The following is a 72,089-nucleotide window of genomic DNA, read 5'->3' as shown; positions in this document are numbered from 1 at the left end:
GTTAAGCAGGGAATAACAACTACTATTTTAAGGACTTTGGTATGTCCCGGCCTTGGGACAGAACCCATTGCCTTCCTCACCACGGCGAACGTTCAACATTTAAGCCAAAAGTGAGGTGTTGCCAAGCAAGGTGCTAGGAAATGAAAGGTAGTTAGAAGTAGAAAGAAAGATAAAAATCCCAAATATTGGTCGCTTTTGTGTCCCCAAAAAGAGGACATCAAAGCAAATCCCCAATTCTGCAGGGGGTTCCAACATAAGTCGCCTTATATATATATATATATATATATATATATAAAAGCAATCCGCCTGAAGAAGCCCTAGAAGGCAGGAAGGCCTAGCGGACGATCTGAAAAAATTATGTTTTTATTCTATATATATATATATATATATATATATATACATGCATGCATGCATAACCATCAGGTGTATTCTTTTCCCGATCCCCCACCTGCAGGGGTGACACCAACATTTAAGCAATGAAGCTATCAGATATAAGACATATCTAGTGGCTACATATTGTACTATCCTTATATTATCACTTTCCATAGTTCTTTTGCATGGATATTTCCCCCTAATTTTGTTGCATTCAATATTGTAATTGTTTTTTGGATGAAGACATTTTCTGCGTAAGTTTGTTACAGAATTTAATGCAAATCAAGTCCAATCTCTCCATTGACTTAAAAGTATTCTTAATCTTTTCAATCCATTCAAACTATAGAATATCCGTTTTAACCAATATTCTCGACGAGCGATCGCCACTTACCAATATTTTCCTTTATTTTTATTTCGATTTATAGAACATGGATGCCTCACTTTTATAGGACAGCTTTGCTGTTGTGCTTTAACTGATCGACACAAGCGGGCTGTATCACACCGGATCGGGCTGCCGGGCTAAATCTTAGATGCCTTTGATATTGCTTCAGGGTAAACATCTCTCATGGATGACGATCGAGTTAAATTTGTATTTCACAAAAGACCAGGGTAGTATAATTGACTATCACGATATTGAAGTCTATGAAACAAGAATCGGGAACAAAAGGCGGCGCTCGTCCCCCATACAGGAGGTAGTCGGTATAATGACTCACATTCATTAGCGTTTGGAGATTCCCCCTCGATAGTTGACGAAGCGACAAAATATCCGCCAGCACGGCTGCAGCTCCTAAGGGAGTTGTTTGTTTTGGTTTGAACCCAGAAGTGAATCCGCCATCAGTCATCACATTATCCTACACCCTGCCAGCACATTTTGTTATTGTTTTTCCTTCTCGTCACTAGGCTCTTTGTTCGTTTCGCTATTTATTTTGAAACGCCCCATTCCAAAAGATAAATGATGATTTAATACCAGACATATTTAAAATACATAGAAAAAAATAATGAAAATGTGATCAGTCCGTTATATACACTTCTTTTTAACTCATATAATTCGAAACAAGGTTGATTTAAAACGAAAACAAACAACGTGTGGCATGCTGTTTCCAAAGTGACGACTATATTTGTAAATATCTAAATATCATGCACTGTTAACTTACTGAATCTTCCCTAACCTTGAGTGTGTGACCGAGAAATCTCAAACCTCAGGACTTGAAAGTTTTCCAATCATGTGTTTGGAAACAATAGTTTTTTTAGCATTTGTAATCTGTTTTTAATCTTGATTTGTACATGAGTCTTCCGTTGAAATCTGATTGTGATTTCATATCTAATTGTTTCCGTGATGTCACAGTATTGTGACTTTTCACGTGCTTTCTGTCGTATTCTAAGGGTGAGAGAACAGGTAAAACAGGTGCTAATTATGTGAATGACGGGAGAAAAGGCATACACTTATGGCAACTTATTTGTATACATTAAAGTGAACCAATCCAATCATGAAAACGAACAGGTGTTTCCCTAATCGACAAAAAATACAGAGCAAGCCTCTTATGCTTAAACGACCATCAATTAAACACACACTTTTTACGTCAAAGTTTGAGAAAACTACACACGAGTACATTGTGTGATGGTATAATTGAAGATTATGGCTGTTTTTGAGTTGAAAAACTTTAACATCTATAGCTTCCTAATTAATGTTGAAGTACAACGAAGTACGATATGTCTTCTGTTAATTTGATTTTGAGAAAACTGTTTATCAACACCATGCTATGTCAGTGCTTGAATATCATTTTCATGATCTACGTTGATTGCAGTTTAGTTTGAATCAATATGGTGTATTTTTATTGGATATTATGAATGCTAGCAGTGCCTTTCTGGGTAACAATGTGTGCATTCATGAATCGTCGAGTTTGTAATAGCAAACATTATGAAATGAAGGAAAACACGAACGTTTCATATTGGGATATAAATTCACCTTTGAACCTGATTTCATAAAAGTAAATTAATGCACCAAGCTAACCATACTTCTGTATGGAACACTGCACCGCGATAAGCATCCACATTGGCACATGGTGAAAGAGGTTTTATGTTTATATGCATAAAGGCGAGCATCAAAATCCTTATCTGAGGACACGCCTGTCATTCTTGTCCGCCATTTTGCGACTTTAGCTCCCTCTATCGTCGGATTAAAGCTCATAAAATATCGACAATGCTGATCTCAATCGGATTCTTGGGTGAAGAAGGTAATATACAACCGTCTGTCTTTGAACAGCGTTCACAAGCAGCATGATAATGGTCGTCAACATGTGACACTTGTGGAGAATTATAGTAAGGATAAAAACACGCACCCACATGCTATGAAAATAATTGGTATATATCAATTATCTTTAATTTACTGGTAAACGTATGTTGGTGCCTGCGAAAGATGTAACCGTGTTCCGCAGTTATATAAGTGAGCGTATGGTACATAATGTACTTAAATAGAGCAGCGATACCTCAGTTCAAGACGCATCATACGTGTTGTCATGTATTCCCTTCTGGTTCGGGAAGAGAACAGACCTGCTGTACACCACTGCATGTTAATGTGAGAGACGAGCAATGTGTCCCTTTCTTCAGAGGACATTGACGAACCAAACATGATTCACCCGTTAAAGTCTTGGCGCTGAGCGTTCACCCAAGCAAGGAAGGATACTGGTTCTGACCACTGACAGACAATCTGAAAAAGTAAACTCCATGTGTTCGGGAACTGCAACTCTTGCAATGCATTTTCGGACTTCTTGCTTTTTCAGTGTTTCCTTTCATTGTTATTATAATCTTTCTTCTTATAACTTATCTTAATATGATATCATACAAACTATGTAGCTTTACTAAGATAAGTAACAAAAGAAGTAAAGAAGTTAAGATACGCTACGAAAGTATAAACAATACGTCACATGATTATTACAAATGTGCGATGAAATCGGTAAAGACGTGTCAAGAAAGTAGTAGATACGTCAGGTTAGTAGCAAATATCGCTATGGAGTTAGCGAGGATACGCGCCAGGAGGATTCCGGGTCAGCAGTTAGGATACGCCACGTAAATAGTTACTACGAAAGTTATAAAGATACGTCACGAAAGTAGTGAACGTAGAAGAGAAATAATGCACATGTAAGTAGGAAAAATACGTGATGGAATTAGCGAGGCTACGCGTCAGAAAATTAGTAAAGATACACTACGTAACTAGGTAGGATACAGCACGTAAATAGTTACTACGAACATTAAAACGAAACGTCACGAAAGCAGTAAGGGCAGAATCAATCCTTCATATCATACCTATTTCAAATGAACACGTTAATGCACAAATATCTTTTAACTTAAATTTGTTAGTCAATTAATAGAAATTCGTCAAACTTTCAGATCTATTATGTCGGTATAGTGTAGATGTTATCTTCAGAAAACAAAGCATTTGTATCTACATTGTAGTTACTGTAGCGTTAGTAACGAGGGCAATGCCCTGAAAACATTGACCCAGCACGACCTCATTCGTCAGGATGAAGGACCCGCTGACCATGCATCGTTTGTATTAACAACCGTTATCGCTCACGTATCAACAACAATTACTCCGACCTGATTTGAAGACACACAATCATTCATTAAATCGTCTCTTACTTGATACCATACTAAATTCTCGTCTTTAATTTGACCATATCGTATCCCACGCATCTGTAATGGGTCGGGGTAACAATGTGTAGACCTGTATAAGTGATAGCCAAGATAGGAAGACATTTTATCGATTTAAAAAAACCATCTTTTAAGTATTACGGCAATAAAGTGGATCCCAATGCTTTCATCAAGGGTTCACTATCTTTTTTATGAAGCCTTAAAAACTGTTTTGGAATTTAACGCATTTGTATCGTAAAATCCTCAATGGTTTTATTATGATATTTAATTACACGTTATTGTGAGGTTTTATGTGAAGCAACCCTGAATGACTATGGATAACCAGGAGTTGGAGTAGTACATACAGGTAGTAACATTGCAATATGGTACCACTACAATGGTGGTATCACTAGTTTGTCTGAATATGTTTTCTATAGTCTCATTTTATTTGTTCAGCTTAAAGCACTTGAATGAAGCAAGAAATCGTTTTTTCATCTTGGACACCGTTTAGAATACTCATGACAAGGACGTAGGGCGTAAGAATTGTACCTGCTTCCCCCATTGGATGATCGTAAGAGGCGACTAAATTTGGGATCCTATCTTTTCTCTTCTTTCTAAACAACTTTCCTCTTCCTAATGTCTCCCTTGATAATGCCTAACTTTTGAACCTTAGTTGAGCGTTCGCCCCTGTGAGGAAGGCTTTTGGTTGTGTCCCCTGGCCGAGATATACCAGAATCTGTAAAAATGGTAGTTTCTACTCCTGCTTAACGCTCAGCAATTTAGGAGTGGGACGACTGGTTCGCCCGTTGTCAGTATAATGTGACCGGATGGGGTGTTGTCTTGCTGGGTGTCTTCGGCAGTATGTTTCAGTGAAGTAGCACTATAAAGTCGGCATCAGTTCCGTGCTATCACAAGGAGACAAACACGAATATATCGCAGCCGCCCAAAACACACACGCATACACTACACACATGCATCTTGCACACATGGGAGGCCGTCCTTAAATGACCATAGTTGTCCATAGGACGTTTAAACAATACTAAACTAAACCATGACAAGGACGAATATCCTTGTCATATTTGAAGTGCGGAACCGACGTGAATCATACAATTGAACTGAAATCAATATTTTGCATCGTTTTACGGCCAATCGACAATGTGTCATTTAGGGCCAAACAACACTGTAAAACAATACTGTAAAACAACAAATATTAAATATTAGACACCCGCAAAACGGAATACAGCAAACAAAAAATAGGCAAAAGGTTTAAAAGATGTAAAAGTGCATTAATAGCAAAACAATTGGTTGTAGAATATATAATATCTTATTGTAGAGATCGTTTGCTCAGAAACAATATCAAGCTCTTCATAGTTTGTACATTATAAAATTCGTCAAGATAGTAAAGGGACAACAAGTAAAGTTAGTTATTTTTCAATCTTGTCACAAAATTCTTCATGATAATACAGTTTGATACTCCTTATGAACAATTCATGTCGAGAAACTGATATGGGGAAATGTTTTCGTGGCGTTTTTAATCAGTAATGAAGAAATCCTTAACTGTACAACCATACGTTTTAGCAACAGCTGTCGGTGACATGCGTCTTTCCAGCCGAGGAGAGACGGTATGAGTAATAATTTTACGTTTAAACATTGATATCGTACTTTCTGCGGTTTGAAGTTCCCCCATGCGCTACCTCTCGGTGCGTACAGACTCTAATCAATTTATTCAAATCCAACTTTGAACAGAAATATCTGATTAGATTTATATATTATGATACTTTTACTTCTTGCTTGCGATGTATTGTGTATCGTGTATTGTGACCCTGTGTTGTCGGTCGACAGCGTGTATTGTACATCTCGCTGAAAGGCCCGGATATTGCGCTATTTCGGTCGTAGCTATGTTAATCACCGGCTTTTCCAAAAGATGAAACTGACCTCACTGGACGTTTGCTTCAGGTCATGTCATTATTAACTCATTAACTTTCTTTGGGAAATACATATTTTCAGTAAAGACTCGATTTTCAGATGGTCATTTAACTAAAAAGCCCTTTTAAGATAATACGTCACATTATTGTTTAAGGACACCTATGTAATAATATATACTCTATGACCATTTACACAACCGCTAAGCAGCATGTATCAGCAGCAAATGTTTCACTTTGATGAGCAATCTGTTCGCAGTTAATGACGAATTGAATTGAACTACACACTATTGATCTGACGCAGATATAATTTTCAATAACTAATAATGCATTAAAGCTATACCCATAACACAGCTGTAAATTAGTTTATGAATGAACTAATCAAACTTAGTTATCACCATATTGAACCACCCGAGGGAGCACAGCAAACAAAATGACGCTCGAGTCAAATTTCACTCTATCTATCGCATGCAAAAATCGCGTGAACTTTTTCTTTGTGTTGAAAAACCAGGATGAATCCATCGCGCTTGAGTAGTTTGTCTAATGACCCGTTCCGGTAGAGCCTGAATGATATGGTCTTTATCACCCAGTCGCAGTTACACAAGTGGAATGTATGGTATTTGTGGAAGTCAAGGGCGATTAATTTTTTAAGTTGTATCTTTGTTTGGGTCACTTTGAGTTGCATAGCGTCGGGATTTCCGAATCAGGGGTTACTCTCACGTTTGGTACAGAAAATACAACAAAAGAACAGCTGCCTTGGTTTCAATTTAAATCTTGGCAGTTCTACTTTCTAGGTCATGACATCAGTAATGTAACTTGAACACAATGCAACATGGACTGAAGCTTTAACACATAGCATTATTATTAAAAAAATCATATAAAAATATAGCTGTTTTAAATTGTTCACGAAAATTGTAGAAAGAAGACATATTAAATATTATGACACGAAATCCAATCATATTTCATACAGAAAAACAAGATTTAGGACTAAATATGGAATTCTTCAGTTTAGACGATACTGAACGTATCGTTTACACACCGAGATAATTTAAACGCAAGCATGCCTCTTTATTGCTTTTAGGTTGAATTAATCACACACTGTGAGAAAAATAGGGCATATATGTTTATGAAAAAGAAATATTTGCAAAAGTATAACCGACTCCTGTGTATATTTCGAACGGTTTGTGCGATTTAATCTGTTGTGTACCAGATGAAAGTTATGTATGACCTAAACGTTTTTTCTTGGCATAACACGCGTTTTAATATGTATGTGTACCCGTCATTGTAAGGAAACGTGGGGTTATAACACTGCGCCCTGGCGTCGCCTCAGTTTTAATGTGTTCCTTATCTCTGTTGTGTGATAAGACCAAACAAATACGAATGTATATCCAAAACCGACATTACAGATCCAGACAGCATAACGTAATAAATTCATCATACTTAGAACTCGGACAGATGACATTTCTAAATCAAATCATTATACGCCTTGCTATTCGTTGTACAAAAAAGCTTTGTTATTCTTTATCTAGGTGTGTCGTTGCCTACTCTATCTCTTGGCACGTTTAACTAAGACTAAGCGTTGTACAAGCATAAGGAATCAAAACAGAACTTTAGACACTGACGATAATTGGTACAGAGGGGGATAATTGATGCCACTTCCATTTTATTATCTAAAGATTTTGAAATACTTACAGTGTACACCTTTGGCAAGTCTTCTGAAGTCGGTTGCATTTTCGAAGAGTACCTCCGCGAACCGTTACTGACATCCTGATCTACAGACATCGTGGTCAAACACACGCATGTGCACATTGTTATATACCGACATCTTAGTATCACACAAGCTTGTAAACATTCTAATATTGACAAAATGGTCCAACAAACGCTTGTATAATTTCAATACGGACACTGTATAAATTGTAATACTTATATCCAGGTCTGACACAGGCGTATATACACTGTGCAAGCTTCTTTACATTGTCATACTTAAGGTCTGACATACGCATGAGTGTTAAGGTCACATTATTCGGACGCTTATTTACAGTTAAAGGTTAATTATCATGCTTGTTTTAATTGGTTATTGTTATACGATTTTCTGTTATTTATGTAAATAAAGTTTTCAGTTGTTTCGAAGAACATGTTTTCATCTGACAGTTGTTAGTTTATGAACAGCCCGACTATTGTACATGTTACAAGCCTGATGCGACGCCTGTACAACGCACTTCAGTTACTCTACGAATTAAAAGTATTTAAAGGATTGGTTTCCCTGACGACTTGCACTCAATAAATCGGTCATTGCTATGTGATTGGAACGTCCTAGGTGTTCCCTAGATTTTCTGTATTTTATCTGAAATGAGATAAGAAAACCAGTTATTTTATCACTTTTCTTGTTTATACTGTAACAAGTATAAGCGGCCCGAACCACCGTCTTAATCTCAGCCTGGTCAGCATCAGTGATATTCCGGAATTCCCGGGGGGTCTGTGGTCAGCAGAACAGCCGCGCGTGCGAATCAAATCTATTGAGTGCGCAGCCTCATGAAAGGTCATTACCACGTCCCCTCAAAACAGAAGCCAAAGTTCAAAAGGAAATGTGGGATTCAAATAAATCTGGTTTTCATCAGAAGTGATAAGAAACAGGAGGCTTGGCTAATGTGTATCATCGTATTGTTGAGAATAATGGCCGCTATATGTCTAAATCATTGATGTAATCAGGACATTTCAAGATTTGGTAATGTCCTACCATATGGCCCCATATTGTGTCATTAACAGAGAGCGTGTTTACACGGTCGGGCGGATGATCAAGCTTACATTTACCGTATTTCAGGGAGGATAGGGTTTATAGTCCAGCGTGTGGAGTTGACATTTCACGTATATCTAGGTTTATAAGAGACCTGTCAATTATTCAAAATGTGATCATGCACATTGTACAAAGAATTCGATTCAATATTTTAATTCTACGACCGACAGATAGACGCAAAGGGACAACATTATTATATTAGAATCATCAGAAAACATGGTTATGATGACGGGACATTACACAGCACGACATACACTGACAATCACCAGGTAATAACAAAGGCACAAAGGGATCGCCTTGTCACAATCCTAATCAATTATCTGATGGAGCTCAGCACATTCGGGATGAGGGTGGGACTAATTCAGCAGACAAGTCTCTCCGCGATGGTAGAGTAGGTGTGTCATATAACGGGATGTACGAAATACATTAAAGAGTTGGTTGCAGATCGCAGGAAATAGAAGCTATGTTGTACACACTGTAGCGGTATAGTTTACATCTCTGTGACCATATTACCCCCACCCCCTTTTATAACGGCAGCAAACAGAATATTTGGAGAGAAATCACGGATTCTTGCAGCGGTTACTAAGGTCTCGATAATGAATGGTAAACCATAAATGTTTGAGGTTAGTTCACCAAACTCGTTTGCTGCGAAGCGCATCCTTTCAAATTCCGGTAATTGTCGAGATGGTATGCCATACAGGTTGTCTGTTTTTGAATGTAGGTCAAAGGTCCTTTGTTACTGAAACTGGGCACCTGTGTTTTCTCCTGATATCGCGTTCTAACTGATATCGTTTGAAATTACCTACCCACCGATAAAGTTACAAGAAATGTAACATTCTTTCCGTTTTATGCATGAAACAAAATATCGAAATGTCAGTGAAGGTTAACGGCTAACACTCCTGAATTTTGACCGAGATTTTCCTCGGAAAAACCACGGCTTGTCTGTGTGGGAAATACCTGGAACATAACAACAACTTGAGTGGATAATAGTGTATTGTTTTAATGATGTTGTCATTAATTTTAGATTTCCGTTATGCCGTTAATTAACCACTGAATCGCATTTCGAGACATATTGTGTGGGTGAGTTTTAAATCTCACAAATTGCTTTCTCCGTAAAAGCTTGAGTCTATGATTATGATAGCTTAATTGATTTAATATTTCTCTTATACCGTAAATAATCTCTGCATTGTGAACCTTTCGGGGAATATAGTTTGGGAGAGTTCTAAGGCTCAAAAATGTTTTTAACACGAAAAGCTTGAGATATCTGAGTTATCAATTAACTTAAGCATGGGCATATATCCAGTTCGGGCCAAAACACCATTTTTTTGCAAATGAGTTGATGCGGATGTTACCTATGTCAATCAGGAGGATATTCTGAACGCTATGTTTAAACCAGTGTACCAGTGTTAGGCATTGAGAAAACGTGTTAAATCCAGTGACACCTGGAAGAGCGGCCATTGTTGACTTGACGACAAGACAGATGGGTTCATCGTCATCTCTAGATACACTCACATGAGGGGAGCTTGTACAGGCACAACGCGGACAGGACGTTAGAGAGCCGTCACCTACTCACACTTATCACTGTTGCAGTCCGTTAAAATGTACCGTCTACATAAATTTGTTTACATTTTCAAATCACTAGTTTGTTCTACTAACATACATGAATAGTATCAGTATTGCTGTGATGGCTGATGGAAAAGATGGGATCATATAAAAAGAATGATAAGATTGTTAATTGTATATAAGAGATCCTGATAGGCAGGAGACAAAATAATTTTGGTCAATGACTACTCTTTTGAAATAAAAAAAGCGTAACAACTATAGACCGCAAGGTCCGATCCGATGTTATTTGTTAAGAACTAATGACGCAATTAATAATTCCTGGTCACAGATGGCACTAAAATATCGAAGGTTATCTCAAAAGGATCTTCAATCAGTTAAATAATGGACACAACATATTGCTGTTGAAACAGCAACTAGCAGATTACAAGCACGTGTATATCGGAAGATTTTTCAGAATATAAAGAAAAGATTTTATGCATACAGCACTTCAGAAAACAGACAGTAAGCGGGATTTGAATGATAATCGACAAGAACCTGAAATTTGAGGAACACGTCTTGAGAGAAGAGTAATTCCATAACAGCCACCATTAGAACAGCTTTCCGAAATATGGATATAAAATGTTAAATACCTCAATGTGTAAATCTCATGTTTGAAATAATCTCAATTGTTCAAGTTTGAGGTAGTTACTATATAGTATATACGATATTTGCACAACAGGAGTGAGTTCAAAATATTGCAACAAAGCTTATCTCCAAACATATCTCGTATCCAGATTTATGTCACTCAATCGCCAATGTTATCATAGAAAAAATATAGAGGAGATATGATATTAGCATACAGATTAATCCATGGATCTTACGGTATGAAAGTTGACGGATTTGTGAGCTTATGGGAGGATGTTACCCTAACATCTGGCAACTGCGCACTCCTATTCATAATTGTGGGGAGAATAATACTCTTTAACGCAAAATAACGCCAATCATGACACGAATTATTAAAGGACTTTCCCTTTCTTATATTCTGAACTTCATTTAAAACTCTGTGAAATAAACATTCATCATACGATTATTTCAAGACACATAAGGACTGATGTGCTTCCATAAATATGACATAAATTATATCCAATGTTTTGAGTTAAGTGTTGAGGATATGTAAGCTTTTCCATATACTTTGGTTTGGTTTGTTAGAGTTTTAAGTTCTGACAACACCTAACGGAATGTGAAAACGGTGTCTACAGAAGACGGGATCACTTTTAAGTGCCATCTTACTGAAATGTCCTAACGAGGACACGGTTGAGTGACACGCCACCCGGTCACATTATATTGACAAGTTAGGGTAGATAGGGAGGCAACACCGAGATATAATAAAACAGAAACGAAAAAGATGTTACACTAGGATTAACAGGTGTTTTTTTTTTATCTTTTAGTATAGGAATACTACACAGGAGAACATATTCTAACTGTTAGTAGTCCTCTATTAGTCATCTCTTCGACGAATCTATGTTTTGTGTACATCAAGTCAACATTCAATGCTCTTCAGTCATTGCGCAATACCTGGATGCATCAACCCTTTGAGTGAACCATCACACGGTGTGATGATTTAATATTTTACAGCTGTATTCAATTATATTAAAACTAAATCCCAAATGATCATATCGCCTGGTACGAAGCTGCCATGATTTATGCTCTGATATAAATTGAAATGTGTTGTTTTCGTGACGTAATCTTCTGTAGCTCTATGTTTTATGCGCGTGTTTGTGTTCTATACACACACTTGATTCGACACGTGTCCAGTTATACCGAAACTGTTTATCAGGAACATTAGCCTTGATACTGTTTAACACTTTGACATTTGTTAATGTACTGTTTTCTGTACAAATTATTGATCGGGACTAGGGGTGATTAGCCGTCTGACTAACAGTGACCAATCTACTGCCAATTTCTAGGCTAATATGGTGAGACGTATTGATCGAAATACAACAGCCGAAAATAAATCTGTAGGCAGTTTAGTTTCTAGATCATGAAAACAATTGCTTAAACTAATTTAAAGATGTATACTTATTTACATATTATATCTGGTATTAATGTAAGAGTAGTCTTACTTAACGCCATTTATAAATATAACTGTCTGACAATTCAGAATGGATAAAACATTATCAAGCACAAAGTATTATGAACTTTCTACCCGTAACAAGTTATCAACTAATTACAATTAACCAAAGTCAACGCTACCATTTAGATATGTAAAGGTTTCTTCATATAAAATCTCCTTTGAAAAGAAAGTGCATGTCACAGAAGGTCGTATACAGCCTTAAGTGATTGTAGTACGTAGCAAACCTGCTAAATTGACGACTTTTGGTATTTATAAACACACAGTGACGTATTTACCTATTACCAAAACAACTGACCTATATTGCATTGTTTTAAACACGAAACAGCGTGGGACTATCAGTATTATTAACATAAGAATGCTATGTTGTGTCAGGAAGATAGGTGAAAGGTGCCGGCGTACATCTTCTACTAAATATATCACCACATACGAACGTATTTGTCCTCGTCTTATTAGCCTACTTCAATGTAGATTATACGAATTGTTTACTAGCCTCGAGATATAGCACGATAGCGTTATCACAGAACAAATTCTCATACGTTTTTGAAGGTCACAGCGTTTTGATAAATTCCCATCCGACATACTTTCTGATTTTTATTAGAAAAAGGTAAAGTACGGATTCTGGAAATGCCTTACCTTAGAAAACTGAAACCTCCTGCAGTTTGTGGTGTTTTGGTTAAGCACAAAAAAGATAAACGAACCAGATTTGTGAAAAATGCAGGTACTGAGGTATCAGTCAGCGATGTTGGCTAAAGTGTCACCTGTATTATCAGTAAAGGAGTAGACAGTCAGCGATGTTAGCTAAAGTGTCACCTGTATTATCAGTAAAGGAGTAGATGATCTTTTCTATTGTTAACATAATTTGTAAATCACGTCAAGGTTCAAATTGGCTACCCACCAGTCACAATTTCGACAACTGAGTTGTGTCATTTCTAAAAAAATAATACAGAGCTTGTATTACAGTACAGGTAGTTCACGGTCACATGCATCAACCCGGAAAAGAGATTAATCAACCGATATCCACAAACCTACAATTATATAAGACTCTTCCTGGACGGGCTGTTAGTACGAAATAACATAATGTACAGTAAGTCGCCAATATGTCACCACCCGATTTTATATCTTTCCTGTAGTTTTTATATTTGTTCATTTACTTATTCTGATTTTGAGGTTAATTGCTATGCTATCAAACCAACCTTTATTTTCATTATCGCGTTTGTTCCCATTTTATTTTTGAAGGTATATCACGCTTACCTCGTAGTTAGAATATGGGGTACTGTATGGAAAAGGGAAATAATCAGATCTTATAACCAGGTTCCGGAAAAACGACAATATTGTCGTAAAGTTTTGAGATGAAAATAAGAAAATTTCTTTCCATGACATAAAATTTCGTTAAATGTCTCCACAGTTGTCATTTGATGAGATGATTGTGACTACCTCCCTGTACGGTAGCGTCAAAGGTAACGCGTCCCTTCACTTAGAGGGACACCGCAGGGCAGGTGCTCTGTCCCCCTCCTACTATACACGTCCTGATTGATTATAAATGACATGGGAGGTTTGGATGACCCGCCCTAAAGTGTAATCCTGTTTTATTGTGAGACTCGAAACACCTTGTGCACTTCATCGTCAACTTACTGTGGCATCGACACAAATAATCAATCATATCTGTGTTTAACGTATTTTCATTTTTTTTTTTTTTTTTTTTATATTTCTATTGTTATAACTATAGTTTAAACTCAGACACCTATATAAACAACGCTGTACAGTTAACTTACCTTTGTAAATAACGGTAGATGTATTTGAACATGAAGCTGACAAGACATTACTACATTGGCCATTGACGCTTCGACCTCATTAAAACCCAAATCGTTAGACTCATGGGAGTTCAAGGTACAAGTAAACCCTACGGAATTATTTTAATGTTTCTACAAAACACTACAGCAGTAGATAGTTGCCGGTTTTTCTGGTACTAGTAATGTCGTGTTGTGGTTGGAGAGGACAGGATTATCGACGATGTTACGCAGAGGATATCGTAAAAACGCGACTGCCTCCGGCTATATATCTTGTTTTTATACTTTTTCTATGTCGCAAATAAATCACAGCGTGGTAGAGATTGTAATGACTGGAGACCCAATAGATTATAACAGTTGTCGTTACTCTGTATCGATGATACATTTTGGAATCTTCACAATAAGATGAACAAAATTCATTTTATGTTTTCTATCATAGGAGGGAAATATTTTGATTGCAAGCTAGATAGGAAATTACTCAAAACAAGTTACCATAAAGTTGTAGTAAATCAGAGGAATTTCCTCACCTCCTTATCAACTGGCTTCAAGGTGCCAAGTCAGTATATATTAATTTTAAACCCACCGTACAAAATTCGTAATCAAATTTTTTCAGGTATGTCATCAGCGAACGGAATGATTTTTGTATACTTTCAGTAGAAATAACGGAATATAAGGTCAAGTGCATGGCTATCAATTCATAGCATACAAACAATGTATAAACGATTTTTCACGAGTTTTAACTTTACATAAGATTTATGAGAAAGTTCAAAATCTGGCGAGCCACAATAAAAATGTTCCAACTAATTATTCTTGCATGAAAAGAGACGAGTAAATATTCTATTTAACATAATACCAAGAGATTTAGCTAGCATTCACGAAAAACAACAGTTTAACGCGAAATCTAACACGTCTTTTTTGAGGTCACAATGCAGTACGAAGGGTGTGGCCTAAAGTTGCCCTAATTGCCTGTAACGTCACAATTAAAAACAATTCCAATCAAAGCTCAGCTAGATAAAACATGTGTTCATATTATAGTGATTGAATGAAGGTTTTTTTAACTTTCGTACCGATATGAAACGCAAAACGATTACATCAGTATTTCATGAAGTTACCATGTTAATAATGGATGTACCTGATTTGCGTCCATATATGAATTAATATTTTTGAAGAAATCCGTTCAGTACGTATATTTACAAAATTATTTTATGGATATTGGTGACCAAATAACAAGATTCCCTTATATCAGGTACATTGTATCGTTAGTGCAAAAAATATTCTCGGAACAGCCTCACGTCATCTGAATGTTTGCTTCTAGCGATGGCCTCATGAAACACGAGGCGTGAGATGCTTACAAGCGTCACCAATCCATCTGCGTGCCTACTTGCAGAGGAATTGTACATATTACACAACTTATGGGGTAGTTATGCGATAAAAAAAAGCCTGATGTCCATTTAAACGAAAGTTTCGACCAGTTATAATTACACTACAGGTAACTGACAAGTGGACTAGTCTTATTGAGCGTAGCATCTATTAACAACTAAGGTCATTTAAAGTCGTGCCTCCATGTGTGTGATACGTGCATGTATGTTCTTTGGAGACGATATGTTGGTGTATTTGCCTCATTGCGACAGCGCAGATTTGATGTTCCTTTCGAGTGCTACCTCACTAAAATACCATGCTCAAGGCAATAAGCACAGCATTCCACTCGGTCACGTTATACTGACAAGACCAGTATGCTATAAATGTGGTAACCGTCTCATTTGGGAAATATGAACACTGAAAATGTGTTGTTGTTTGTAACAAATAGAAAATTAGTGCTGCAACATTAATTGTTTAAGTATAATGTGACCTGGTGCTTATATTACACAAACAACTGTCTACATGGAACGTTATATGACGCCGCAAGATTAGGTCTCGTCCGTCAGCGCCTCACGTCGATGTGATGACAGCCAAAATCACAGCCCACACCAATGTTATATGCTTTATACACGTGTATTGCATATGCAGAGATATGTTTTATCTACACTAAACAGATTTCGTGCATTAAGTAACAAAATACCGTCAGATGTTTTTTTTCAGAGTAAAACTTAACAAAGCCGAGTGGAAATTCTGAAAGGACATGGACGCTGTTGTAATACATGTTCCCTATGTAAACACGTCTAGGTGTTCATAAGATTGGTATCTATCTTACTGGGACGCTGTTTATTATATTGTTGATCGAAAGATCGTTCTTAAATGGATACTGTTGTTTTAAAGGACGTGTAAATTATCTTCAGCTATACTTCTTTTACTTTTAGGTAACATACATTTTTCAAAGTTCGACTTCACTACAAAGCTATATTTCGCTTTAAAAAAATCCCCTTTATAAAAGATAGCAGCAACATAACATAATTTGAAACCTCCTTTTGTAGTGGTATTTTTTCATTTTGATACTGTGTATTAACAATTCCTGGATAGCAACCCTGGTCATGTGTTTGATTGGCGTTGGGTAGTCCTTCAGTGCGAACCCAGGATTTTGTCTTCCTCTAACCCTTCAAACACTGTCAGAAACTACCGTGATTCTGTCAGAAACTACCGTGATTCTGTCAGAAACTACCGTAATTCTGCAGAATTCATCGAATGATGATTTGTGGAATACATCCGCAGACAATGACAAACAAACATTTCATGATAGTACACATGATAGTACACATGATAATACACCTGATAGTACTCATGATAATACACATGATAGTACACATGATAATACACATGATAGTACACATGATAGTACACATGATAGTACACATGATAATACACATGATAGTACACATGATAATACACATGATGGTACACATGATAATACACATGACAGTACACATGATAATACACATGATGGTACACATGATAATACACATGACAGTACACATGATAATACACATGATAATACACATGATAGTACACATGATAGTACACATGATAGTACACATGATAGTACACATGATAGTACACATGATAGTACACATGATAGTACACATGATAGTACACATGATAGTACACATGATAATACACATGATAGTACACATGATAATACACATGATAGTACACATGATAATACACATGATAGTACACATGATAATACACATGATAGTACACATGATAATACACATGATAGTACACATGATAATACACATGATAGTACACATGATAATACACATGATAGTACACATGATAATACACATGATAGTACACATGATAATACACATGATAGTACACATGATAATACACATGATAGTACACATGATAATACACATGATAGTACACATGATAATACACATGATAGTACACATGATAATACACATGATAGTACACATGATAATACACATGATAGTACACATGATAATACACATGATAGTACACATGATAATACACATGATAGTACACATGATAATACACATGATAGTACACATGATAATACACATGATAGTACACATGATAATACACATGATAGTACACATGATAGTACACATGATAGTACACATGATAATACACATGATAGTACACATGATAGTACACATGATAGTACACATGATAATACACATGATAGTACACATGATAATACACATGATAGTACACATGATAATACACATGATAGTACACATGATAATACACATGATAGTACACATGATAATACACATGATAGTACACATGATAATACACATGATAGTACACATGATAATACACATGATAGTACACATGATAATACACATGATAGTACACATGATAATACACATGATAGTACACATGATAATACACATGATAGTACACATGATAATACACATGATAGTACACATGATAATACACATGATAGTACACATGATAATACACATGATAGTACACATGATAATACACATGATAGTACACATGATAATACACATGATAGTACACATGATAATACACATGATAGTACACATGATAATACACATGATAGTACACATGATAATACACATGATAGTACACATGATAATACACATGATAGTACACATGATAATACACATGATAGTACACATGATAATACACATGATAGTACACATGATAATACACATGATAGTACACATGATAATACACATGATAGTACACATGATAATACACATGATAGTACACATGATAATACACATGATAGTACACATGATAATACACATGATAGTACACATGATAATACACATGATAGTACACATGATAATACACATGATAGTACACATGATAATACACATGATAGTACACATGATAATACACATGATAGTACACATGATAATACACATGATAGTACACATGATAATACACATGATAGTACACATGATAATACACATGATAGTACACATGATAATACACATGATAATACACATGATAGTACACATGATAGTACACATGATAGTATACATGATAATACACATGATAGTACACATGATAGTTCACATGATAGTACACATGATAATACACATGATAGTACACATGATAATACACATAATAGTACACATGATAGTACACATGATAGTACACATGATAATACACATGATAATACACATGATAATACACATGATAGTACACATGATAGTACACATGATCGTTGTTTATATAGGGTTTAACGTCCCTTAAACAGCTCAGGTCACTAAGGGACGTGAGCGTCGATGGTAAACGAAAATCTCAACATTTGTTGTATTTTTTACCTTTTAATGGTTTCCCAATCGTATAAAGGGTTTTCAAAAAAGGTATTCTTGAGAGAGAAAAAAAATTATTCGCTAAAAAAGATATGCAAACGATTTTAAAGTCATTCACTTTTAAAAATAAAATTACAAAGTATAGTGCTAAACTCATCAGGTAAATCTTTGTTAATGACCAGTAGTCCGAATGGTGACATCGAAAGTGATAACTCGAATCAAGAAATCATATATCCACAACTAAACCGGGTTTATTATCGGGTAAATCTTTGTTAATGACAAGTAGTCAGTTAGCATAACACAGAAGAAAGCGCCTAATCTACTGGTGACCCCACATGAGTCGCCTCCTACAAAGACGCACGGCGGTAAACAGCAGGTCAATTACTTCCTCGAACCTGCAAGTATTTCATAACAGGGTAGTTGATTGATAGCTACATTGAATGTTATCGTGTAAAGTAAGGATTACTGCCTGTTCATTTATATTTCAAATGAAGAAAATTAAACGAATGAATATTTCATTGCAAAAACATTCATACATACGTCCTAAGTTAATAAGTAGTAGGGATTTTACATGATATATTTAAAAGTATTCAGAGATTACAAAGATTAAATACTTCTAAATGAATTAGAAGAGCCTGTTTGACGTACAGGTCGCCTGCATGTATCACTGACTATCGTCACGTAATCTCTAACCCTTCTTATCGTATCCCTTAACTCTTAATAGAGACTCAATCTATCCACTTCTAGCAATTACAAATATGTATAGAATGCTGGTAAACAAATTATAAGTATTAATGTATACTGGTTTCTTTTTCTGACTTTTAATTGAATAAAACGAGAATATAAATTAAATTGATAAAACATTACCGTGAGATTGATCATTATAGGCTGATGTCAAGTTCCTCATAAATATATAAAATAAACAAGAGCCTTTTTTGTTTTACTCCTGAATCTATTATGTATACGATAAAACTCTGGAATTACTCCGTTATTAAAACAAGATCATGTTGCCATAATGATACCGAGATGATTTGTTAATCTTAACCACACAGCAGATTGATATGTACCTGGTAGGTAGTATAATTACTTTGATTAAGACTCAAATGACCCAATATACTGAACAGAATAATAAAGTGTCTATACTGGGAGATTCTCGCTGTGAACATGACTTTGACATGAAAGCGAGCTCCCTATGATCCGAGTTACACAGTAGTTTCTTGTGTAGTTCTTTCTTATTTGTCGACCTGTAATCGATAGGCATAGCATGTCTCTAGACAAAGTCTACAGGGGAGCAAGCCTGAATCAGTTACACGTATATTACATATCTACAAATACACTCGTAAGGTTACGCTTAGCGTCAGGACTAATGGAACGGAGCGGAAACTACTGTTTGAGAAATTTCAGAGTTTTTTTTCAATGTTCTAAGTAGTTCCGCTTGAGGAAAAGTCGGCCTTGTTAGGAATGTTGAGCTATCTGGATCATCTCAAACGGACTTACTACAAAGGAGGAGCTAGTAGTTTGTCCGCGGATCAAAGACAGACGAACATTTAATGAGAATTGCTGAGAGATGTAGTATAACAGGAGCGAATCTATATATCACGGTGCTCCGTCTACAGATGATCAAACTGAAATGAAAACTAGTACTGTAGATAAATTGTAATAAAATAAACATATGGTAGGGTTAACAGCCTTAAGATTTAAATTGTGATATACTGTGACCTAGATATAAGTCTCTAACATTATAGGCATACAATGCAATGCAACGTTTTACCTTTTATCGTTTCAACATTCAACTTAACTGCCTTATGCATATATTAAAGTAATACATAACCTTACGCATGAAAAAACCCTGAATGTATACTCTTCAACACGTCTTTAGCACTTTCAACTCTCCAAGGAGATTCTTCAGAAAGTCAAAAGAATTTCCTTGAAGTGATGAACGTGCTAAAGACCTGTTGAGAAGTCAATCATTTAAGATTATGTAAATTGCACAGCTCTGAGTGTGTTGGCCTTTTTCTGTCCAAACTGTATCTGATAAATACGTATTCTATGTTGGTGGAATACGTGTGGACGTAGCTATACATTTCACACATGTACATTTATTCATAAAACTGTGAACAAACATCTTTTATGCGACTGAAGTGACTTGGTGTCAAACTTAAACTCGTTCCCAAGGATTCTGTTTCCACCTCCCACACACAGTTTTTTTATTTTACAACGATCCGTAGATAGATCAACCCAATGACCCCAGCTGACCTACATGACACGAAACTCATCAATTTGATAAAAAAAGAAAGACGAGATATCAATGACATATCTATTGCCTTTGTAGAACGGGTGTCGGACAATCATATCGTGTACCGTTACAGTTGTCCGCGAGGTTATCTGTGTTGATTCAGCGGTCGTACTTTCCTTGTTATCAAGGGTTATCAAAATCCATCCTCAATCAAGGTGTTATCCAGTGTAGAATGCCGTAAACCCCCGAGAATGAGTTACTGGGAATTGGTTGTGTTCATTAAGGAGTAATTATATTCACCGCTTAGACAATAGTTGATTGACTCCGTGTATCTTAGGTAATGTTTCGAGTAGTAACTATTAAATAGCAAAATAGAACATATCAAAACACACTAATGATTCGTTCGTTTTCGTTAAAATACTATGTTATGTATTTTTATAAAGTACATTCCTTAACCAGACTAAAATAAGGCAATTTAAGGAGGAAAATAATTATACTTTTCGAGTGAAACGGACCCTGTATGCCGATTTGGACAATTGTGTCAAATTAGACTGAATTTCGCAAAGAATATTTCGTCGATTCACAAAAATACCGAAATCAAGTTGACATTTTGCTTGGGTACCTCTCCAGATAATACCTGCAGGATTCGGTTTAGATAACACCGTGGTAAAACACCAAGATGATACAAATTCAAGTTGAACATACGAAATAGTTTTTTCAATCGAGCAGGTCCGTTAATTTGATAATGGGATAGCCAGAAGTGTTAATGTAAATACCAAACTGACAAACACAGACGATAGTGTTACACTCTTCTGTCATCTTTGGATAGCCAGAAATGTTAATGTAAATACCAAACTGACAAACACAGACGATAGTTTTACACTATTATATTGTACGACGACTCCAAATCTTCTGTCATCTTGAATAGCCACAAAAAAGCCTGTTTCATATGATACCAAGAAGTACGGACGAACTCTTCAATTGAAGATTGCAGAAGCTGTTTATGTTTTTGTAATAAATTTATTTTTGGTGAAAACGTAGATTTGACGTCCCAAATCCGTATATCATTTGCGGTAAAGCGCGGAATTATGCAGAAATGTTTTACTTGATATGATAGATGTTAAAAAAACACACGTTTTCCGTTTTCTTGTGCCCAAGTTACTTGGCTATGTCTCGCTTTTGGTGTCAAACCGTACTGTTTGGATTTTTCAATAATATAACCAGTAATGAGCCTTGCTTTCATCTAATATTCCATGAATATTTATGAAGCGCGATATATCCTCAATTAAATGTGTCATAACCGATGGTTACTGTCTGGACTTGTTTTATCACACATCTGACAGTCAGTATATACACTCGACAGGGTTTTCATATAGTTACATATGTTTATAAATAAACAGATCCTGAACTAGCATCTAAATACTCCCATTATTGACGTATGCTACTAACCGTAAAATAAATATTTAAACAGATAAACATGTACAAATATAACTCTAGCTACATGTTAAATTGTCAAAGATTGGGAAACAAATTTCTGAACGATGTCATATTCAAAATTGATTTGAAAGGAAAATTGAAGTGCTGCATTATCTTCCAGTCCAGAGATTAAAATCAAGACTTGTCTTTTTATAAATAGTCTTTTGAGCAAATGAGGATGGACCTGTAGTCAGTAATGTATAACTGCTTCATTCAATGTCAGAATCAATATTTATATGTACTAATGGATGTGTAACTAAATGAACTGTATTTAATTACTGGGGTGCATTGTGAACGAAACATTGTTTCTCTTAAGAATTTGCAAATATTTACAACAACAAAAAACATTCATTGCATACTTATTTATGTTTTTGTACACTGCTCAATGGAGATGTTATGGTAGTCAAAGACATCGAGATACATGAATTCAAATAAACGCATTGTCATATTGAAGACCTAATGGGAACTCCAGACCAACCAATCGATGTCCGTCAATGTTCGAACCACCACGCATTCGCTTTCTGTCTGTGTACCATGATCATTACAACATTATTCTACTAAATTGCTTCAGATGACCTTAGAGACAATCTTGAAGCTTTCATAAAATTATAGATGATTGAGCCCTTTAACTTTAAGTCTGTTGGTACAGATAGTCACAACGCTCGAAATTTTATAAATGTCGAATATTGAAATAAAAGTCGCAATGGCCAAAAAACGTAAACAAGGCTATAATTGGTTATCTCTTTTTGAAAAAATCAACAATTTTCATATAGTTTAGACACCTGATGTTTAGAAAAGTGAGCTTTGTTACATTATTATAAAAAGAAAATTCTCGTGTTAGTTGAGAGGATTACAATCTAATGCCAAGTGTTCTACTGTAACAGGTTTCAACCACACTCAAAGATCTGAATCTGAAAAAAAACTTGAATAATAAAAAACTTACTGCAAACATTTTTACGTTTCTTGCTTGTAAACAACTATGTTTACTTAAATTGATGCAAAAAAACCTACCTATTCATATTCAAATATTTCAAAATACGAAATACTACATATAATTTATCTTGCTTCTGTGTGATAATCTTTCCAATTACCGTTGAATGTTAAGGAGACGGACCAGTTTTGTTTGTATTGGAATACGAAACTTCACAAGAATCTTCGTAAATAATGGCATCCTGATTTCCTGATATCCGCGATGCATATCGAGTGCTGACGGACACACATAACATAAGGTTTAGAGTGGTATCGGTTAATGAAGGTTATGCGCCAGTTTTATAGTGGTCCTCATGATTTCGTTGGGAAATAATTCTTCCTTTCTTATGATGTTTTCGATTATGCTCAGTCATATCTCGATGTTAATCTTTCCCTTTTTCGTATTTTATTCCCGTTTTATGAAATTTGAATAAAAGCTTTCCTGAAACTTTGATATTTTCAGGGGGTTTTCATATCGAAAATACGTTTAATTGAATATAAACTACAATGATTTCGTAAAAAAATATCAACTTTGCAAGGTAGTATACTTTCAGTAAAAATAAGTAAATCAAATCCACAGCATCAACACACTTTAACAAATGCATAAAATGAACGAGAAAGGAAAGAAACCACCAGGAACCACTAAAAAATATCAGAAAGAAAGACAGCAAGCATGGTGTATGCACTGTTGCTTTAATTTTGGTCAGAACCAGGTTTAACTAGGTTGAAGTAATTTTGATCAGGACCAGGTTTTTACTAGGTTGAAGTGATTTTGGTCAGGACCAGGTTTAAATAGGTTGAAGTAATTTTCCAGGATTTAATTACAAACTTCATTCACTCGATATCTCTGTAGTATAACTTAGTTAATGTTCTTACTTTGTGAATCATGTTTGTGTAAATTTTGTTGAAACCTGCATTTTTGTATATGATGTTCAAAGCCTTCTGTGTATTTTCATCACAGGTGTTTCAAAGATTGCATCTTATACCAAGTAGGTTTTTACTCTACGCCACCTGTCTCCCCAGCTACTGCTGTGAGGATGCTGCAGTTCAGGGTTGTAAAACAGACGCTGGGTAATTATCACGTGTAGAGAGGCTAACTAGATTTTTATCTAACTTGTGCAGGTTAATGAGCTAACAGGATCATTTTCACAGGTAGTGATACTCCAGCATCATATGGCGGCCATGTTTTGAAATGTGGGAAGTATTTTAGGCATATGTTGTGTATCTCTTTCGTATCAAGATGCCAAAGGATGTGCCAAAGACAGCCTCTGTCGTTTTTCATCTTAGATTGACATTTTACAGTTTCAGTATTTTGTCAGGTTAAAACTAATTTCATTTGTTTTGATACTTTACCAAAATACTTTCAACAAGTACATATATAATCCTTTTACTTTGACTCTCAAGCCCCTTGTCATATCAGAAATTGATATGCGTTACCTAATTTAAGTCTTTAAAATGTCTTTAACACACTTGGTACATACCTTCGCATATGGACACACGTGTTACACACTTCGCATATGGACACACGTGTTACACACTTTGCATATAGACACACGTGTTACACACTTCGCATATGGACACACGTTTTACACACTTCGAATATAGACACACGTGTTACACACTTCGCATATGGACACACATACTTAAATTATCTTAAGAAGACGCTAAGCCCTATACATCAAATCCCAAAAATCAGCCAATTCCTGATGCACATGTTTTGTGTTTAATTCATATTTCTGTCACTTTTTTTTCCCTCGCTTTGCAGAATCCATTGACATCAACAATTGTAATAAGATGTCCGTTAAACGGGATTCAATCAAAACCATACTCTCTGGACAGAATATTGCAAGCTTTCAAAATGGAGGAAAATACATCATTCAGTCACATTTTGATAGAAATGAGGGAATTATATCAAGACACTCTGTTTTTGTTCGAAAACCCTACAATGACGGCCCCCTTTGTCTTGCTATGTCCTCACCTGGTTATGTTTGTTTGGTTTCAATATTGTGACCATAACGTTTCAATCCATAAAGCGCTGGGAAAAACGACGAATTTTGTCATGTGACTCCATCAATGTGCATTGTAATGTATCTGGAATACTTTCGTCTGCTGAACGCGCTAATATATGGGAGCATTGGCACCACAGATATATGTATTTCCCCGTTGCCACACATACGGAGAACATCATCTGCGTATGTCAGTATATTCTCATCAAAAAGTAAACATCCGACATCTCATATGCAAACTGATATTGAAGATTGACAATCAGTTGGAACTGCTCTGAATAATGTTTACTGTGTTTTACTGTGTGGTGAATCGCCGCATGATCTGGATAAAGACAACAATGACATTACTTAGATGAATGTCTTATAAACATAACGATGATAAGAATAACTTGGCCTTGACCACAATGCTTACGAGCTGTGTGGCCATTGCTTGGAGTTTGATGACGGTGGCTACTGAAAACAGGGGCATTGAAGGGACACTAATGCTACCTCATTCAAATAATAATCATTACTTTGGCAAGTTAGAGTATCATAACACCCGGTCCATTCATATTATTTCAACATTGTTATTAGCTCACCTGGCCTGAAGGGCCAAGTGAGCTTATCCCATGGCGCAGCGTCTGTCGTCCGTCGTCCGTCAACTTTTTCCATTAAAACGCTACTTGTTCTGAACGGCTCAGAGGATTTTGACCCCAAATTTGGTCTGGAGCATCATTGGCCAAAGAGTTCTCAGTTTTGAATAAATGGAGGGTATGGTCCCCTTTGTGGCAGAGGGGCGTGGCCAAATAGGGGAAAATAGGTAAATATTTAAAAGTAATCTTCTTCTCAACCAATAGAAGAATTTTTACCAAATTTGTCCTAGAGCATCTTTGGACAAAGGAGACTCAAGTTTGTATAAACGGAGGGTGTGGCCCTCTGGGGGCGGGGCCCAATAGGGGAAATAGAGGATTTTTTTCTCCTACTATACAAGTGAAGGGATTTAAACCAAATGCAGTCTGAAGCATGATTAGGGACAAAATAATCAATTTCGTATAAACTGAGATGTGTGGGCCCCCTTCTTTGGGGCAGATGGGTGGAGCCCATTAGGGGAAATAGAGAAAAACATCAAAGATCCTTCTCCTTTTGTACCGATGAAGGGATTTTGACCAAATTTGGTCTGGAACATCATTGGCCAAGTGGTTCTCAGTTTTGTATAAACGGAGGGTATGGTCCCCCTGGGGGCAGAGGGGCGGGGTCAAATAGGGGGAAAATAGGTAAATCTTAAAAAATCATCTTCTCAACCAATAAAAGGATTTTGACCAAATTTGTTCTAGAGCATCTTTGGTTAAAGTAGCCTCAAGTTTGTATAAACGGAGGGTGTGCCCCCTCTGGGGGCATGGGGCGGGGCCCAATAGGGGAAATAGAGGATTTTTTTTCTCCTACTATACAAGTGAAGGGAGTAAAACCAAATGCAGTCTGAAGCATGATTAGGGACAAAAGAATCTGTTTTGTATAATCTGTGGTGTGTGGACCCCCTTCTTTGGGGCAGATGAGTCGGGCCCATTAGGGGAAATAGAGGAAAACATTGAAGATCATTCTCCTTCTGTATCGTTGAAGGGATTTTAACCAAACTTGTTCTAGAGTATCTTTGGCCAAAGGAAATTGAATATTTATAAATGGAAGATGTGTCCCCCGGCAGAGGAGCAGGGCCCAATAGGGGAAATAGAGATAAATATTTTCCCTTCTGTACAAATGAAGGGATTTAAACCAAATGTAGTCTGAAGCATGCTTAGGGGGGACATGTGAGGCCCAATTGGGGAAATAGAGGAAAATTGGGACATAACATGGAAACTCATTTCTTGGTGTATTTCCCAACAAAACATATTTATATGTAGTTCTTCCTGCAACGTTGTTTCTTGTACTTCTTTGATAAACTTGTATGGTACTCAGCAGGTTTTAAATTGAAAAATAAAGTACCAGGTGAGCTATTAAGGCCCCTGTGCCTCTTGTTGTTATTATTATTATATTCTTAACGGCCCATCAACACATAACAGGTCATTAGGGCCAATAAAAGTAGACAAAACATGTTAAAGGAAAAGCATCAAACGAACGAAAAGGTAAAAGACAACGTCAACTTGAATACATTGTGAAAGTGAGCTATGATTGAGTTATATCTTTCTGAACAGACCAAGTTTTTAAGAAGTTAAGAATTGTAGAGATACTGACTTTTTCGAAAAGTGATTTGAGATCTGTTATATTATCTGAAAAAAATATCTTGTTGGCTAGAGTTCAATCTAATCTAATAACAAGTGTTTCACTGTAAATGGTTCGTGACATGCTATGCATTTCGTTTTTCAATAAATAAGAATGGGTTATGTAGTTATGACCAATCCGGAGACGGGCAAGGACAACCTCGTCTCGGCGGTTTTCTCAATAGCTTGGATACCATTCACCGATTTTTGGTTTGACACAGTGTAATTTATTGTCTAAGCATTGATATCAAATATTTTGCCACTTAGACCTTACAACAGTGTGCTTTTCAGGGCAAACTCGGCGAATTAAAAGAAAGCAAAATATAAACATAAAGACAGAGGTTCATATGTTGCAAATGAGGCAGCAGATCGATTTAAGTAACTTTGGTGTTAAGTCTCTACAGGGATTCCCATATCAGTTGTCATGTACGAACATACAAACAATGGGAAGTAGCAGGCCTATCTCCCGCCTTAATAATGGATAACTTATGGTGTTGTTAACTTACGGCATTTGATTGGTCAATCAAAATAATTTGCGACAGTAAAACCACGATATACCGAAATTGATTATTCATGACGCCACGAATAATAGCGTGACCCCGAAAGGTTAACGGCATTCCGCCTCACTTTGAATATTTCTGACTTCACCAATCCAGAGCAGAGATACCCAGAATTAGAAGAAAACTCTAAAAAATATCTTAAAATCGTCGTTCCTTTCGTTGGTTTTGGTATCCGTTTTACTGGCTCCGCTCCTCGTCGTCAGTAAAATTCAATTTGGGACAGTATAATCACGATATATCGCCGCAAATTTTAAAACACAGTAGGGTTATCGCCTAATTAAAATATAATACACACGCATTTCAAATACAGTAGTTAATGGATTTGCACCTAGTATTGCATAAATATCTAACCTCATTGCAGCATCAATCTTAATCCAGTGTTTGATTTTTTATTCTGTGTTATTATATTTATAAATAACAGCTTATGTGCCTGTGGTTTTAACATCTTTTCAACAGTTAAGTTCATACAAGGACTGTGCCCATTGATAAATGGCCACACATCATCATTGAAATCATATTGTAAATATACAAATATCACATTTTGTTCGGGGTTACAGGTCTTTGTAACATCCAAGGTCTTATGATGACGTGTTCATGGTGAGACAAAGTCGAAAATAAAGACACAATAAGAGAGAAAATAAAGGATCCCTCAAGTGTTACATTGAGGGCAGCATATTAATTATGGTTTCTCCAGTATGCCATTAGCAGCAGACTTATACAAGTTTGAATTTTCGCTGCAATCATATCATACTTTGAAAAACTTATAAACTCTTTCATCTGCTTATATGGAATTTCAATCCGGGTTTTTCTTTAAATATTACGCCATGAAAACATATAAGATCTAAATCTGCCTTTCACGATTACAAATGCCAGCAGATCATGCAATAGTGTAAAACTGCAATATGGTAAATGTCTTCATGTATCAACGTCCTATATCAGTTTCACTCCCGGATATGTCAAAATTAACATTTCACATGCACAATTTATCTAGACAGTTACGCCTTTATATACTTTTTATAATATTCTAACTGCGTGTGTTTACATTATGCGAGCATGACAAAATCTGCTACCGCAATATTGTTCAAAACATACACAACGATATTACCGACTCATAATATAACCGTAACCGTATCCGTTTAATCTCCATCGACGTTAAAAAGGCCATATCGGGCTGAAATATAACAAAACCAGTTAAAAGAGGCAATCATAACCGTTATAGATCCATTACTTCAGTAGCCTTTTGAAACCTTAGTAACGTGATGCAGGATCCACGTTAACTGTGGTTTTGTGTGATCGTTACAACTGCCGTATTCCTTTGTTCCATTTTGTTACTTCGAAGGATAACTCTGTCTCAACGCATGTCCATTCAGTGGTTTAAAACATCATAACCAGATAATAAAAAATCATTTTGTGTATGGAATACAGCTCAGTGGTAGAGCGTTCGCTTTGCACGTGAATATTAATTTTGATCTCCGGAATCTCAACAAATTGTTTTAAGTAGTGAAATTGTGTACTTATGCAAGAAAATAAATCTTATCATTATTATGATATTGAATCTGGGAATGTCGTTCAATCATTTGCTACCAACAGTCAGCTGGGCCCCTTTAATTAGGAGGGAGTTGAGAGTGGTCGGCTAGCAGTGGGTAGTGCAGTCGTCTTTTACCATGACGGCCGGAGTTTGACACCCCGATAGCAGACTGTGTAGGTTTTCATGTTCCTCCGGTTTCCTTCCACGCAAAGATTTATCGCGCTCTACCGTCCACACAAACAAGAGGGATTAATTTAAGTTGAAAAAAAAATTCTTTCATAATTGTTATAAAAAAAGTTTATTTTCGAAATGGTAAGATAGTAAGAAAGTGGATATGAAGGCGGTGACCGCAGACGAAAAGTCAACGTCACACTGCAACTGTTTTACAATTCCATCAATAAAGTTATATGAGTGATTATTAAAAGATATCATACTGTTCTCTCACAAGAAATATATAAATAGGGTGGTAGTTATTATTATTTCTAATTAAGGAACAATTTGTTGTCGGTTTAGTATTGTATTGCCTTCGTTCACGGCCCTTTGGTAATTTCAAGCCAAACAACACTACAAAATACGTTCACAGAAAGAATGCACTAAACTAATACGAAATATAAATATTATTAAAAGATGAAAACATCATTGGAATGTAAACTATCATTATGAATATATTCATTATTAATTTTGATGTTGATTTGCTATTAGCTGATGCGTTGATAATATTTACATTATGGGTTCATATTGTATGTGATTTGAAAGGTCAAACACCCTTAACAATAATGAAAAATCGGTTTTGACAAATACAATTATCTCAATAAAGAAGAGATAAGATGGACATTTAAATTGTCCAGAATTTGACTGGCACTTACGTGCCAATTTACAATTGAGAGTCGACTTCCAACATCCGGCGTCCGAGTGGCCGCTTATACACTTGTAAATACTCAGCATTTTTCACAAATGCCAAACATAATTACACTTGAATAGATAAGTTGACCTTTTATATATACAAGCAGAGGTCAGGGGTCGGACTGAGAATTACTACAGAGACATTCCAATGGAAGTGTATGCATAAACTACTCGACCCATTCAAACAAATCTCAGCCGACATTACTAGATGCTTAAACACCATATCTGTGTTATTGCAACACTGTTCAAGATCTTACCGTCCTGTGATTTTCCAGTATATAACGTAGAAACTGATATTTTCATTACGGGAGTTCATTTATGTGTTAACTAAAACAAAAAGTCCTTGTTTGTATCTCAAAAAGGCCATTTCGGATTATATTCTAAAACAAAAAGTGCCTATTTAACATCATATTGTGATAAAAGAAACATAATTTAATACCTTAATACCACAAAGCGGAACACTTGGTACAATATAACATATACACAGCAATATGCAAATCAGAAACATGATCAGTGCTGTAACGCGGACTATCAGGCGATAACGTAATGATAATTGTTTATACTACATCGCTTGGCTTTTCGTCTGCATTCCTCGCCGATATATTTATACACTACACGATCGTGTATATATATCTCAAATCAGTCGTACACATGCTAAATGTTGACTGCATTTATACAAAAGGCCGAAGTGACATGTATTGCATAGATTCATCAAATATCTATATATTTTAACAAGACTGGTAGATATGCAAGTAAAATTATTCATATCAGTATTAATAAGTTAATTACATATTGACCCAGAAATGTATGTTCCAAAAAAGGACCTAACGCTTATTCTCTTATAACATTTGTATGTTCCAAATTATTCCAAATACAAAACATTAATTAGCAAACGAGCACATATAACTTCTTTCTTGTATGACAATTATGACATATTTTTAAGCTTCGATACATCGCTCTTGTTGGACAAGATGGTAATAAGCAGGGGTTCGTGATGGTGTAGGGAAACAGAGTACTCGGAGATATCCCATTAGGTCGGTCAGTTGACCCTTATGTTACCACGTTCTATCAGGGCTTGGTTTGACTTTATTACGTTTATCGTCCTATTAACAGCTCAGGTCATTTAAGGACGTGCCTCCGTGTGTGTTGTGTATGCGCGCATGTGTACTGGAGGCTTGGTATGTTGATGTAATTGCCTCGTTGTAATAGCGCGGATCTGATGCCGTCTTTATAGTGCTATCTCACTGAAATACCATGCCAAACGCTCACAGCACAGCATTCCGCGCCTGGTCACATTATACTGACAACGGGTGAACCAATTGTTGCCATCACCCTAACTGCTGAACGTTGAGCAGGGAAAGCAACTACCATTTATAACAATTTAGTTACTTCCCGGTCTAGGAACAGAACCTATTGCTTTCGTTACTTGGGCGAAGTTTCAATATTAAAGCCAAAAGTGAGGTATTGCCAAGCTATGGTCATTTAAGGACGGCCTCCCCTGTGTGCAAGATGCATGTGTGTAGTGTATGCGTGTGTGTTTTGGGGGGCTGCGATATGTCCGTGTTTGTCTCCTTGTGATAGCGTGGAACTGATGCCGACTTTATAGTGCTTCCTCACTGAAACATACTGCCGAAGACACCCAACAGGACAGCCCACCCAGTCACATTTTACTGACAACGGGCGAACCAGTCGTCCCACTCCTAAATTGCTGAGCGTTAAGCAAGAGTAGAAACCACCATTTTTACAGACTCTGGTGTGTCTCGGCCAGGGGACAGAACCCAAAGCCTTCTTCACAAATAAAAGGTAGTAAGAAGTTGAGAGAAATGTAAAGTTGTATTTAGGTCGCTTTTATGTCCCCAAATAGAGGACACAAAAGCAAAAACCAAATTCGGCCGCGGGTGTTCCCACATTTGGCGCCTCTTATGATAGATGCGGTGGGTAACAGCAGATGTTTTCTTCTCTTCCCCCCAACCTGTAGGGGTGGTTTAATCGGGGAGTCAAACCATGTCCGTTTTGGCGAAAGTAGAGTGCGCTATCCACTGTGCCATCTGAACACCAAAAAATAAGAACATTATTCATGTTTTGATTTGTAAAGTCTGTACGATCAACCTACACGATAAAGTCATATAGCGTCATGTGGTTGAAAATGGGAATACTGTTTGTGTGGAAAGGGGGTTGCATGTCGGTATGTTTTTTAAGGGAAAGATAAACAAAACATCTCTTTGATACCAAAGGGATGAGTGATTATTTAGCTTACCCAGGACAGGTGTATCCACACTTTTACCGGTGTGAGGTGTCCTTGTCTCACCCTAGGGTTGAGACGGGGGGAAATTTCCCTTTTCATAACAATGGTATGACGTAACGTTAACAATCCATCAACGTCACGTCAACCATGAATTTAGCTTGTAACGTTAACATTACATTATGTACTAGTAAATGATACATAATGGGAGAACAGGGTAAGAGAAAAAGAATGTTTCAAACCCTTGAGTGCGAGATATGGGAATCTCAACCTTCGGGGAAAGATTCCAAAGTTGCCAAACTCTCGGCAAAGCCTCGTGTTTGGCAACTTAAGAATCCTCCACCTCGGGTTGAGAGTCTAAGGATACTTCAGTTCAATTTAGTAGGTAATTTTCTTCTTTGTGACCTCAGAGAGGATGTCAAAGGGATGACGGTCAATAATGGCATGTTAATCGAGATATAGCAACAACATAAACCGTACAGAGAGGATAGTAGTTGTTGATTGCGTTCAGGAGTAAACATAAATGTGAGTGAACAGTCTGCAGTAAACTTTATATCCAACCTAAGATGATTATAATTGTGTAGGTGTGATAGCATTAACGGATTTCCCGTTTGTGATTCTAACAGTTCAGCCAATCTTAATGTATCGTCTAAACCGCTGTATACCTCCCCGCCATACCAACAGGACATCGCGCTCGTGTTTGGTAATAAAACTCAATGTATATTATCGTCAAATTAATTCATTATCCCTATATCAATTGAGCAGCTGTTTGTTTATGTAAAACACATGTTATCCGTACACAAGGCTGACAAGTCGTTGTATAACTGAAGGACGAAAAAAGCTGCGGATTTATTCGAAAGGGGCGTGGTGTCATAGATGACATCTGGTAGATAAATGCCCATGAGGCGTACGTGAGCAGATGTACATGTGTATATCACTGAGTGTTGATGAGCCCACCCGGGGAGACACCGCTTAATTGCATGAAGGGTAATCGGACCAATACATAAATAACTCTTCAATGTTTCTCAGTATCAGGTAAAGGTTATAACTGTTCCGAGAGGACAATATCATAACTTGAAATACACGCAAAAATATACATTTTTTTCCCTTCTGTATGAAATACAACAGTATGAGAAAAGGATTTATTATAATCTTTGGGGGCATATATTGATAAATGATAGTAAATAACAACAACAAAATTTAAGCACATCTTAAACTGGACGCCTACTGAATCGGATATTTTCGTGTATGTTCTCTGCGTTAGGACAAATAAGACACCAAAACGCACCTTTGGGACAGTTATGTTCTCTTTACTTCCTAACAAACCTTTTTGTTTCCTAGCACCTCGCTTGGCGAAACCTCACTTTTGGCCTCAGTGTTTAGCGTTCGCCCAGGTGAGGAAGGTAACGGGTTCTGTCTCGAGGTCGGGTCATACCAAACTCCTCAAAAATGGTAGTTTCTATTCCCTGGTTAACGTTCAGCATTTGGGAAATAGAACAACTGGTTTACCCGTTGTCACCATAATGTGACCGGGTTGAATACCGCACTGGGTACCTTTGGCATCGTAGTTCAGTGAGGTAGCACCCTGAAGTCGGCATCAGATCTGCGCTATCACAGGAGGGCAAATGCACCAACATACCCTGCCTCCAACACACATACACACAAGCACGCATATATTGCACACACGGAGACACGTCTTTAAATGATCCTAGTGACTAGGATGTTATACAAATAAAGTTAAACCAAACATACGACTTTGGCAGTTATTAGAATGCCTAACCAGAAACGATATAACTATCACAAATTACACGGTGAAATATACTAACACGCACAACGGTAGGAAAGATTCCCATGATTACTGTCCATCCTGGTCACTTTACTAGCAGACCTTGAGTAGCGTCGGTACGTCACTCTAAGATGTGACGTACCTTGCAGAACGATTTTCGATTTTTGTGAAAAACAAAATAATTTTCTTGGTGCTTGAAATCCTTTTCAGCACATTTAGGAAATCAACTATTTCTTTACTGATAGTGTATCAAGTAGTTAACTAATTAAGAAATTATGTGCGCTTCATATATAAGCAAACTGTATATGCTACATTTGAGTTGTTTATTACGAGCTATTACGGGCTGAGTACGCTGGCCGTGGATATGTTATGTTGTATTAACTTAAGAACACGTAGATAACATGTTATGAACGTGCGCCGAGAGGCCGCTGAGACAGTATCGTCCGCATTCCTTACCTGAGGCACGCGGACTACGAGATTACCAGACAAACAGGCATACTATATATCATACACGCGCGTCTTTCTCGGTTAATTAATAACTTAATCAGCATTGTCACTATACTCATCTCGACTGCTATCTGTCCAAGTATGTCATGTCGCTCGTACACAGACTGGTAAACTTAACCACATTTAGAAGACATTAATCTTTCAATGATAACATTGCATGAAGAAATGGAAACGTAATTGATGGGTTTCAAAAAAGTAACCATAACGCGGAAGTTCCCAAATGAAAATATATTTTTTCAAATTCTGATGGCGAATTCTATTGGTAATAGCAAGCTTCTTAAACAATGATGTACATGGTTCTTACATCTGTCGGAATCAACATATGTCAGACAGTCCTGTAGTCTTTATGTTTTAGCCTGACTCAGCTGTATTTGTACGTGTTGATAGGCTAGCGTAATAACTTGATAGTTCCATGTGACAAGTGCAAAGAATACAAAATATGTATAACCTTCTTCGATTACATCACAGCCTCCCTGGTCTGAGTTCCGTGGTTGATTAGAAATGTGTCCACTCATAAACAAGGTTCCTGGTCACCGAAATTCTATCACATCCTTAACAAGAGATACTTGATATTATTATTTTCATTTCCTTTCTTTAGGTGTGTATTTCGAGGTTTATGAAAGTGTAAAGAACATTACCCGGTATTACAATTACAGGCAATCTTGGTTTACATGACCAACAACTTATCCTGGGACAAAGTGAAGACAGCTTTGATATAACTAAAGAAATTCATAATAACATGTCTTTTACCGAATGAGATGAAAATCCAAAACTCGAAATGTAACTTTTTGTTAATAATATTTTCGAATCGTGGACAAAAAAAACACTTGTTTTTGTCATATCCATAAAAATATTTATCAATACACCACGTTTTATACAGAAATGCGTTTTGGAAGCCGCTCATGAGATATTTCGAAAAGGTCGCGAAGAACACTTTGCTGCACATATCAACATTACGGTCAACTATTTTAGCGGCAGGAAACTCCCTCTGGCATGTTAATCGCTTGTAATTACTTCCGGTTTAGAGTAAAATAGTAATGGCTTCCGGCATAAAATTAAACGAACCTCAAATTGATGTAAACAAACTCTTCAAATTATTTCGGTCACACAATTACAATAATTGCTATGATTATAAAGGAGAAAAGAGTAGTTTTCATTTGGAATAAAAAGTGATAGTTCAATTTTGTTCCTAGAGGAAACGATGTGATCCCTTAAATATAATGAAAGTCACTACAATATCATTGCTAAGTACCGCTTATATCTACCGCTCATATCTACAACTCATATCGTATGATTGTAAATGAATAACAGTGATATATTGATTCCTCCAGTACACTTTGGTGAGTAGGTCCCGCTGATATTACGGTGGATATTGTAGCTACGAATAAAAATGCTGCCACTGATAAATATTAACGAACCTGAAGTATTCTGCATGATTCTAATTAATGACAATATCATTCTGTCTGATTCCACTTACTGACATTTTTGTCTGATTAGCCAGTAACAAAATTATTCTGATTGCATTAAGTGATAATACAGTTTTGTCTGATAACTGGGTGACAATACATTTTGTCTGATAACTCAATGACAATACTTTTGCCCGATAACAATATGTGATATGATTACACTCAGTGACAATACATTTTGTCTGACAACAATATGTTATAAAATTACACTCAGTGACAATACATCTTGTCCGATAACTCAGTGACAATACATTTTGTCTAACAACAATTTGTGATATGATTACACTCAGTGACAATACATTTTGTTTGACAACAATTTGTGATATGATTAACCTCAGTGACAATACATTTTGTCCGATAACTCAATGACAATACATTTTATCTGAAAACAATCTGTGATGTAATATGATTACAATCAGTGACAATACATCTTGTCCGATAACTCAGTGACAATACATTTTGTTTGACAACAATCTGTGATTTGATTACACTCAGTGACAATGCATTTTGTCTGACAACAATTTGTGATATGATTAATCTCAGTGACAATACATTTTGTCCGATAACTCATTGACAATACATTTTATCTGAAAACAATCTGTGATGTAATATGATTAACCTCAGTGACAATACATCTTGTCCGATAACTCAGTGACAATGTATTTTGTCTGACAACAATCTGTGATTTGATTACACTAAGTGAGAATGCATTTTGTCTGACAACAATCTGTGATTTGACTACAATCAGTGACAATACATTTTGTCTGACAACAATATGTTATAAGATTACACTCAGTGACAATACATCTTGTGCGATAACTCAATGACAACACTTTTGTTTGATAACAATCTGTATTATGATTACACTCAGTGACAATACATTTTGTCTGACAACAATTTGTTATAATATTACACTCAGTGACAATACATCTTGTGCGATAACTCAGTGACAATACATTTCGTGTGACAACAATTTGTGGTAAGATTACACTCACTGACAATGCATTTTGTCTGACAACAATCTGTGATTTGATTACAATCAATGACAATACATCTTGTCCGATAACTCAGTGACAATACATTTTGTTTGACAACAATCTGTGATTTGATTACACTCAGTGAAAATGCATTTTGTCTGACAACAATTTGTGATATAATTAACCTCAGTGACAATACATTTTGTCCGATAACTCAGTGACAATGTATTTTGTCTGACAAATATGATTACACTCAGTGACAATACATCTTGAGTGATAACTCAATGACAACACTTTTGTTTGATAACGACCTGTGATATGATTACACTCAGTTACAATACATTTTGTCTGACAACAATATGTGATTTGATTACAATCAGTGACGATACATTTTGTCTGACAACAATTTGTTATAATATTACACTCAGTGACAATACATCCTGTCCGATAACTCAGTGACAATGTATTTTGTCTGACAAATATGATTACACTCAGTGACAATACATTTTGTTTGACAACAATCTGTGATTTGACTACAATCAGTGACAATACATCTTATCCGATAACTCAGTGACAATGTATTTTGTCTGACAACAATCTGCGATTTGATTACAATCAGTGACGATACATTTTGTCCGATTACTCAGTGACAATATATTTTGGCTGACAACAATCTGTGATTTGACTACAATCAGTGACAATACATTTTGTCTTACAACAATCTGTGATATGATTACCCTCAGTGACGATACATCTTGTACGATAACTCAGTGACAATACATTGTGATTTGATTACAATCAATGTCAATACATCTTGTCTGATAACTCAGTGACAATACATTTTGTCCGATAACTCAATGACAATACATCTTGTGCGATAACTCAATGACAACACTTTTGTTTGATAACGACCTGTGATATGATTACACTCAGTTACAATACATTTTGTCTGACAACAATATGTTATAAGATTACACTCAGTGACAATACATCCTGTCCGATAACTCAGTGACAATGTATTTTGTCTGACAACAATCTGTGTTTTGATTACACTCAGTGAAAATGCATTTTATCTGACAACAATTTGTGATATAATTAACCTTAGTGACAATACATTTTGTCTGACAACAATTTGTGATATAATTAACCTTAGTGACAATACATTTTGTCCGATAACTCAATGACAATACATCTTGTGCGATAACTCAATTACAACACTTTTGTTTGATAACGATCTGTGATATGATTACACTCAGTGTCGATACATTTTGTCCGATAACTCAGAGACAATACATTTTGCCTGACAACAATCTGTGATATGCTTACACTCAGTGACAATACATCTTGAGTGATAACTCAATGACAACACTTTTGTTTGATAACGACCTGTGATATGATTACACTCAGTTACAATACATTTTGTCTGACAACAATCTGTGATATGACTACAATCAGTGACAATACATTTTGTCTTACAACAATCTGTGATATGATTACCCTCAGTGACGATACATCTTGTACGATAACTCAGTGACAATACATTTTGCCTGACAACAATCTGTGATATGATTACCCTCAGTGACGATACATTTTGTCCGATAACTCAGTGAGAATACATTTTGCCTGACAACAATCTGTGATATGCTTACACTCAGTGACAATACATCCTGTCCGATAACTCAGTGACAATGTATTTTGTCTGACAAATATGATTACACTCAGTGACAATACATCTTGTGCGATAACTCAATTACAACACTTTTGTTTGATAACGACCTGTGATATGATTACACTCAGTGACAATACATCCTGTCCGATAACTCAGTGACAATGTATTTTGTCTGACAAATATGATTACACTCAGTGACAATACATCTTGTGCGATAACTCAGTGACAATACATTTTGTTTGACAACAATCTGTGATTTTATTACACTCAGTGAAAATGCATTTTATCTGACAACAATTTGTGATATAATTAACCTCAGTGACCATACATTTTGTCCGATAACTCAGTGAGAATACATTTTGCCTGACAACAATCTGTGATATGATTACTCTCAGTGACGATACATTTTGTCCGATAACTCAGTGAGAATACATTTTGCCTGACAACAATCTGTGATATGATTACTCTCAGTGACGATACATTTTGTCCGATAACTCAGTGACAATACATTTTGCCTGACAACAATCTGTGATATGATTACACTCAGTGACGATACATCTTGTCCGATAACTCAGTGACAATACATTTTGTCTGACAACAATCTGTGATATGATTACACTCAGTGACGATACATTTTGTCCGATAACTCAGTGACAATATATTTTGCCTGATAACAAAAGAGTTGATCAATTGTCAAGAGCTTTCATCCTGTTGGATATTTATTAGACCTTAGCTGTAATATTTTGCACGTATCAAGGAGTGACCTTGATTTGTAACTATTTTGCGTTCTCGCAACAAGTAAGGTGAATTGAAGACTATGTTATGTAAAGCATAATGTTTATTGCTAACATTTGTATTCATTCATGAAAAATGAAAAATAGAATCACGAATACAGTTCAATATCAAACACGTCCCGACAGGTTTACATGATTCTACATAGAATTGATACACTGCAAAATATGGAATAACCAATTTTTTCCCACGTTTAACACGTGTTGTACTTAATGCTTTATTATACGTTTAGTGATCCATATTCACTAAAGAAAATAGCACTTCGTCATAATGAGTTGGGAAAACTGATATTGAGCCGTGACTTTGAAGTCATTTCCTGTCGTCCTTTTATATTTCCGACGGTCCTTTTTTTATGAAACCCGATGTCACGAATATATGAAGTGATTTTGAGGTTTCTTTCTCACTTTGGAATAAGTTACATACGGCAAAATTGGCAGGGTATCTTTAAATATAGTGTTAGATGTAGAAAGAAGATCATGTAGTGGGGAACTCACCGAACTCAGTCATGCCAATCACTCTCATTATTTAATCTATTATTACATTCTCTTACACTTAAGATGGCATGCAGATGGATGTACGAATTTCATCTCATAACGTTCGTCTGCCTTTTGATGTAATCATTTGTATGCATAGAAAAAAGAATATGCTGCTTCGTCTAATATTGGTGGTACAGCCGGAAATTATTTACCAGCCCCAGGGAGTCACTAGTCTGTCGTAGGCGTGGTTGATAGCAGCATAAGGGACACGACTTTGAAGTGGTCCCTTGCAACTGAATTTGGCATCCTTGTTCCCACCATAGCGGCAAAGTAGCGACAAGTAGGTGTTCACAGTACATGTGGCTTGACATACATATGTACAATCCAAACACATCTTTTAAGTGACTGTCCTCACACGCAAAGGGCCTATTTGTTTCTATGTTAAAACATTGCCGACATAAAATAAAACACACTGTAAAGACTAGCATTTGGATGTTTTCGAGATCAGGGGCTATTTCAGATAACCAAGTGTATGATATGTTCAGGCGTTTGGTTTATCGAAGTGCTCGAGTATTTTGTTTAGGAAATTAACAAGACATGTGTTAGGGTTTCTGTGGGAGCGAGTTGGAATTGTACTTATTCTGTTTGGGGTGTTTTTAATATCCCCAATACTTATTTGACCACCAAACTTTAAACTGGGTTACATACAAATTCTTCACTGGAGAACTAATATATACTTAATCATCTGAAGTAGTCAAAGTGGACAAAATAGTACACATCAAAACTCTCACCGAATAGTTTAGAATGAGATAGCCGTGTGATTATACTAGTTCGTTAGTCATGTTAATGGATGAAGGAACGCTCGTTAAATCCCGTATCTTCTTTTAATATTCACTGATAATGACACGTGGTTGATACAACAACACAAAATATTTGAGAGGCTCACGTACACAATTTTATCACGTTTTTTCCCCATGCTGCAGCACGTAGTCATTACAGTCACGTGCCCCCTAGGCGTAGTAAAAAATAATACACTTTTAAAGTGCGTTTGGAGCATTGCAAAAAAAGCCTTGTACATCAAAGCGTGACCTTTGACCCTCGATATAATGCAGCCTGCATCACTTTTGTCACTTCAAAGAAGGATATAACGTTATGAATAATTGAAACCTCGAAAATCTGACAGGGTGTTGTAGTTTATGGATAAAATGATCTTAACATTTTGCACATATCTAACTTAGTACATATAAAACTGCACTGACTTGTATCCCTGTTGACGTACTTCTGGCTAATATAATGCTGTAAACCCAGCCGTAAACAGTACTGTGGCTGAACCGTGTAGGCCTGAACAAACCAGCGTCCTCTCCTTTACAGAATACATGCTGCTGATCGAGATGATTTTAGAATGGAACAATGTTTTGAAAATGTTCAAATTTGATGGTGAATGATTGTTACTTTAATATCATACATGTGTAAGTTGGCAAATTAATAGTGACATACTTATTTGTTTGTCTGCATGGCTGACTGATTTACAGACATGATTTTATTTGGTTAATTATTATGAGGTTGTAGATAATCTCGACATCTTATATGTATAGAATATAAGTAGGGCTGAAAGAGTTAGCAAATAACAAATCAAGTAAATTCATTAAGCATTTGTAAACAGTTAAGATTCTGCTTACTATTATTCACTCCATGTTACGTGATGAGTATGGCGTTGAAACACAGCAAGTTTATTATTAACTTAACTCATTACGGGCTAACCTACAGACAGGGATATGTACGGATAGATAGCAAACAGAATAACTCTTTGCAGACAAATATATTTTAACAAGAGTATGTATTGTACGTTTGAACGCTGAATTCGTGGCTACTGGATCTTGATCTAACATTAAAAGATTGCCATTGTTTGGTACAGCAGATATAACCTCTATAGTGTAAGGCAGTTTTCGTGTACAGGCAGTGTATGTGATTTCCATCTGTTAAGCCTCATGTATACAATGAGAAAATTGTCCATAAAACTTTAAAAAATCTTTTTCGTCACTTGTTTTGTTCACTGTGGTACAGATTGAGTTGTCTTCTGGTCCATCGTTTAAGTAATAAATGGTCTCTCTGGAGTGCTCTAACCTTTTCGAGACTATTTTCGTTTGGGGTTTTACGTCCACGGCAAAACTACGGTTATATAGAGAGGGATACACCACCAAAAATGAAGGACATGGAAGCGAGAAAAGAACAGATTAAGGTCCAATATGTTGCGATTGGGCAGTTGATACATGTTAGTTTCCTCAATGTCGTCAAAACAGAGGATACTGAGGAACATCTCAGATTCTGTAGGGGCCATATAAGTTGTCTTTGATGACATGCAGTGCAGTACAGCAGGTCCTTTCTCTCCCAAAATAATGAACAGGTACCTCTTGGAGATTTGCACATTCCAACCATATAAATCAAATGAAAACTCTGCATATAAATCGATAACGAAGCATCGTGTGTTAAATTTGTAGGCGATATGCTATATTTAATTTAACTGTCGAAGTCAAGAACTAGTATTGAATTTGTAAAAAAGTATAACAATGAATTAACTGCAACCGGAAACTTTGTAACCAGATCTAAGGTATATATGTACTATTCTTATTCACGTTACGTTGTACATCCTTTTAACATCAATGATTCGATAAAAAGCGATTCGGCGCAAATATCAAGCAGAGCAAACGATATACAAATTGAACAGTAATAAAAAAGTCAAGCTAATCAAAAGTCAGTCAGGTTGTCAGAAATCAAGGAACATTGACATATTAACCACACTGTGTTATTAGTGTATAATCCAAAATGCTCCAATTTCTCTACATACACAGCATCCTTTGGGAAATTATAAATTTATCAAGTGTATGCATAATGAATAGTTCACACATGATTATCCAGAAAGCTAGTAGCGAAAGGTTAGATGACAAAAACAAGTTGTTTTCTACGTTTAGATGACTTAAGTACTTATTTGTACGCTGTGTCTAGATCTGTGTAACTTCCAACGGGCTTGAATGAAAATAAAACCATATATTATGTACGTATTGCAATTGCATAAACTACATTTTATGGCAAGCTCTAAGGCCGAAAACAATCTATATCCACGATCATAAAACTTTATCTGTCAGATAAACCAGTTCCCACCGGCTATGCAGAATTCCTGATACGTTTTGAAACTGCAGATAATGCTACAGCCCTGTATATTTCGCGGGGGTGTTAAAGTCTGAATGTATCAAGCACAGCAAGGATTTATTGTGGTACAATAACAAAACATAACACCTTAAAACATATCTGTGCAACAAACACATTAACTTCACGAACATTATTTATTCACATTGTTGATTTATAAGATCCACAAAGTAGCAGTCCTTCATCGTCTTGAACTGAACGTAGCATGAAATCTTGTCCGTTCGTCTGTTTAGACGTGATCACCTTATCCATTCGTAACTTTATTATTTGAACTTCACCAAACTTTGTAAGGCTGTAGTACTTGGTACGATGAAGACACCATTTCTTTTAACGGCAAAGGTCAAGGTAGTTAAAAGTTTGAATCAGGCTGTTCTGGAAACGAAAATACATGTTTCCCAGTGCGCGATATCGAGAGAGAGACTTAATGTGGGTCAATACAAAATTGGGGGCTTCTGCTAAAGGGACACTGAAGAAACGAAAATAGACAAGCAACATAGCAACAATTTGCAACAACACATTACATTTTATCCACGTTTGGTTCATATCGGACCAGGAGACGTATGTCCTATACACCACAATACTAGTTGTCTACGTCAATAACACACGAGGATTGTACTCTATCACAGGCGATCAGAGATGGGGCTCCTCCCCTCCATAGATTAGCAAAAGAAAAATCACGCAAATAATTTGTGGAAGGATATTCTTAACTATTATCAGTGTAATAGTATATGTATATGTATTAACAGTGGTTTAAGTGACTTTCGATATACATGTATATATATTATCTATTTATCATCAGTTCAATGTTTTGGTCTGGTTTTATTTTGTTTAACGTCTCATTAACAGCTAAGATCATTTAAGGACGTGCCTCCATGTGTGCTGTGTATGTGTGTCAGAGACAGGGTATGTTGGTGTACTTTCCTCCTTATGATAGCGTGGATCTGATGCCGACTTTAGAGTGCGGTCTCACTGAAATGCTATGCCTAAGGCACGGTTCCAGCACAGCATTCCTCCCGTTCACATAATACTGACAACGGGTGAACCAGTTGTTTCCATTACCCTAAATGCTAAAAGGTAAGTAGGTAAGAAAAACTACCATTTTTAAGGACTTTAGTAGCATTCCCCACTTGGGCGAACGTTCAACATTAAAGCCAGAAGCGAGGTTTTGCCAAGCAAGGCACTAGAAAATAAAAGGAAGATTAAAGTAGGAAGAGGGATAGAGATCCCAAATGTGGTCGCTTTTTTTCCCCAATAAGAGGGCACAAAAACAAATCCTCAATTATGCAGGGGTTCCCGTATTAGTCGCCTCTTATGATACATGGCAATATCAGGTGTATTCATCTTATTTCGCCATCTCCGACCTACAGGGGTGGAACTATGTATTGTGCATTCGAACTATGTTCCGGTATTCTACACATTGTGTTTTTGTTTTTGTTAATGTTTCGGAAGGCTCTAAATTACCAAGCCATATATGATACTGTAACATATATCATTTCTAGTAATTCGACATTTTTGGATGTATTATGTACTGAAAACATATTGAATATATATTTCAAGCAAACAATCTTAAGTCCGTGATACTGCTATGATATCAAGTAATTGAAGTTCAGATATCTGAGAAGATTATGACACAAACGATGCAGTTTATATCTTAAACACGAACTCGCGTTGGATGTTGTTTCTGTGATCTAAAGAAGTTTGTGCTTTGTTCCTACTTAAATTCGAAGAGGTGTCTTTATCTCAAGTAAAAGAACGCTAAACCAATTGGACACTTTTCTGGTTCCTCTGAAATCTAGCACTTCAATGTACCGTTTAAATATTAATCATGATTTTTTTTAACCTAACACATAGGTAGGTATAACATTGTTTAACCTACGGAGGTGAAACCATAGGTTTGAAAATATGTTCAGTTATACTACTGAGTGCCCCACTCGGAGGGGTGGGCTGATTAGGACATACGATTAAGCTGCATACGACTTACCTCAAAAGCGTCATGGCTTCTAACAAACATGCCGACCGACAAAATAAACGGCGATTGGCGGTCTCGTGCTGTCAAAAGTACCAGTATCCAGCATTCTGGTTGCCCGCGTGAAGTTAAGATATGATTATCCTGCAGATTATGAAAGATATGAAAATACTGGGAATAGGTTTCAAATGTTATTATCGTCACTCGTACACCAAGGAAAAGATCTTCGCGGATAAAATGGGTGAACTTTGAAGATATGTTTTATATTTAGAATCAAAAAATAAAATTAAACGATATTTTAACCTGTTCGGGATAGGAAGATATCAAAACGTAAGAAAAACTACAATAAACCATATTTCTGTATGTGTGATTACCTTTATCGTTATATATATTTTTTTAGATAAAATGCTCGTAAAATATCTCCAGACTGCTTTCAAACATCCACCATCACTTGAGAGTGTGCGTGGGTTACAAAAGTATTGAGCTAGGGAGGATGTCGGACCATTAACGTGTCATGTATTGCATCATGAAATTTATTATTCATAAATTATAGTCAAAAGTTAAGCTTATGTCAACGTGTTTGTGTAGCCATGTTGGTGACAACAGAAGAACGGTTTTAGCTCGAAATTGTCGGATGTTCGATAAACAAGAGATCCCTGCATGCTCGGGGACAGCTTAGACAACTTTCATGTACACGGCTGATACCTTGTACTTACACAACATAGTACAGCTATTTGTTTCGTCTTACTAGTCTTTCAAAGTCAACGAAAATTGCTTAAGGTTCCTGTCGTATAACTATATAAATCCTGATATATCAATATTAAATTTAATGATTAATTATTTTCTGTAATAAATGAGGTTGTTTAAAAGCAACAGTTGTAACGAAAGCAGTATAAAACGATTCAAAGTGATTGTCCAAGAGCAACGGCTACGACAGATAAATTCGAACTTGAATGGTGTACGCCCCATGACCCTGCAGGTAGCTTCAAATCAAGAAAGCAATAAAACCTAAACATTCTTCGAAATATTGCATCACGGTAATTTCATGTTAATATTTTCGTGGAACTCCGACTTATATTAGGATATGGATGGGGTTTCCACGATTCAATCATTTTTGTGAGAATATATGTTCACACAGTTGAATTATAATATGACACTTGTTAAATAGAGGCGATAATAACTTGTATGGAATGGTGTTACACACAACGCCCTATGAGGGGGCGGACATGTGCGATAACAAGTGGAAAAGAAATAGGTTTCGTCGAGTGCTATTTTCTATTTTTAATGCACTCAATAGAATCGGTTAGAAATTACGACGATCACAGACTTCGATCAACGATATGGTTGAATGTCTGTACGCGGATGTATGGTAAATAACTTTGATTTAGTAACGACATCGCTGAACTTGGAGCGGTAGCTGTTTTAAGAATACATAATGCTAATATTAATACAAGCCAGAGCAAACTCCATCCCATCTTTCACTGTTGAAAAAAACATTACTTCCTCGTCCAAAATGTTTCAGTCTACGTATAAAACCTAGAGAAACATAGAATATCAGACAATATGACGCTTAGCAAAGGCTTATATCCATTTAATTGAGTTAAGGATTTGCGTCCTGGAAACAGCTGCAATGTAAGGTCATACTATTATGAATACCGTGGTTATCTTTTCATATGTAATGGTACATAATATAACGCTGTCCATAGCTACTCATGTCAGGTCACATAGCTGGTGACCATAGCTACATATGCAAATTCATATAATTTGACTGTTCCTATATAGCTACATGTAAAGTCATATGAAGATGGTGCCTATAGGTGATGACCCTTTTTTAAAGTAATTTATCTCACCTGGACACAGTATGTAATATACTCCAGGTCTGACAAGACAACCAGATACCAGCATGACTCCAGACTTTACATATATCACAAACACCTTGATTCCAAGGGGGAGAGGGTGGAGGGTGGGGAGTCGATGGTCCAAAATGTTGCAATGGGTGGTGCATATCAATATTAATTTATTTTATATCCCAAACATGAGGGTGCAGAACGAACACGGTTCCACAGGGGGTCCTATGCTTATCAATCCGTCTGATCGTCTAACGGAATACAACGTGTTCTTAACTTTATGGTTCAGGCTTAGTTTATCTATATTATAATAATCAATATCTACCTTGGTATTGTATTTTCTTTATGCTGGTGTCTTGATATGCCTACTTTAAAATTGTTTTGATATTGCACCGTGCTGGTTATTATCTTTGAACATTGTAGCGTTGGAAAATGCTTTCTCTTTGCAAATTACTTATATGTCATATCTATTTATATATATCTTTGTAACTTTAATGTTAATTCCAATAAATAGGCCTCTGATATATGTTTTTTTCCCCTGACTATTCCTTCTTTTCGGTCGTGCCTCGCTGTGTTAGTCCGTTGTCAGAATACGTTTTTTTAGTGTAGACATGTACTTAGGTGTTCCTCTACTCTTAAGCCATTTTTTTTTACCGAGTAGAAGTATTTACCTTATTGTATTCAAAGAGTGTTTCATCTGTAAAATACCAAATGGAAGACGCCGCAGTGTAATTCTTTAATAACGACCCGAGCCTGCAGGAGTTCGGTGAGAAGGTTAAAGTGCATATAACGGATATAGAATTAACTCACAATAACTTGTATCATCAAAAAACCCTTTTACAGCATCCCAGGACTATTTCGGTGATATCGGTCTCAAAAGTGCAGTATGAAAGGTCAAAAGATTGTAAACCCAATGTCTAGAATGTTCCAAATACAGTGAAAACAAAAAGTTGCTTATAATAATTTTTATAACGTTACAATTTTATTTATTTTTGTCTCAAAAGATCATTTATACTTAAAGTCATATTTCGTATAAAACCCGACAGAAAAAAGCCACCTACAAGTCTTATGCAAATTAACTTCGGGGACCGATAGTCCATTACCAGAGCCCAACACCTTGTTATGTAAAATAGCCACTAGAAATAAGAAGATATGGAGTACCCCTATTTGAAAGTTTTCTTTGAATTGCAGAAAGTCAAATAAAGTAAACATATTTTGAATTGTTGACATAATAAGAAGATCGGTTAGAATACTATGCCGGATGCATTCGGCATGGTATTCAAGTGAGGTAATACTCTAATGTCGATATTAGATCAGCGATATTGCAAGGAGGCAAGTACACCATCACACCGCCTCCAGTACGAATATAGTTACACATACTAGTATAGCTGCCCGTCTATAGATGACGTTAGCTGTTAATTGACGCTAAACTCAATGTAACCAAATAATGTAAATCTCATCAGTGGTGATAAAGGTTAAAAGTATGAAAACTCAATGTTTTAAGTGTTTGGAAGTACATGTACTGGGGGATATAGGATGTTCTGTTGGGTTGATTTGGTCTATTGAGTTCATATCCAAGGAGATTCAGTGAGTATATACTGATTTATATCCAATCTATGAAGTTTGTTCGCATTGATGATCCTTCAGGAGATAGATTTAGGTACAATCAGGTTTACAAGGTTAATACAAATCACATGGGAGTTAAGTTTTGAAACAAACTAAACAAACAAAAATAAAGAACCCCATTAATATCCCAGGATGAGTTTTCCTCTATAATGCACTTATCATTTAAAAACACTGCAAGAACTAATTTCTTATCATCATTTTGTTTTTTTATATATATATGTAATTGATATTTCATATCTTTTTAATCATATTCACTTTAGTCATATGTCGAACGGCGTTATGCTGATACAATTTGCCATGCCTTCCTAAAAGCTCGAAGCATCATATTCACATGCTAGTTAATCAGAACGTCAATTATATCAAAACTCATGGAAGCTACATGTCCATCCAGGCTTTTTCCACAAATTGGTTTCATATATCATGTTGGGTGAGTGACCTTTATACTAGGGAACAAATAATAATGAGACCTGCCATTTACATTCAGTGGTCAGCGACCTTAATTTAATCCGGCAATTCTTTTCTAAACGATACCTAAGTGGGTATAGTTTCTTCTAAAAGAACCATTTTATCAAGGCTGAGACGGATATCTATGACTGAACTTTAAAGGATCTAATTGCAGACTTAGCTACTTGTGGGAATCGTCGAATGGTTTCAGTCACCCCCAAGGACACACGGCGAAAACCAAATCCATCTCGTGAAGTGTAATTCCACACACAAAATGTATGAAATACCTGATAAATAATAGTTTTCGGCTCTGAGAATTCCGGCCAAATTTAGTCTGGGAAGGGTGTGGCTGAGGCCGGGGACCAATAGGGGAATATGTTTCAAATTTCTTCGTCTTCTGGAAGGAATTTAACCGAGCTTGGCCTGATGCATCTTTTGGCAAAAGGGACTCAATATTGAATAAACGATGGGCATGGCCTCTCAAGGGGCAAAGCCAAATAATAGAAATAGAGGTAAATCTTCACAATTCTTTTCCTTCTGTACCAAGACAGAGATCTTAACTAAATATATTCTACAGCATTTTAAGGCAAATGGGCATCAATTTAATATAAAAACAGAGTGTGTACATCCCGCAGGCGACAGAGTGGCAGGGTCAAATTGAAGAAGTTATGTTATATTTTGAAAATGGTTGAGATCCCCACCCCTCATCCATATATACCAACACTCACCATAGTTATTTAAATTAAATGATCAATAGAGTATATTTTGACTTTGAAAAAATGTATTTTAGAAACATTGATGACCTCTTAATTGAAACAATAATGAAGTTCTAAATGACCTTTAAATCCACGTTGTAGCTGTTATAAGTAGGGGTTGCTTCCCATCTTCCATTTCCTACGCTGATGCAATTAACATGATCTATGCATTTTTTTAACGGTCTAAGGATAGACAACTCTGTTTCAGATGGTTTGTTAGGTTCTATTTTGATTGATAAAATGACATGCTAACTTGACTGAAATAAGAAAATGGCATTTAACAGATTAAGCCATCACGCTTTTGTATTGTTATGCCACTGAAGAAATTCAAGCACAGTTTACTGTACATATACCAGTCTTTATCAATATAAATACCACAGTTAATAAGTATGTTATGTAACCGTATCAGAACGAATTCCAGCTACAAGGCTTACGGCCAACCTTCCGGACTGATGGACCACTAGCTGTAAAATACAACTATGTGGTTTACACCAATAAAAAATAATTTTGAAGATTACATGTACATTATGATACCATACGTTTGTCCATGTCCAACCTAAACAGTGTGGCCAGAAGGCTCGATAAGACATTCATGTTATCTGTAAGCGTGGTTTTCTGGTAAATATATATATATATATTTGATTAATGACATTATGTAAAGACTTGTATACGTAATATTGACAATGAAAATGTTATGTGTAATTTAAAATAAAGTAAAATAGTCATGCATACGTCGTACATAGCCTTGACTGTCACATGATCGAAGGTCAGACCAAGAGCTCGTGTATGCCCACTGACAATGAATTGCAAGATAATTGGATCGTTTACGTATTGCACTAATGTGTTATAAAGGTACACCATGTAGGACTAACGTGTATGCAGTAGATATTGATTAGTGTGAGTCATTTGTATGTTGATGAAAAAGGTTTTATAAATCGGAGATGGCTCTCATTAGAAATTCATGGTTTTATGTTTGCCATATTGAACATATGTATTGTTTGAGGAATGGCACGGTATTTACAATTTTATTCACAACTTATTGATTAATTGGAACCTATGTAGGTTCGAGGAAAAGATAAACAACTCCGATTTGGGGTTCCCTGCTAAATATTATTCCCTTGTCTTCTGTTACATGTAAGAACACAATGAAGAAACGATAATTGACCTGCTGTCCTAATTTCAACAGTTTATTTATTTGGAACACTGGTGGGTTCCTTCGACTTGGTGTTTCATTTAAAATAGCACTCTTAAGGTCGGCATTTCCTCTTTGCAAGGATGCAAATGCACCAAACTATTGCATTGACAACTTCATAGACGGAGGCATGTCCTTTAATGACCTTAGCCGTTATTATGACACTAAATCAAATAAAGCAAAATAATCCACATGTATCTCTCAAACCTCGTTTCATTTGGTTTTGTTGTAAAAGCTATCATTGAAATCGTAATATTAAGACACTGTTGGCATTTCTGAGTTGATAATGCCTGGCAATACTTTAGTACTAATGCTTATCTTGCTCAATTTACAGATTTTCTAATGGAAAGCAATCAATCGATACAACCAGCCGTGTAATCAGATTTTTTGTCCACATTCATATTTCCCTAGTCAGTTCTTCTGTGATATGGTAACAACTGAACTGTACAAGCATACATCTGATAGGTGTGTTTGCTGATAAACAGTTTGACATGAGAAGCGGTCCGAAACCTGAAATTCTACTTATATCGTGATCAGTGTTAATTACACAATAAATATTTTACTATTAACTACCAAGCCTTAACAGCTGTTAACGTTTTAATTCATTGTTCATGAACAAAAAATTAAAAAAGTAATCAATAATTGACAAACATCGTTAACCGTTGTTTGGGTGTCATGACGACATTCGTCGTAATATCTGTTCGTCCAGTAGGTGCAAGTTTCCTATGATCGTTTTGAGCTTTGAGATCGGCATCAAAGGTAAGAGATTGATTTCTTTATATCGAACACTTGGTTCGACTCTATAGAAACAATAATGGTCAATGAAATTGGTGAATTAATAATATCAATATCTTCCTAAATCTTGAAATTGTAAGATTAAGTAGCATAAAATGTTTTGTCCTTTATATATCTACGGCCTAAAACACGTCATACGAAATAGATATTATCTATTTCCAGGATGATTAAAAAGTATTGTTAGAATTGAATACGAATCGTACATATCTCCTTTAATATGTTTTATCGACCTTTTATTGGCCCAAATGACTTTTTCTGTATTGACGACCATTTAGAATGTAATGATGTCAATAACCGAATTTTTCCTCGAACATCTTTTTACCACAAAAAATGTCAAGGTTATTTACATACAGGGTTGGTCAAGGTCTAAACGAAAATATTTTTAAAAGAAAGTGGTCAACATTTGCAATTTGCTAGTTTGTTCATGCGTACCGCTTTCGTATTGAAATTTATCACACGTGTATTATCGTTTGCGCAATCAGTTTAAATAAGCGGTTTACATTTTTTTTTTATCTACGGCGATGGTGAGGTTTTAACATATACTGATGAGTCGAAAATATGTATTACATTACCATCATTTTTAAGAAAAAAAAAACCTTGCTTAATTTTTCTTCAATGCTAATTTTAGGCCCTCATGGCCGACGTACCATATTATATTACAAAATTGCTCGAAAACTGTAAATTACAAATAGTTGTCGAATTGAAATATTCGTCGAATATTACAGCAAAAGCAATAAATAAATAATGAGCAACAATCAGTTATTTATTTTCTGATTCTTTGTCTGTTCTATAAAGCCTTCGCAATAGAAATTTGAAGAATACTTCAATTTGAAAAATATTAACATTATAACATAATATATCCCAAAATGTAACATTGCATTATGATGGGTTCCCGTACATGTGGACAAACCAAGTGATGGAAAAGACGATCGTGCTGCTAAAGCAGCCCTACTGCTACTACCTGTTGATTTTAAACTTCATTTTACTGATTTTAAACCACTTCGATTAATGGCATCCTAGCAACAATGAGACGAGGTTATCCTTGCCTGTCTCCAGGTAGATAAATCATACATCACCCATCGGTAATTATTTAAACGTGAACACCAGCCTCAATGTATAGCATGTCAATTACCTTTTACAGTAAGAAACCTGTTACAAGATTGTGTTGACCTTCAGTCAACTCGAGAAAAAAAATCCTATTTTGACATTACGTGTCTTAAACCTCTGTTTGAAAAAATAACTTTTCAACTGTCCGTACGCTGTTGGTCATTTAAAAAAAGTATGAGTCACTATAGCCGCTTTCAATATTCGAACTGGCGTCTGTTTTTTACCTTAATTTACGTTTGTTTGACGTCATTTCGCATTTGTTTGATGGCCCTAAAGACCTCTCTTGTGTCGATTGGCCGTTAAACATGTAAAAATAATAATAATTACCTCCAACAGTCGTACAAGGGAAAGGTGTTGGTAGTGTTGTAAGTGACATCATACACCTATATAACTGATTAGATCAAAACCAAACCAATTCAAAATGTTAACCATTGAAAACCTATAGCGGTAGCCTTAGATACGCAGTTGCCCAAAAGGATTGAATGCACTTCTAAGCCGGCCAGTCAATACGTCAGAATCCGACTAGCAATTTCCAAGAAATGTGTCGGATAAAATGGCGCCGAAAGACAGAAGGACAATAATAATATTTTTGTATTTTAAAACGGAAGTTAAAAAGGAAGTCACCAAAGGCGTTTGGAGACTTAGTTATTCTTTGTCGGCTCAGTGCGATTCCATCATTCCAGATCAAACTTTTAAATCATGTAGTCATATTGATCAAACTACTAGATGTCTATCGCGTTCTATTTGCATTACCCTCAGTACAAAGGTCAAGATTACAAAACATGACTGTTAACTAATTTAACTTGAATAAATATTCTCGAGTTAACGCAAATAGTAACCCCACACAATATGGTATGCTAACGATTGTCATCGCTTTTCTAACCCTCTACATTTTAATATGAACGTTGTTTGAATGGACGTGTAATCAGCTGATACTATTATTAGCACGTATACATATAACTAGTCCGAATTATTCTGACGTTTTATCGACTTTTTTCATATCGGTCTGTCGTCGATTAACGTCAGAACTCCGGCCCTCTATAATATGCGGGAAATATGCGACCCGCGCCCGGAGCGCACTTCAAACTGATATTTTAGAAACAAATCGTCACTTTCACACACATGTTGCACATGGATCGAAAGATCTATTCTTTATGCACAAGATGAACATACATAACATGCCTCAAACAACCAATACAATCACTAAAAACATATTTTTTCAAACTTACACTGTTTTACTCGAGGTTTTTGATAGCCCCGCCTTCTAATGCCACGTGACTAAAAACTCGCCGGCCTACGTCATAACGCTGGGAAATACCTTCGGTAACGCGAGATCTCGTCAAGTCATGTGACATTGCTCATGGCCTAATTTCCATTAAAATCATGGGTTGGTATAGAAAACGTTGGAAAATACTTTTCGTAATGATATTTGAAACATGTTATTGATACCACCTTGTGCATAAAGAATAGATATTTCGATCCATGTGCGACATGTGTGTGAAAGTGACGATTTGTGTCTAAAATATCAGTTTGAAGTGCGCTCCGGGCGCAGGTCGCATATTTCCATCATATTATAGAGGGCCAGAGTTCTGACGTTAATCGACGACAGACCGATATGAAAAAAGTTAATAAAACGTCAGAATAATTCGGACTAACATATAACATGAACTCGGTTTTATAATTAGACCAGATATAATAGTCTCGGAGAAATGTATAACTGAATATCGATTGTTCTGCTGAATATTGTATTCAAACCATTTCATAACAGCAGAAATATTGACTTATTTCAGATAGTAATATGGCCAAGGTGCATGCAGAAGATCCCACAGGAAACGTAAGTTGTCCTTCTGCACGGGCAAAACTTGCCGATAAGCTGATTAAGGCGTCTCTCGGCTTGTCCGTTGTCAAATGGCATCAACACACTTCTGGTCTAGAGCGACTTTAGAAATGTTTTTGTTAACTTGATCCTGTAAATCGTATTTTAGGATACATTTACATACATGAGAATTTAGCCAGCTTTTGACCGAGTGCAGGAGCATGTTAAGGGGGTAGATTTGGGGGTTACATCTTTATTAAAAGAACTCCATCAGTATCGGTGAAGGCATTATTACCCGGTTAGGTAGGAAGCTTTATTTATTTGTTTAGTGTCTTCCACCCTTGTCTTACCTGAGACTGAGACCATTCCGACGCCAAACAGATTCAATATATATAGATGAAGGGTGTGACCCTTCCCTTTGAAGGACACATGAGTATTTTTTTTTATATATTTCTATCAGGTAATTTGTAACTATCGATAAAGTTTAAAATATCTTGAAAAACTGTACTTGTGTTCCCTTGTACAAATGCTTAAATACTAGCTCTATCGTGTGGGAGGCTTTGTATTCAAGCATCATGTTGTGGAAAAAGTAGTTATGCATTGTATGAGGATAACAGCTGTTTTTACAATCTTTATGTCTTCAATACTTACAGATTGAAGGCATCCATTACACACATTGGCAGGCGTCCTAAAATGACATTATCTGTTATTGTGACGGTAAACATTTAAAACCAAATCAAATAAGTCCAATTATTTTGGTAGACATTAACATAACTTGTCAACGCAGACAGCAAAAGTCTAGTCTGATGACGTTTAATAAACAAGAGGCCCATGGGCCTTAACGGTCACCTGATACATTTATACAGAGAGTTGATTTTGTTTTTAACACGAAAAGAAATATTATTCAAAGTGACAAAAAACAATAAAACCACCTTATTCAATATCTAGCATACAGATTTAAGACTAAAAAGTATTTGAAACTAGTACCTCTGAATCTAAACAAGGAAAATGAAGAAATTTTAGCACACTGACTCCTTTGGGCCCCACCCTACAACCCTTTAGGGTAGGGCTGGCTCAAAATTTTCAAAGCATCAAACTGTCAACTCAGAGTTATAATTCCAATCAAGTTATTAACATGTAATATTCAAAGTATCATTTGCCATTATAAACTCTAATAAATCCCCCCTCCTTCCCCAGGGGGTAAACGTGAGACACTAGGGTCATAAACCTTAAGACCCTTCCATATATGAAGAGTGTTTGATTCTACCATATCGGGGTCTTTGAGAAGAAGATTTTTGAAATTTCAGTCAATTCAACCCTTTTTGGTCCCACCCATGAGCCCCGGGGGTCAGTCAGGGCTCATATGTGCATACTATCAAACTGCTATCCAATACTGATAATGCTAACCAAAATTGAATTACTTCCAATGGAAATTAAACAAATGTTGGTCCAAAATGTGATTTCCTTATATAAACTATAGTAAAGTTTATCCCCTCCCCAGGGGTAAACGTGAGACCCCAGGGTCATAAAATGTACAATTTTAGTAAAGCACCTTAAGACCCTTCCATCTATGAAGAGTATTTGATTCTACCATATCTGGGTCTTGTGAAGAAGAATTTTGAAATTTTAGTCAATTTAACCCTTTTTGGCCCCGCCCCTCAGGCCCCTTGGGGCTGGGGACCAAACTGGCCACCATTTTTGTTGAATTTTGTCCATGGAAGGTTTCTGCAAAATTTCATTGACATTGGTTCAGGGGTTTTGGAGAAGAAGTCGAAAATGTAAATTGTTTACGGACGCACGACGGACGACGCAAGACAAAAGGCGATCGCAATAGGTCACTTGAGACTTTGTCTCAGGTGACCTAAAACATATAATATCAAAGGGAACGCGCCAAAGCAGTCATTTACAGTGAAACCAACAAATAATGTCACTCGTTTCATATACCACCTATATGATTGGCATCATTTTAATATTTCACCCTTCATTTTCTTTATCTCATGCAAATTTATTGCACACATGGAGGCACCCCCTTAGTAAGGTCGCACATGTTGAATGCGGCAGATTTATTTTGGTCACTTGGGTGTCCCCAAATAAAGGATAAAAAAGCAAATACATAATTCAGGATGGGGCTTCCCCATTAGTTGCCTCTTAAACCATACTTGGTTTGGTTTGGTTTATTATTGTTTAACGTCCTATCAACAGCTATGGTCATTCAAGGACGGCCTCCCCTGTGTGCAAGATGCATGCGTGTAGTGTATGCGTGTAGTGTATGCGTGTGTGTTTTTGAAGGCTGCGATATGTTCCTGTTCGTCTTCTTGTGATAGCGCGGAACTGTTGCCGACTTTATAGTGCTATCTCACTGAATCATACTGCCGAAGACACCCACCCGGTCACATTATACTGACAACGGGCGAACCAGTCGTCCCACTCCTAAATTGCTGAGCGTTAAGCAGGAGTAGAAACTACCAATTGTATAAGCTATGGTATATCTCGGCCAGGGAACATAACCCAAAGCCCTGAACACAGGGGCGAACGCTCAACTAAAGGCCAAGAGTGAGGCATTGTCAAGGGAGACATTAGGAAGAAGAAAGTTGTTTAGAAAGAAGAGGAAAGATAAGATCCCAAATTTAGTCGCCTCTTACGATCATGCAATGCGGGCAGCAGGTACAATTCTTACGCCCTACCTGCAGGGACCTCTTATAACCATACAGTTGGTAAAAGCAGGTATATTCTGTTCTGAATCTTTGGCCTACAGTGGTGGGTTATCAATTATTTTATTCATTTAATAGTTAAAATACGCCGTGTATAACACATTTTGAACAATTTTTCCGCATAGTTTCAGAACCGTAACTGAATGGGAATTTATTCCGAAAAAAACCCCGGATCATTAGTTGAATTAGCTTACATTTTGCAAGCAATGTCAACATCAGAATTAAAACATTTCCTTAACTATGTTATATATTCCGATGTATACTTTACATTGATAAATATGACGGTGGTAAAAAATGAATACAGCAGAGAAATTTTTCATTTGATCCCAGACTAGTTACTCGTATATGCATAAGTTTCAGCTAATTGTTTTATTGTTCAATTGCTATATGTTGATACGTTTCCGGATGAGTCATTCATACATTACCCTTTGTTATTTATTAAAACGTGAAGTCCAGCCTCAATGCATAGCGTGTCAGGAACCATTTCAATAAAGCACTTGCTATTAGATTGTCAACTCGAGAAAATTTCTATAACAACATGTCATATCTCAAATCTCTTTTCGAAAACATAACTGTTGGTCTTTTTAATAATATTTGAGTCACCATAGCCACTTTCAGTATTCAAATTGACGTTTATCTTTTTACCTTTAAGTTTAGTTTGATGTATTTATTTAGCATTTGTTGTTGTCGAGCATTTGTTGGCCCTAATAACTTATCCTGTGTTGATGGGCCGTTAAGCATTGATTATAATAATAATGATACACATCATCTTTCAGGATATTGAAATGGAGAAAGCAGACACAAAGATAGAGAATTATGAAACCGATGTAAGTAATTACTGAATAATTCACCGTCGATAATTTCCACGATTTCATATTCTTCGTAAAAAATTGTGGAAATGGTTTGTTCACCTGGGCAAGCACTCAGCATTCAAGGCCAGAAGTGAGGTGTTACCAAGCAATGCGCTAGGAAATAAAAGGTATTAAGAAGTAGAAAGAAAGATAAAGATCCAAAATATTGCAATGGGCACAGCAGATTTAATTTGGTCGCTTTTGTGTCCCCCAATAGAGGACACCATAGCAAATCCCCAATACTTCAGGGGGGTTCTGCACATTAGTCGTCTCCTACGATACATGCAGTGGGTAACAGCAAGTGTATTTTTTCCCGATCCCCAACCTGTAGGGGTGTCATGACCAGTTGAATAATTTTCAAGTATATCAAAAATATATGAGTTTAATGTATATATTTGTTAGATCAATTGATTTCTCACCCGAAAGATAGATAAGTGGACTTTTGTGAAATGTATATGTCAAACGTGTAGCATTATAAAAAAACCCAATGAAGACCAAACGTCATTGCTCGTCTGCAGAATAGGGTCATCATATGTACCCTCAACACAATACTTGAAACATCATCTATTCTGCTTTTTTTATTATCATTATTTTACTGTACACTGGACGCTCACGAAAAGAATACTAAAACTTGAATTAAAAAATGAATAATTGTTAAGAATGCAAAAAAAAAATCAGATATCAAAAGCAAATGAATTGAGTTTAGTATATTATAATTGCAAGCTATAAACATGACGTATATTCAACTCGGATATCCTAGATAGTTCATTGTAATGTTCTACGCTAATACTTGTAAGTTTGAAAGGATTACACACATCTTTACCAGCACATAGTATGGACATTAAATAGATGCTTTTTCACTCTTTTCATTATGTATTTGAGTCTGGATGTACATTTATTTATACCATTTGTGTTAGATTCCCTCAGACGATGTTGCAAAAGATGAAGAAAAAGAAAAGTTTCAAGCAGTTCTCAAAGAATTGGCAATGGGCACTACAATTCATGGCATAGCAAATATTGTGAGTGCTAAAAAGACCTACAAAAAGATTCTGTGGCTGAGTCTGTGGTTGTTGATATTGGTGGGATACTGTTTTCAATTATCCCAGATTTATACAACATTTACAACTGCACAAAAAACAACAACAATGGATTTGAAATTTGGAGTTCAGAAATTCCCAGGAATAACATTTTGTAACCTAAACCCAATAACGAAATCGTCCTTGAGAGAAACATCACCCGACATGCAGCTGATTTTGACTTTGTCAGAGGCTCAGGTAGGGTGTTTTACTAGTACATTTCGTCATTTAGGGGGAAAATGTTGATAGAGTGAGATTATATTTTGCTTGACATAAAACTTAATGTTGTAACATTTTGTATTGTTATGTTTTCTTTTTGCAAATCGTCTATAGTGATGGATGACATTTTCACACTTTTACTTGAAATATTCAGTACTCAAAAATATTTCACATGACTAAGAGGATTGGTAGTTTTAAAAATAGTTATAAAATAAATGAAAAATCAGATTTTAAAAAATGCATAGAAATAACAGACCAACATTAACATACATGTACCAATACCTATTGACTGGTTGCTTCATTCTACGTCTAGATGAGATATTTTTGGCAGTCTATGGATATTGAAATCGACAGAAATCACCCTGGCTTCAAGTTTCTCGATAACTTTGAGAAACATGGGTTTAACACAGATGGATGGGACGTGCTAAGTTATATTCCGACAGATCCCATGCAAACGAGAAACCTATTTATCATCAGTGAAATGAGCAAATTAAACACGTAAGTAATGCTAAATAATTATTAGCACATGATATTGTTCAATCATGTTGTTTGTCTTCATATAAATTTTGCCATTATATTATGAATTGCTAAGCGTAAAGAAAAGCATTTATTCATGAAAAAATATATATAAAGACACATGTGATATGATATTTTATGTACATCGTTAAATAAGATAAACCGTAACGTGTTTATTCTATGTATTTACCGTAAGTGATTCTCAAACGTGTTTTATATTCCCTTTGGACAGGAGCACAATAGAAAGATTAGGACATAACATTGACGACATGCTGCTTCATTGCTCCTTCAACAGCAAAATATGTAATTCAAGGTTAGATATTCCCTTTTTATGGTAAATAAGCATGAACAATTTTTTCCCCAAAAGTGAAGGTCTAACGTAAAGCATAGGCCACTGACACTTGCCTCCCTTGGGTATTGGAAACGTCCCTTCACTCACACTTTGGTGTCCGCAAAATAAATGAAATATCAGACGATTTCAATGAAACGTTAGCAAATGCAATTCATGAAATTAAGACTAGGATGAGCACTATCAGCGCATACTTATTTAGTATACTGTATTCTGACCGCTTTACTACCACACTTTAATTTCTTGAAAAAATAAATGGCTTAAATATTGTTTGCTATATATTTGCTCCACCCATTGCAACCTTTGCTATCTCTGAATTCTCTTACTACTGGCTACTTTCTTTTCCTCGAGCAAAATAGCATGGCAGAAAATCTCTGATTCTGCAAATGGGGTACCTTGATCGCCTCGTACGATTTTGAAGTGGGATGTAGCAGGCAATGCTTACCCCGAATCAGTAAAGGTTGGTTGAAGGAACGTCCTAAGGTACATGTATGATACAAAAAGTGGGCCATCATATATGTACATATTATAACGATCTTTATTTGTACTGTATTACAGTTTCTTCACACCAATATTCAGTACTCGGTATGGAAGTTGCTACACACTCAAGTCCGATAGCCTTGTCAGCACAACACCTGGACCACAAAGCGGTATCATTTATCAAACTAACACTTTCAACGAAGAATACATTATGCCCTTCAATTTGCACTACAAATGAAATCAATGAAAAATAAACTGTGCCTACGTGTCTTATATCCAAAGTTTCAAACTCGTTTTAAACGAATTGTCAAACAAAGCTTTCGAATTAGATATCTCCAATATTGCCATTACCTCACGTTTGCCCCTGATGTTAAACGTTCGTCAAAGTCGGAAAAGCAGTGGGTTTTTGTCCCTATGTCGGGACATACCAAAATATGAAAAATCTAAGCTGTTGTTCCTTGTTAAGCGTTCAGCATTTCAATGTACAAAATATGAAAAGCTTTTTGAACAAGTTCCCCGTGACAACTATAATCAGGTTCAATCAGGAAACCGGCAAACGTTAATATTTTGCTTTTTTTATTTATTTAATATCTCTTTGTCGCGGGACCGTTAAGACTGAAAAAACAAACAATTTCATAACATCATATACATGTAGATGCATACGCCTCCGTGTGATCGTCGGTGTAATCGGAGAATATTACCCAAGCATCTGTCAGTTATAGCATACGAGCCATATTACACAATATTGCTATAAGTGGATACTGATTATAGCGTTATCTAAAAGCAGTTTCACCATGATCCATGATAAGGTATCCGGTATAGGTCATGGATATAAAGGTCATTTAGTAAGGGGACTGTATCTTAAACAATTAGGTATATACCATTTAGACTTAAATGTACAAAATTAAGTATTTATTTTGTGAAAGTATTATTTGATCATCATGTAATATTTCTGTAGGCTTGACTCTGATACTAAACATAGAGGCCTACGAATACGTTAGTCCATCAAGCAGTGGAAATGGAATCAAAATTGTGCTTCACGAACCAGGCTCTTACCCGTTTGTCGAGGAGCAGGGAGTGAATATAGCGCCGGGTCGAACCTCCATTGGTTTAAACCGCGTAAGTGACCCGCATAGTCGCATTAATAATATATCCTTTAACATAATTAGAAATACAATATGTATTTGTGACAGATGTCCTGTGTTATCTATTATTCACATCAACGAATTCAAGAAAGCTGCTTTCTGTTTCAGGATTAAATCTTATTTCTGCTTTCAATAAATGTTATATACATTTATACATCGTAAACAGGATATGCTTTATAGAGTTGTATTCGATTATGTTTACAGATAGAAATACAGAGGCTGGAACCTCCAATTGGGAGTTGTGAATATCACAAGGAGTATGTCAACCAATACGGAGTGGAATATTCAAAAATGGTATGATACAAAATAATTGACGTTTTTGCTGGGTGGTTAACTTAGGGTTTCCTTCCGTCTTCTGTTTAGGGTAAAACATAATAATATGATCTGATGCCCCCATTGTAACACTTTGTCGGTGTCACCCTTTGACCACATCATCATATGACCTTGGTTATTGCTAGGACGTTAAGCCACAAATGTACAAGATGGCAATTTGGTGCAACAACATTTCTTCATGCGGAGGTCTGCATCGTTTGTTATACTGAAAATAGTTCTTTCTTCTTACTCCGTACTTCTATCAATTGTTCTGAGGAGTCTAGAATTATCTTGGGTATTAAGGAAAGGGAAGGTAAATATAAATATACGAATAAAGACTGCAATGCCCACTTTGACTCAGTTACCATTTTAGCTTAGTCCTTTTCAAGTACTTGTTTCGAAAGCATATACTCGTGCTTTGTTTGTGTGTGTTCTTATAAGCTTGCGATATTGTTTTGCGATTGATTGAATTACACAAATAGTAATGTTCTATTTAGGCGTGTGAGCAGCTTTGTCAAATCAGACTTACACAGGATATATGCGGCTGTATTCCGACTATCGTGTCTATCGACCCATCCATCGCCACCAATAACTCGACGTTCTGCACACTACTAAACAGTATGTTATCAAAAATTCACATTATCCATTACCATTTAAATGACATTAAACAGTCAGACCAAGAATTTGGGATAGTTTTTATTGTTTGGTTACAAGTTCGGACTAAATATAACAAAACATTGCTAAATCATCGTTGTGTTATCTGAAAACATGCATTAATCTTCATTTATGTCGCACATATGTCCATATATATATATAACATATGCCAAGATATGATTGCGTTATATATTTATGAATTTTAAAAGAGAGTTGCAATGTAATAACAAATTTAAATTTCGTTTAATGTTTTTCCCTTCAAAATTCTGTTTGGTACCTCAACGATCTTATTTCTGTGACATATTTACAAGAAATGGTGATATTTGCCTTATTTTTGTGTTGCAGTTCCTTGTGCCGTCCTTGTCAGACAGGCTCAGGCGAAGGGTGATTTGTACTGCCCATGCTTTCACCCGTGTTTGTATGTTTCTTTAAATACGTTTACTTCCATAATCTCTTGCACAATGATTCCCAGCTAAGACATAAAATGTACATAATACATGCAATCATAGTAAGTACCCCTTTGATCTGATTTCACTTAATAGGTTTTCACGGTTATTCACCCGTTATCAGTATAATGTGACTGGGCGGAATGCTGCGCTGGGGGCCTTCGGCATGGTATTTTAGTGAGATAGCACTATAAAGTCGGCATTAGATCCGCGCTATCACAAGGAGGCAAGCACACCATCATACCATATATCCTGCATACACACACGCAAGCACGCATACACTACACACATGGAGGCACGTCCTTAAATGACCTTAGATGTTATAAGGACGTTAAACAAAAATATACCAAACCAAACCACTGCGCTACACGACCGTCCCCGGGAGGAAGTCGATACCATATTATATTATACAGGTTCATTTGTTATAGCTTCGTTTATAATTGATGTCGTGCTCAATACCTTGTTTACATTTACAGGGAAAATGAATACACCAAGACAATATCGAGCCATAGTTGGCCACGCGAGGAATACCTGGTAAGAAATCTATGTTCATAATAATATTCCACTTATTTTTCTCTTAAAGTCAATTGAATTTGAATTATTGTCGATGACGACAATAATTATATCAAGTATGTGTATGTGATAAATCATTTTTTTTAGTTTTTAAAAAATCATATTTTATTTATTTGCGTTTCGGTCACCCTAATTGCGTGAATGAGTTCGTCAACGCAATACATTTTATTCCATTTCCTAATATAGTTCTAAATACGACAACAAACGTAGCGAATATTTGTAGATAAATAAGGGACGTTTCATGTACAATTTTGGCTATCTTTTTTTCAACAGATCCATGAAATAATACCTTTGATTTGTGAAGATCCAGAACGCGCGACGAAAGTAGAAACCATAACCGGATACACATGCACGGACTTTCTTCTGTTTGCTCTACCCGAAGAATCCGTGAAACCGTATGTTGATACAAACGAAATCTTCCAAATCTTAATAGTAATTTCAATTTCAAATGATCTGTTGAGATTGAATTTAAGACGTTGCCTATCATCTGATGTTTCCTTTCAGTTATGTCTTTCACTGGTTAACCTTCTGTTACAATAACGCGGCCATGTGACATGCTTTTGCTGCTATATCATCAATGGACAACTTCGGCATAGTTTTTACAAAGATGTGTAGATGTATATCCCAAAAGAACAAAACAACCACAAACATTATTTTTCGATGGTGTTTTACTACTTAAGTCTTATGATCCTGTTGTTCGTGCGTCTCGTGAGATGACACCGTAATGTGGACCTCGAGTGTCCTCATTGCCTGTATATGTCGGCTTACTTTAACATTCTCACATATTTTTATTTATACCGGGATACCGGAACACCTGGTCGATTGCTTGATTGAATTCGGTTTTATTTTGGCTACAGATGGCATAACCTAATGCCATGGCGCAAAGTCTTTTGCAAACAAATGTCTTTGCAATAACAGATATATGCTCAACTCATAAGCTGACCACAGTAGCGCGACAATCCCCGTTGTCACAATGTTATGGCAACGGGAAGGTCAGAGGTAGTTTATGTTAGACTACACGAATATATGAATGAAAAATTGGCGTCGATGGACTTACTGAGTTTGCAAATGTCACGATTACAGTCCTTATACTGTACACGTATATCCACCATTATTATGGGGACGAGAATGTAAAAGATAACAAGATATTGTTTCTCATAGGGATTAACATAAAAAATAATATATGATCTGTTACACTGACAATACTACAAAATTGTATATGCAATGAAAATAAACAAAAGTTGTAGTTCATCAAATACTGCTGACGATATATTGCAGTTTTCGGGACAACTTCGTGAAGCTGGACGTGTACTTTGAAGATCTGAACTATGAACATATCGAGGAGGTCCCTTCGTATGACGTAAGTGTTAAATAATAGCCAATTCTTTAACATTTAATATCAAATTTTATTTTATTTCTTGTGCATTTCTTTCGGCGAGGAAAATCACATTTGTTTTGGTCCGATCTTGAACTCTTCGTTACCTATACGCACGTTCTACTACTCGAGCCTGCATACAACGAAGTAACGTTAGTTTCACAAAGTGCATTCACACAAAAAATAGAAGAATAATAGGCACCATATCAGGTAATACGTAACCTGATATAAGTGATCCATGTTATTGAAACAAATATTGGAAAGTCTGAGACATTCCTAACGTGTTCTTCATATTTCAATGGATAAACAAAATCTATACACGGATTTCCTTTCAAAACTTTATTTAAATAATTTGTACAAGAACTTGCTGCTTTCGAAATAAATGTCTTAGCCATTTGTTTTGTTTTAGGAATATCAGTTTCTATCCGATATTGGAGGAGCCACAGGCCTGTTTATTGGAGCATCGGTCCTGAGCCTTGTTGAGGTGGTCCAGATTCTTGTGGAATCCATTAGGTTCGCTGTGAGCAGACTTCGGAAATAGAAATATAGATTTTATTTGGATTGGAAAACAGGATATTCGACCCCGTACGTGGGTATGTGTGGACAGGTGACCTCGACAACAACGTCTGTAAATTAGCCAAGAGATCCGGTACCTTTTTTTTAGACGGCTTAAGGTGGTGGGTACATTTTGCCACGTGGCAAAGTTGCAGAACATCATAAGTAGAAAGGGTAAACACGACGTGTCATACAGTAATGATGTAACCAACTGATTTCAAATCTTGTGATTCATATGGTCCTTGTCATTTATCAAAGCTGAAACAAACTTTTATGTGTATTTATAGATTTTTTTTTTTAATTTTGTGTTTGGATTGGGATTTGCGAAGTGAATTTCGATCCTGCAAACAGATCATATTTTTATATTTGTTCGATGTTTTACGTCGTCACAACAAAATTATCTTTATATGACAACATTTGAGTCGCTATGTAATGGATAACTTTGGCAGATAGCAACATGACATTTGCATATCGTGACCACCTCTGTACAGCGCTTAACTTTTCGATACAGTCTAATGTATCAATGTTTTAATGTGTAAAAATTACGAAACATAATTCTGATATGATACCTAGTTCAACTTCCAACAGGTAAGGTAAGGTTTGATGTATAGAGTTAAAATGAGCTATTTAGTCAAATGACACTCTAAATCGAGTAGACACTGAAAATGTATAAACGAAAGTTTGCGCAATTGATAGTGGCATGAAGCCAACGTCAAGTGTGGTGAGTGTTTTTTTTGGAAAGCCGGTGATAACTACAACAGAAATAGCGCAATATCAGTACAATACCTCGCTGTCGACCGACAACTCAGTGTCCGTGAGTCTGATTTCACACATGTCACATTCTAGTCGCTTTCAATTTACACAATACATCGAACACAAGAGTTATACATAATTTATATATTTCGTATGAGATATCAATGTTAACAGATCGATTTGAAAACAATGTTTATATAGAGTAGGCACGCACTGACAAGGTGCCACAGGGAGAATTTCAAACCGCAATAAATACAATATCAGTAGGTTTTAACTTAAACAAGATTACTCCTGATACGTTGATTGATTTGGTTTTCAGGTCACTTGAGCTAAAGCTCAAGTGACCTATTGTTATCCGTCTTCGTCCGTCGTCGTCCGTCGTCCGTCGTCCGTTAACATTTTACATGTTCAACTTAAACTGAAATACTGGCAAAGGGGTTTCATTAACATTTCATGGGAAGGTTACTGACATCTCCCTGACCAAGTGTTGTTATTTTTCGGGTCGATCAGAAATTCAATATGGCCGCCACGGCCGCCATTTTGAAAAACTATTTCAAACTTAAAGTCAAGTTCTACTGGGCCGATTGAACTGAACCTTTGTAGGAATTATCGACTCATGGTCCTAACAAAGTGTTGTTATTTTTCGGGTCGAACAGAAATCCAATATGGCCGACTTGGCCGCAATTTTGAAAAACTATTTCAAACTTAAAGTCAAGTTCTACTGGGCAGATTGAACTGAACCTTTGTAGGAATGATCAACTCATGGTCCTGATAAAGTGTTGTTATTTTTCGGGTCGATCAGAAATCCAATATGACCCCCTACGCCACGGCCGCAATTTTGAAAAACTATTTCAAACTTAAAAACAAGTTCTGATAGACCGATTTAACTGAAACTCTGTCTAGGAATGATCACCTTATGGTCCTGACAAACTTAAGTTAACGTTATACTGAACTATTTTGTACTCAAATTGGTACATATTTCAACAACATAAATAAATACTGTAGGACTCAGGTGACCGTTTAGGCCTATGGGCCTCTTGTTTCGTAAGATGCTCTTGATTCACAATAAATGCCTGTTTTGGTATTCCAACGAAGTTAGATTAATAAAGCGAGGATGTACCTTCCCTCCTCGGCTGGAATGTCATTTTGTTAGCTATTAGTTCACCGATAGCTGCCGCTTAAACATATGGTTGTACAGTTGTAAACTAGACATTACTGATTTAAACCACCAAGAAAAATATTGTTTTATTTTAAATTCTTTTTTTTTTGCAGGAACTACCCTTTGAATACAATAATATTATAAGTATTATCCATGGTTGATAGGTTAAGCACACCAAACTGGTCGAGGGGAGGGACCAGACGAGAGTAACAACCCATCCCTTTTATATCGGGATTTGATTTGGTTTATATGGTTTAACAACTTATTTACGATTAAGGTCATTTGAACTTTGGTTTAGTTTGGTTTTATTGGAGTTAACGTCTTAATTCCAGCTAAGGTCTTTACTGTAGCCATATGTGTTATGTAGACATATATACATGTGTGTTTGTGTACTTTAAGCGGTATATTGGTTTAATTGATTAAGTGTACATCACATAATGTTTTGATGAATCATTTTGTGCATAATTAATCTTGCAAATCATTTCCATAGAAAACCGCAAGGGATGTTCAATAGTTTAGTTTTTCTTTACACAGTAGATATAGTGTATGCCTTAGTGTCTCGCAAGGTTATATGTTCCTAATGTTACAAAAGCATATCAATAATGATGCATACTAGCTGAGTAACACGCTTATTACTGTCAAACAACAAACGTCATACCAGCCCATAATATCTGTTGACCTATAAAGGGAAAAGCAAATTGCTGGTGATGAATTATATTTGTTAAAGTCACTGAATTATATTTGTTCAAGTCACTGAATTATCAACGCGCTATAAGGATAAACTTTATAATTTACTTACGAGAATAGGCAAATCGATATCAATCATTACAAGTCGCATGTATAAAGATAGACGCAGGAGAATTTATCGCCTATTAGGAATCCCCGTACTACTGCCAAAAACTAGTTTTTCAAGCGTAATTATAACTTTGATAAATCATTTCTGAAAAGAAAGCCATAACTTACACGACTTTTACGATAACAAAAAATAACAAAGAGGATATAAACATAAAATCAACAATCGTGTTTTGAGTGTACACAATTCAGTGGGTCTAGACAAGGATTCCAACCCCAGACGAGCTCAGTATGTTATACTGTCGCTCTACCCGGTCATTAGAAGCGTAATGCCCTAACTGTTGTAGAGTTATATCCATTCTGCAATTAAGCGGGTGTTACTGTATATAGGAGAAACCACAGTGCAGTGGGATTAGGATCTTTGAGATCATACATTGGGATACACAAATATGTTTGTTTTTAAACTCTCCGAGCCCTTTCCAGAGACAAAAAGGGGCTTTCTTGTTCCTGCCTCAAACATTCTTCATTAAATTGGTTTGAAAACAACTTGCATTACGTGTTGTGTATTCAATGATTGAAATCATGTCAGAATGGTTAATGTTTACAAAACCGATACCTGTAAAATTCTATCGAGTCTAATTTCTTTTTCAAAATTGTTCAATTTTGGGAAAAAATGACAAACTTTTTCTTCGAATTTATAGCCCTCCGTATAAAGATGTTTATGTAAAGGATATACCGAGATGAACTTGGAAAAAGCGCTCTTGAATTGAACTGGGAGAGTGCGAGATTTTTCATCATTGTGTAATTCTAAATTTACTTCAGACAGTCGTGTTGTGTTGTCCATGGTGGAATATCTGGTAGTATAGTAATTTCGATCAATGATAGGTCTAAATCCGAATTTTCCAGTAGCTTTTGAAGTCGTATTCCAAAAGACGGGATCAATTTATCATTTCGTTCGAAAAACTGTGTATACTTTGGATAAAACACTGATTCGAAAGTTGGGTTTTCTGGATTTGATTTCAATTGGTAATCAAACTGTAGACATAGTTTTGTCCTTCATACTTGGCAGCAAAAACGATAAATGTCTCGATAATATAAAAGTTCAATTAATGTTTTGACAGGTAATAATAGCTCAAACCCAATAAATTATTTTATGTACATCATTACACACCTTATTGTACAGTTATTGTACATGTATCACAAAAGGTAACAGGTGGATGTGCTTTTGTAAGGTAAGTTTCAAAACCATGAATACAAACAGTAAATTGAGTATATATAAACATTTTTTTCGGGTTTGTAAGTATGGATTATGAAAAGTTCTTTCTACACAAACAATAATATTTTCTATGTGACGCTTCGATGACTAGTACGATATGTACACTGTCACCTTCATCAGACAAATGACCAGTGAAGCGAATGTACACACAGGTGTAAAATGTGTACGAGTTGTCTATCGATGTCGATTTTGTATGAACAATAGTTGTTATATATGTACCGAAATGACTCAATTCAGCTACGCTTTGTTTAATACTTTGTCATAGATGTGAGAGTCTTTGGTAAAAGATACAAAAACCCAAGACGGTATTGTATTTTATTGTATAGTTTTACGGCCCATCGACAATTTGTGTCACTTAGTGCCAAACAACAGTGTAAAAACAGTCATTCACAAAAAACTGAAGACATAAAAACAAGTAACAAAGGATTAAAATGTACAAAGATTTCAAAATATATCAATAACAAACGAATTGTTTATAAAATATATCATATCTTATTATAGAGATTAATTAAATGTAAAAACTCATAGATTGATTGCACAGAAACAATAATAACACCAAGATGTTTGGCACTATGTACAGTTTCAATGACATGACCATTGATCTCGAGTTTATGTTTTCTTACCTTTGATAGCTTTTGGCTAACAAAATATAGCTATAAATGAGTTTAGCTGCTAATAGGACGCTAAATGCAATACAACCAAACTACATAAATCTCATCAGTGGTGATAAAGGTTAAAAGTGTTTGGAAGTACATGTACTGGGGGATATAGGATGTTCTGTTGGGTTGAATTAGGCACAATCAGGTTTACGAGGTTAATATAAATCACATAGGAATTAATTTTTAAAACTATTTTTTAATGAATGTGACAAAAAAAGAACCCCCATTAATATCCCAAGATGAGTTTTCTTCTATAATGCACTTATCATTTAAAAACACAGCAAGAACTAATTTCTTATCATTATGTTTATGCATCATGATTTTTTTGACCATATTCACTTTAGTCATATATCAAACGGCGTTATGCTGATTCAATTCCATGCCTTCCTAAAAGCTGCAAAGCATCATATTCACATGCTAGCTATTAAGAACGTCAATTATATCAAAACTCATGGAAGCTACATGTCCATCCTGGTTGTTTCCACAAATTGGTTTCAGATATCATGTTGGGTGAGTGACCTTTATACTAGGGGATATATGATAATGAGACCTGACATTGGCATTCAGTGGTCAGCGACCTTAATTTATTCCGGCAATTCTTTTCTTAACGATACCAAAGTGCGTATAGTTTCTTCTAAATGAACCATTTTATCAAGGCTGAGACGGATAGCTATGACAGACCTTTCAACTTTAAAGGATGTAATTGCAGACCTAGCTACTTGTGGGAATCGTCG

The 72,089-nt window shown here is 36.0% G+C and overlaps 2 protein-coding genes across 2 annotated transcripts; both read left to right on the top strand.

Annotated features, from left to right (window-relative positions):
- The first annotated feature begins 58,443 nt into the window (after nucleotides 1-58,443).
- On the top strand, nucleotides 58,444-62,915 carry LOC110453585 (amiloride-sensitive sodium channel subunit gamma-like). The gene is made up of 8 exons (XM_021502567.1): nucleotides 58,444-58,452; nucleotides 58,942-58,992; nucleotides 59,934-60,290; nucleotides 60,625-60,809; nucleotides 61,060-61,161; nucleotides 61,735-61,826; nucleotides 62,615-62,775; nucleotides 62,910-62,915. The coding sequence occupies exons 1-8, from the start codon at nucleotides 58,444-58,446 to the stop codon at nucleotides 62,913-62,915; spliced, it is 963 nt and encodes a 320-aa protein (XP_021358242.1).
- LOC110453649 (degenerin-like protein unc-105) lies at nucleotides 61,587-67,804 on the top strand. The gene is made up of 9 exons (XM_021502690.1): nucleotides 61,587-61,826; nucleotides 62,615-62,775; nucleotides 63,006-63,095; nucleotides 63,611-63,731; nucleotides 64,113-64,185; nucleotides 64,690-64,747; nucleotides 65,060-65,181; nucleotides 66,065-66,146; nucleotides 66,571-67,804. Exons 3-9 carry the CDS (start codon nucleotides 63,093-63,095, stop codon nucleotides 66,700-66,702), a joined length of 591 nt encoding a protein of 196 aa, XP_021358365.1. The 5' UTR covers nucleotides 61,587-61,826; nucleotides 62,615-62,775; nucleotides 63,006-63,092; the 3' UTR covers nucleotides 66,703-67,804.
- The last annotated feature ends 4,285 nt before the right edge of the window (nucleotides 67,805-72,089 follow it).

The sequence above is a fragment of the Mizuhopecten yessoensis genome, unplaced genomic scaffold (genome assembly GCF_002113885.1).
Source record: "Mizuhopecten yessoensis strain PY_sf001 unplaced genomic scaffold, ASM211388v2 scaffold7473, whole genome shotgun sequence".
NCBI lineage: Eukaryota > Metazoa > Mollusca > Bivalvia > Pectinida > Pectinidae > Mizuhopecten > Mizuhopecten yessoensis.
Note: the sequence above shows the minus strand (reverse complement) of the source record. Positions and strands in the feature narration are given on the sequence as shown.

Excerpts from the sequence above, each read along its gene's own strand:
- LOC110453585 (XM_021502567.1), top strand. Across the intron at positions 61,162-61,734 it reads TTAGATATTCCCTTTTTATG|TTTCTTCACACCAATATTCA; the intron begins GTAAATAAGCAT and ends ACTGTATTACAG. Across the intron at positions 61,827-62,614 it reads AACACCTGGACCACAAAGCG|GCTTGACTCTGATACTAAAC; the intron begins GTATCATTTATC and ends ATATTTCTGTAG.
- LOC110453649 (XM_021502690.1), top strand. Across the intron at positions 63,732-64,112 it reads GTTCTGCACACTACTAAACA|TTCCTTGTGCCGTCCTTGTC; the intron begins GTATGTTATCAA and ends TTTGTGTTGCAG. Across the intron at positions 65,182-66,064 it reads CCCGAAGAATCCGTGAAACC|TTTTCGGGACAACTTCGTGA; the intron begins GTATGTTGATAC and ends GATATATTGCAG.